The following is a 72,089-nucleotide window of genomic DNA, read 5'->3' as shown; positions in this document are numbered from 1 at the left end:
CTAGGTTCTTAATGAAAGTTTAACTTTCAATAACTGAAACCTTTAAGAGGAGCTAGAGATCTACAGGGTGTAAATCATACGTTTAATGTTGTACCACTTTTAGGGGTGGTGAGGTGGTTCAATGGTTAACAGCATGAAATTCTCTACTAGAAGATCTGAGTTAAGTTCTTAGCACATATGTGGGTAGTTCACACCACCTCTACCTCTGGTTTCAGGGCATCTGGTGCCCTCTTTTGGCTTCTGTTGGCATCGCACTTACACACACACACACACACAGAGACAGAGAGACAGAGACAGAGAGACAGAGACAGAGACAGAGAGGAGACAGAGAGAAGATAGAGAGGTATATGTATAATTTAAAAATAAAAATTAACAACAACAAAAAAAACCTAAAAGGTGCAAAGGTCTCTAAGAACTCCTCTCCATCCCCAAGTAGTTCGCCTTTCCTTGCCTTTCCTTTATTTTCAATTCCATCCTCCCCATCTGGACCAGGTCTTTCCCACCTGTAAATCTTTATAGTGCTTTGTTTATACTTTTATCATAGCTTCTACACTTTTCTGTGAGTCATAAGGGCTATTTGGGTCCTTTTGTTGTTTCCCCGAGTGGATAATAAATTCCTGGAATTTATTCCTTGAAAGGAGGGACACTAGCATCCATCACTGTGTCCATCAGAACTGCTTTTGGCCTTGCACAGTAGGGATGTTTAATTACTTCACAAAACAACGAGGCTGAAAATAGATGACAGTTTAACGGCTTCTTAAAAGGCCCAAGTTCAATTTTCTCTTTACCATACTTGGTGCATTAGATTTTTATTTTCTTGTTTGTTAATTCACAGTTGTAAGATGGCTGTCCTAGAAGCAGGCGTCTGGTTAGTGTTCAAGACGAGAAGAGGGCAGAGAGGCAGCACTGCTGAGTCATCTGCTCATGTCTCCCTTAAAAGACAGAAAGGGAATCTGGCACAGAGCTTCTGATCAGCTCCTCCTTACACAGCATCAACCCAAATCTTTTGTGCAGAGCGTGAATATCCCATGGCCTCAAGTTTCCACATTGGTTCAGTTTCTGCTAAAGAGATTTTGGTTTTGGTTTTAGTTTTGGTGGAGGTTTGTTTTGATTTGTTTTTGTTTTGTTTTGTTTTCCTGAGGCAGGGTCTTACTAACTACCCCAACTGGCTGCCTTAGAATTCACTATGTATTCTAGGCTTGGCCTCCAATGTGCAGTCTTTCTACTTCATGCTCACAAGGTCTGAGATTACAGGTATGGGCCATCTTGTAGCATAACACTCAGCTTGCCAGAACTGTAACGGAAGACCTGTAAGATCTGTGTAGAGCCTTCCCAACATGCACAATCTCCGGGATGCGAAACAAAGAACCCGAGAGCAGACTTCACACTTGGATGCTGGGGATCCTTATCCAGAGGAGTGTGACTTTTCCCTCCTCACCTTCATAGCACCAGGAATTTAAACTCATGCCTCAGCAAAGGTACACATTCATGATGCGGCTGACCTTCAGTAATGCTTCCAGTCTGTCACTCCCTCCACTGTTAAAAATATGGACACTAACAGCCTCCCTTAGCTTCTTTTGTGACAGAAAAAAAAAAAAAAGACCATTCATGTTCCCCATGGAATTATTACTTCAATGAGAGTCTCTGTCAATAGATGCCTTTCACATGCGAGCATATGTTTAGTTACAGTTCCCAGGGTGTCAACAATAGGTTGAATAAACCTTAAATATGTTTCAGGTGAACACCATTTCACCCCGTACGTCGGTACAAATTGTGAGTCAATTATTTATGAGTGGAGCCCAATTTGTTTAAACCTCATTGACCTTTGATACAGTTATGACACATGTCTTGACTTGATTCTCCCCTCTATTGATTTGGTCTGGAAAAGGAAGACAAAGAGGTGAAGTGGCCCCTCGGGGTAAGCTGAAATTGTAGGTTACAGCCATGTTAAATTGCTTTAGTATACTTGGTGTCCTTTGGAGTCAGAAAATGAAGCAATAAAGTAGGTTGATGTAAGTAATTCTTGTTTTTAAAAGGACCTTGAAGTGCTCTTAACAATATCATGGATTTGATAAGATCTGCCTCAGACTTCTTAATTTAGAAAGAGCATAAAGATGGCAAAGCCAAAGGAATGTGGAAATACTGGTGTTGTGCTAACGGCATCTAAGCTGGGTCCGTGGGAGATGACTGGTGGGAACTCATCACTATCGTCTGCCACGCATGGGGAAAATAACACAGCAGTCACCCACAGGAATTTTCTGGGGGGCATGTCCAGGTGTACAGAATAGTTAGAAGGGATTCAAATGCTTCTGCTCATTACTTACGTGCCATCAAGTTCAGGCAGTACTTAAACTTGAGCAATTTTTCAAAATTTAGAATGTTCATTTTTTGTGACAGCCGAACCTATTAAACCTGAGCGTTCACAACGTTCTCCCTCAGCCACTCCATCTCCCACTGTCAGTGATTATTGAGGAGCAGATGGGCTGAGGAAGGAGAGAACACAGACAGACGACAGGAACGCACACAGGAGGGAGGAGCACCAGAAACTGGAGAACAGGATAGACCTCTTCTGGAGATAAGAGTAGAGAAAAAAATGTCAATATAAACTGGGCATGGGGCACAGCCTTAGGATGTGTAGCTAGAAGGAGAAATGGGATGAGGATGTGCTTTTTCTAGTGAGATCCAAGAAAGCTTATTTCAAAAGATGGCTTCAGGTATGTGTGGTTTGTTCTGAGAGTGCTAGCTGTTTGTTTAATTATTTTTTACTAACTTTAGATATATATGTATGCTGTTAGCATTATTTTTTAAAAATTTGGGGTGTGTGTGTGTGTGTCTGTGTCTGTGTATGTGTGCATATATAGTAGCACACAAGTGCAGGTCAAAGAACAAATTGTGTTCACCTTTCTCTCACTGGGGTCCTGAGGCTCAAACTCCTGTTAGTAGCAGGTGCTGTTACTCACTGAGCTATCTTGTTGGTGCCGTTATTATTTTTAATGGACCTCAGTTTGGTATCAAGGGGAAAAAATGGGCTGGTTTGGTTTCGTTCCCACCCATGAAGTTACTAAGTTGTCTTGCCTTGCCTGCTTGCTGTTTGGTTTGGTTTTGTATTTTGTTTCCCCTGACAAGGTTTCTCTGTGTAACCCTGTCTGCCTTGGAACTCTCTTTGTGGACCACACTGACCTTGAATTCACAAAGATTCACCAGCCTCTGCCTCCTGAGGGCTGGGATCAAAGTTGGTCTCCACCAACCCAGCATCATTCTTAGCTTTTTTTTTTTCTTTTTTCTTTTTTTCGGAGCTGGGGACCGAACCCAGGGCCTTGCGCTTGCTAGGCAAGCGCTCTACTGCTGAGCAAACTCCCCAACCCCCATTCTTAGCTTTTTAAAGCCTGATTTTGTCCACATAGCAATGCTATGGATTAATGACAGGTGAAATAGCACATGACAGACAAAGAAAGACATTCAGAGCTACAGCTGAATGGAGTGGGACCCAAAAGGGAGTAGGAAGACTTGGGGATAGCTTTAGAACAAATGGAAGCTGCTCAGAGTCTATGTGTCTTATGTTTAATGGGCGGTCTGAGGAAACATTCTTATATTTAATGGGCGGTCTGAGGAAACATTCTTATATTTAATGGGCGGTCTGAGGGAACAGTCATGACTCTAGAACTTAAGCTCGAACATCTATTTGGTGCTAAAGCTTTGTAATTAGAAAGCAAGCCTAAGCTCTCCACAGCCTCGTATAAATGATGTGCTATTTCAGGAATTCCGTGGTCGGAGGATCACAGGCCAAACACATAGCTCAAGAGCGTCAGCGTGCGCATGTCTGAATTAAAGGCTGTAAAATTCACTCACGAAGCGACATTTGTGTAAAAGATCCACTGACCCTATACACAAATCTAATACAGGTGGAAAACCTGAACCAAGAAATCCCATAATTCCTCAAATCAAAAACTTCATTCTCCCACTGATGAGATGGCTTCTGGGGCTGGGGATTTAGCTCAGTGGTAGAGCGCTTACCTAGGAAGCACAAGGCCCTGGGTTCGGTCCCCAGCTCCGAAAAAAAAAAAAAAAAGAACCAAAAGAAAGAGATGGCTTCTCAGGTAAAGGTATTCACCACCAAGCCTGACAAACTGAGTGCTATCCAGGACCTACGTGCCTATGTGATGGAAGAAGGAACCGACTCCCACTATCTTATCTCTCTCTTTCTGTCTCTGTCTCTCTCTCTATCTCTGTCTCTCTCTGTCTCAATGTCTCTGTCTCTCTGTGTCTCTCTCTGTGTCCCTTTTTGTCTCTCTTACACAATGCACCCACATGTACACACACACACACACACACACACACACACACACACACACACACACACACACACCGCTCCTTCATTCTCTACTGTCATCAAGGATAATAAAGCAAGGGGGAAAGAGTTATACTGTTTGCTGCCCACCCTTTCCACACAGAATCACTTACTCTTTTCTCCCCTTTCATCTTGTTTGTTTTTGGCTGGGCTTGCTGAGTTTCAGGCTTGGTAAGGAAGTGCACTCTAGCCTGGTCCTCGACTTTGCTTACACTTATTGCTTGGAAAGGCCATTCTAGGAGGTATAGTTCCACATTGCTGCTCAGTGCATCTCTGTGCTAGCCACGTCCTCTGTGCAGACACAGAATGAAGTTCTTAAGTGTTAACTGGATGCTTTCTGCTGGTTACGGTGGTGTCTACGTTCAGACTTCACCTTCATGCCACCCCCCCCCCAAGACAAGGTTACTCTGTGTAGCCTTGCCTGTCCTGGAAATCAGTCTGTAGACCAGGCTAGACTCAAATTCAGAGATCTTTATGCCTCTGCCTCTCAAGTGCTGGCATTAAAGGTGAGTGCCACTACCGCCTGGCCCCAGAGCCACTAAAAGTGGTTCATGTTAGGAGGCTGGAGAGCTGGCTCAGCACTTAAGAGCATTGACTGCTCTTCCAGCAGACCAGGGTTCAATTCCCAGAACCCACAGAGGAGCTCACAAGTTCTGTAACTCCAGTTCCAAAGAATCCAAGAGACTCACACAGACATACATGTAGGGAAAACACTAATGGACATAAAATAGTAATCATAGTTCATATTAGGAACAAGGAAACTATTTTAGTCCAATGAGGTTTGGTATATCTCTGAATTGCTGATAATGTACTTAGAATGTATTTGTTGTGATTATTTCTACCTATAAATACAAGGCTACTTCAGATACATAGAGGTTAAGAACTTTATTCAAATTGCTTAGCTAAAGCTTTTTGCCTTTTACCATTTGGTTTCAAATCCCCATTCCTTTAAATTTTTAACTATATTGTTTTGACTTAAAGCCAAAATGCACAGTTATAATTTTGGAAACAGTAGGAGCACTCAGAATGGGATTATGTCCTCCTGAAATAAAAAATTAAGTGTGTGTGCACAAAAATATAGTGAACACAGGTTTTGAAGAAAATAACAAAAAATAATAGTTAAGTAAGTTAATGGTTATTGGATATACATTATTTGTGTTGTAACCATTATATATTACAGAAATAAGTTGTGTTTATTCAGTATTTAACATATATACACCAAATATATATGTTATCTTACTTCACATTCACAGCCTCCTTCTGAAATCAAACCCAATTTTAAAGTTGTGTAGTGGAATAGATACTCAAGTAGGTTTAAGACAAGGTTGTGTGGAGCACCACAGGGGTTTGAGTTGCTTGCTTTCTGTGATACACTATGCAGAGCTTTGGGGAGTGGAGTGGGATTGCAGTGTGAATGGGATGGGCTGGAGCTCCAGAGCTACAATGCAGAGGGCAGCCTTGGGTCACGAGGTTTCAAGGAGGCTTTGAGTATCATTTGATCAGTGTCCCTAAATTTATGTCGTAATTGTTATGTTCCCGGGTGTTTTTGTTCTTTCCATTTCAAATATAATACTGGAGAGAACATCTAAAAGTTAACTATGGCAACTATGATGAAAATGTCCTAGAATCATCCCTTTACAAAGAGAAGGACTGTAATGCATTCCCGTCATCAATGCTTTCTCAGTGGAGCATCTCGAGGCTTTCACAAAACTCCCATTCATTTCTCAGGGTTCCACTCTCAGAATTTTACATTCTACAGCATTTGTTCTCTTACCTATTTATTTTTTGAGACAAGTTCTAGTTATGTAGCCCAGGCTGGCCTGGAACTCAGAACAATCTTCCCACTCCATGAGCTACCAAGCCCATCTCCTTTTCTTTTTACATTTCTCTTTCAGTCCTCACATTTCTCCTGGCTGTGAGCTGATCTCATGTGGTCATTGTTAAGCCCAGGAAGACTAAAAATTGAGCTCATCTGCCACATTTTGCCCCTGCATCAAAAGATCATCCAAAACTCCTTTGCTTCTGTTCGGTTTTCTCTAACCCACTAGAGCTTTATGCAGCCCAAGCTCATCTCCCAGCTTCCCTTGCTCTCTTGAGTCCTGCACACAGCTAAGTTATTGCCCGTTCTCCACTCTCACATTTCCTGAGGTCACGGACATGTGAGTAGTATCTCCAGTAACTTCTTTCCTAGCTCTTAATCTTTCCCTTTGAAACTTCCCTGTTGGACAGACATAGGCCCAAATCATGTCCTTTCTCTTTTAATTCAGATCATGTTTCTTTTAGTCATCCAAAAAGAAGACAGGATTGTGGACCAATACTATTTTTCCTCTTTGTCTAGTCTCAAAAATTCTTAACTGAATTGTTTCTTGAAGGTTTCTAGCAATTTTATCTTGTTTCCACACCAGGTCTGCACTTTTTAAAAGAAGACAAAAATAAGACCCAAAACCCCAAGCAAAAGAATCCAAATGGAAAACAAGCAGCAGCAGCAGCAGCAGCAGCAGCAACAACAAACCCTCAATTATAGCCACTAGAAGGTTTGTCCTGATTTAGTAATGTTGCATGGTCCAAGTGTCTCTAAGAAACCTCTAACACACCCTTTCTAATTTTCTTTTCGTTGTATTTATTCATAAGAGTCTATTTTAAAGGATAGTTACCACCTTGATTAGATTGTAAATTTCCTCGAGGACAGGAGACTATGTCTAACCACTAATAAGCTCCCACACATTTATTAGAGAGCAGGGCAACCTCTGGGGGGGGTCAATAAATACTTGTTGACTCACTGGCTCTATAAATATAAATGGCAAAATAATCAGACATTCAGTGAGCACCTAATTTGCTCCCTGTAGGTAAGGCTGTCTCTTTGGTAACATTGATTCGTTCAGGCCACCAGGGTTCTATTTAGTGAATTACACCTGCCATGTGTTAACTGGTACCTTGGTGGCTAAAACGAGTTTAAGGGTCTCCTCAAATGAAGGCCATTGTCCCCGAGAGGGACTCTGAATCTTGCAGAATACCTAACTCGACCTTTGTTTTTATCCACAGCATTTTTCCTTTGAGAGGAAAGATCCCTTTGCCTTTAGGCGTTTAGTCTTTGCACAAGGCAGACAGTCTCCAGTCATGAACGAATAAAAATGCACTTGATTTACCATTTTCTTAGCATTTTACATTTTGAAAGGAATGTATCGCCGAATTAAAGCGAATGCCAAGCAGGAAATTCACAATTTTCCTTGCAGCATTTTTCATAAGTGAGCAGCTTTCCAGCCGATCCAGCTGTCAGCAGTGGCCTCCTACTGTTTGACTCAGATTCAGAATTCATTTCTCTGTGCATCGCAATAAGAAAGTTTTGCAGAGCATTAAAGGAGCACAGAATACTCCCTGGGTATTTCTTCTTGAGCTAGATCTACTAAAGGGGTTTCTCTTCCATCTCTGTACCACACACTACCTCAAATGCCACTTTATAAAACCTACAAAAGGCTGAAGTTCATCAATGAATTTGTGGAATCTCAGCACGGAATCTCTGTCTGTCCTGGATCTTGGGAAGTCTGGTGTCGTTTGTTGTGGTGTGCGGAACAAATGACAAGCAGTCTTAATAAGAGGGTTCAGCCTTCTGAATTGCAAAGACACCAAGTTCTCAATTCCTACTACAGGACTGAAATGCCTATGCAGTCGAAAGCTGGGGAAACGATTTAGTCTTTTGAGCCACCCTGGATGGGTTGCAGAAAGGTAACACCAAGTGCTGAACGTCTTCCTTCCATATGCCCTTTGTCTCACAAGTGCCTAATGTAGGACATTTGTATACTTCTCTCTCACTTGAGGAAGGCATTCATTCTGGCTGCAGAGACAATATGGTAGCTGCCCCGTTGGCATACATTTCCCCCACCAGCCTTCTTGTTATCCACTGATTATACCCACACTCTTCAATGCTTTGTGATTTCTTGATATATATAAATTCTGCAGCTTGGCCTGCTCTTGCCTTATGGCAAGTTCTAAACAGGATGCTCCCTGATTACTCCTGGTCCAAGAACATGTCTTGATTAAACCCCTGTGTGTGTGGAGGCTCTCCCAATAGTCAGAGTTAGTTAGTATCTATCAAACACTGCCTGCGGGCTAGGCCTTTAATGGGTGCTGTTCCTACGCTACACAAGCATGCGGTCCTGAATATGTAATAGCATTTATCACTGCTGTTATAGATAGCTAGAATATTCTCATCTTCTTCTCTCAGCTACCAGATTTTAAAACTTATTTGTTCATTTACTGATTACCTCATACTAAGTGTGGGCTGACCTGGAACTGACTGTATAGTTCAGGCTGCCTGCAAATCTACAGCAATCTTCCTGCCTCAGCCCCGTGAGTGCTAGGATTAGAAGGAGAAGTCATCATGCTTGGCTTAAGCTACTAATTGCAGACAGCAGAGATTAATTCCATTTTGATGGTCCTTCCTCTAAACCCAGAGCCTGGCACCAACTGAAGAGTGTAGTAAACGGTGATGATGATATTAGCTTGCCAGAGACATCGTTAAGAATTCGTTTTAATTTACAGAAGTTTATTCAAGTTTCCATTGCTCTTCTACTATTATGGCTTGCCATTTTGGCGCTCCTAGGGGGACTATTTCTAGACTGTTTAGGCAGTTTACAATTATTCTCCCTTTATGTGCAGCACTAGCTAATCAACTGCTTATTAGAGTAAAGGGCTTTTATGAATAGTGTCTTAAAATGTTTCCATGTTGCTGAATCAGTACAACATTCATGTGAGGACACACACAGTACGGCATGCATGCACACGCACATGTGTGTGTGCACACATGCATGCACACATGCACACACACAAACACACACAGACACAGACACACACAGATACACACACAGACACACAGACAGACAGACAGACAGACAGACACACACACACACACACACACACAGCACTTTTAACAACGGGTGCGGTAAAGAACCCAATTGAGTCCTGGCCTTACTACATAAGTCAGGATTACAAATGGAAGCCAAGAGTCTAGACCTGAGCTCAGTCTGAAGCAAAGTCGTCCTCCTGCTGTTGTGACTTACTTAAACATGTCCTAGGGTTTTGACAAGTATATAGATGGGTATTTTTTATGAATTGTTATTTAATCTGAAGATTTTTTGTCTGTCTGTTGCCGTGCTGCAGAATGGAAGCAGGGTCTTGTGTGTGCTAGGCATGCACTCTGCCACCGAACCACACTTCTCACGTATTAATAATCTGAAAAAAACCCTCCCAATTAGGCAAAGTGGTATATTGATTTAGTAACAGGAAGATTACATCTCTAATCCTAATCATTGCGTATGCCGTGCTTTGGTCACAAGGGTGCTTGATAAGAAAATGTCCAAAATAACCCATCACTTGTAGAAAATGCAATTCGATTATATATATATATATATATATATATATATATATATATATATATATATATAACTTTTATTTTTAGAAAAGTCTCAGATTCCTCAAGTGTGTGATGTGATGTGCTGGCCATTTTATCTGAATCGAAATATTCCTTTTGAATTTTTATTTTTCTCATTGTTCTAATTCCCACCTCTGGATTTTCTCTTCTTTGCATGCTAGCTGTAGGTATAAAAAAGAAGCCCAAATCCACAATAATAGATGGAGGGCAGGAAAACATAGGCTGATTACAGCAGGGCTGCTTCATATATTATAGAGGCAGAGTCTCGGCAATTTATTTAGCTGTGTCTGGATTCTTGCTTGGGGAGCTGGAGATCCATTCTTTCATTCTATCAAGAGCTCTTGCTGTCAATTAATTAGAATATATATTCCTATTAATTCAGGGGTGTGCATTGCCTTTTTTATGTACACTGGAAGCATTTCCATGAAGCTGCCTCTGTCTTTGGTTATAACATCCAGCACTCCCACTCTGGATTTTACTGTCTCCTTCCCAATCTTCATATTGCGCGCTTGCCAAACCAGACGGATGCTTTCTGGAATAAAAATGCATTGTTGCTGTTAATGATAATTTTTAATGCTGAGAGTACAAATTTGAACGTGATCTCTGTACAAGCACTGTGTAGCAAAACATGCTTAATAGATTAGGACGTTAGATTACCTATTATTGACTGTAATATACAAACAAAATGAATAACTTCCACTGAGGATTTCCTCTGCAATGGGTATATCAATCTGGCATGAACTGAAGCCCCATGTCCACTCATGAAGTAAATCTGACATTGTGAAAATAAAGGTCTTCAGCCTAAAAGCTGTGTTTCCTGGCATTGGGCATCTCGGCTAAGAGCATTTCAATATCTCTTGTTACCTCAGCTAGAACTTTCAGAGGAAAATCATCATTGACTTATGTTCCTCCTTTCCCATGTCCAGTTGCTCATCAGACCTGTCAGTTCTCCTTCAGATGCATCTTTTAGCTAAAGTCCCTTTTTGTCATCTTCATGGCCGCTGGCTTAGACCCTTATCATCTTGTTTTCTGAATTAACACGGCTTTTCACCTGGCCATCCTGACATCTGTCTTTATTCCCTCAGCCGTTCTTCACATAGGCACCAGAGTGATTTCTCTGAAAACAATTCTCACCAAGTTACTTCCTTCCTTCAAGAGCGCAGCAGGAGTCAGTGGCTCACGGGACACCCTGTCAAGCCTTTCTGGCCCACCAGGCCTCTGTGGTGAGGTAGAATCTACTTTGTCGGTTAACAATGCTTCTGGGTATTTCCTGTATGGACTCTCCATGCTGGCCCCATTTCTTAGCTCTCATATTAGTTGATCAATTACTGAGTCCTTTTCTATGCTCAAGATGCTTCTTTTCTCCTTTACCACTTGGCAAACATTGTTCAAGATCACACGAACATCATCTCTTCCTAAAACCTCACTCGAAACATGAAGTCAAAGTCATGTTTGCCTTGTTCTAAACCGGTGTTTCTCAACCATCCCAATGGGCAACCCTTTAACACAGTTCCTCGTGTCGTGGCGACCCCCATCCATGAAATTAGGTCATCACTGCTTCATAACCGTGGTTTTGCTACTGTTATAATAGTAATGTGAACATCTGATTTTCAGAATATCTGATAATTGACCCCTGTATAGAAGAGCAGTTTGACTCCCAAAGGAGTCGTGGTGACTCATCAGTTGAGAGCCAGTGCTCTAACTCTCCCATTACTGGAATGGCTTCCATCATGGCATGTATTCCTTTGTTTCCAACGATTCCTTTCCAGTTCTGCAGCAGACTCTTCAGGACAGAATATATCCCTCATATCTGACTTACATTTGAATTTGCCAAGTACAAAGGCATTTAGTAAAAGCTGCACAAAAACATCAGTTTTATGTCCCTTTTATATTGCGAGACCATGCGGAGTGACATTTGTACTTATGAGGTTCTCACGTCAGTGTGATACATGCTCTCCTGGAAAGGCCAACACTCTGTAAGACCAGAGCAAAGCAAACAAAGCAACATGAAGAGCTCACAGGAGACTACATAGAGCCCCATGCACTAGCCAGACAAACATTACGTGCTATGTGAGCAAAGCTGTATCTCCTGAGAAGTCTCATCTCTGCGCAGACACGGCCACAGTAGATAGCCATAACAGTAAGCGTACGATGGAGACCCCAGTTGAACTTTGTTTTGAAGAGAAGATGTTTTTGTGGTAATTCAGATGGTAACAAAGCTTTGGCCAATTATGAAAATGGGCACAAATAACAGCGCCAAACCAGCACCAGTCCATAGTATGCTGGGGCTGGGAAACGGCTTCTCTGGTGGTGGCCTCTTCCTTCTATGCTGTGGTTCTCTCATAGTCCTGGTGCCCATTTGTGATCGTTTTTTGGAGCTTTAATTCACACCAAACAGCTCTGGATTTTTAGCCCTAAGAATGCCTCATCCCTTGTTCCTTGGTTTGAAGAAAGCCTCTTGCTGTTTGCTTTCTTGTTCCTTGTCTGGCACTCATCACCAGGTCACCATTGTCTCCTCATGAATTACTTGTAGTGTATCTCCTTAACTAGACTGCAACTGTAATGATGTTAAGAAGCAAATGAAACAAGCTATATCATGAGGCTGGACACATGGCTCAATGATTAAGAGCACTTGCTATTCTTCAAGAAGACAAAAGTTCAATTCCCAGCACCCACACTGAGTGACTTAGAACCATCACCTGTAACTCTAGCTCCAGGGGACCTGGCACCTTCTTCTAGCCTCTGTGAACACCAGCACACATGTAATATAGACACATAAATTAAAAAAATACATTCTAAACAAAATAAAATTAAAAGATAGACATATCACAGGTTCTAAACTCAGCCAGTAGAGAACAAAAAGTTACCAAGTCTGGATCTACCTGTTAAACACACAAGACTAGCTTACTGCATAATGTATTCTTGGGAATGTTAAATATGGTCTTGTGGGCAATTTCTGAAATATTAAGAAAGCCCATAAACTATTTCCTAAGAAATATTCCCAACTCTGTGCTTACGTACTTGAACTCTGATGTACCTGCCAACTAGAGAGTTGGTATGTGAGGACTCAGCCCGAGGACTGCCCAATACTGTGAAGTTTAATCGCTCATTGTGTGGCTTTTGTTGTATTTAAGTAACAAGAGAAGTGACCAGAACATGATGAAAACCTCCAAATATCAGTGGCCTTTATTCTCTATTAATTCATAAAACACAACAGAACTTCCGTTAAGCCTGAAAACAAGCAGATTCCCATCCCTGTCATCATAAAGGACCACTGCCATGGAAAGTTGAGCCAGCCTGAGAGCAAGCAGACTCAGTGGGTAGAGACTCCAAATCTTTGTACTAGCTTCTCTTGCAAAATAGGATCTTGGTGTTTCAAGACCAGAAAGATGAAGTCCCCTCAATCCCACCTCACATCTGCTGTCGTGACTAACCCAGTTTTTATTGACCAATGGTTCTGAGACCATAATCACACAGGCTGACTAAGCAGTGAGTGCTGCAGCGCCTTTGAGTCAGGATTAAGTTGTGTTGGTTAATGGGCTTGGAAAAAACAATATTGTACTTGACTTCTAAATAAATACTGCAGAGACCTCATGTAAATCCTCCCATAATTTTCTGTAATCCTTCACAAGTAGTAAAAATCATTGCTGTGAGGCAGACAGGAGAGGAATCCACAAATAAGACATCTGTTATTGTTACATCAATGATGATGTATGCCCAACTCTGAAAGAACAACATTTAACAAGAAGTGGGACCTTATCCAAAATGAGATCTCACTCACTCCCATGGCTTCATTTGCTACATTAATAAGAGTAAACTGAAGTTTATAATTAGGTGATCTTATCAGTTAGCATTAGTAATATATCACAGGCATAGAGCTTTATATTTTAAAGTAATGGAATTTAAAATGTTGGAAAATCCCTCTGCCAATATGGGGCATGCATGGGCAGATGAGGACAATAACATATTAAATGAACAGGAAAATGCTACAGCTGGTTCACTTTTTCAGTACTGTATATTTAATAGACATTCTTAACCCCACCCTCAATTTTTAGCCTGTTACAAACTTAAGATATTTTAAGAATATATTAGAACAAAATGAAAGGTTGTTAAGGTTAATCATTGTTGTCATGGCACCTTTCTATGTTAATAGCTAATATTACATTCAGAAGGGAAACCCAATTTATTGCTTGTATCTAACATTTTCCCAATAACTGTTGAAAATCAAATTACATCCTAAATGATACAAGTTATGTTACATATATGGTTAGAAGAATATTTAGAAAGCTCTGGAAGGATGTTGGTGACAAAGTAAGAAATCAGTTCTCAACATAGATTTATGTTCAGATTAAAAGGATCTTTAACAGGCCCTCTCCTAGTTTTAACCCACTTCTCTATTCATCTATGTTTTGCTTTATTTTGCTTTTGAGACACTGTGTGTCCAAGGATGGTCTCAAACTTGTGATCCTCCTAGTTCAGCCTCCTGCCTGCTGGAGCTACAGACATGAGCCACTGGGTCTGGCTCCACTGACCTTTGACTTGTAGTTTCAATCCTACAAAGCAAACACGTGCTTAGCTCTCAGATTTGAATGGGGGCAATGGCATAGATGTCCCCAGTTGCCTCTTGGTCTCATGCCCCACAGTGCAGGCTTAAATTCTCTGAGTCTCTGGTTGGTTTTCTGCCTCAGTTGGATTTAATCTTTTGCCAGGCCTTGCTAAAAGCGAGCAACGGCAGGAGCCAAAGTTGGAATGCTGGATAAACATGTTTGAAAACCGATATTAGAGCAGAGTTTTTGAAACTCTCCTTCTTTGACCCATTTCCTCCCGCTTGGTCTGCTTTCTCGAGTCTCATCCCTCATGCACATGTTAGTGTGTGGGGACACTGAGACTCTATTCTTGGTCATACTGCATAGCTTCGCCACCTTATCTATTGCACCCATGGTAGGAACAGTGATGTGGTGGGTAGTCACAATGAGTCTTGACTGCTTCTTGCAGACTTCATGTCACTCACAGACAGGAGAAGAGAGAATTCTCTTCCTCATCCCCTCGGCACTGCCATGTTTACCTTCGTTCATACTTCAGATTAGAAAAACGGCTTTCTTTTCTTCTTCTCTCTTTCTTATTTAGAATCTAAAGTTTTAAACTAACCTAACATAAAATGTAAATGTGTATGTGTTTGTGGGGTACCATGTGATGCCGTATTTCTGTGTGGGCTTTACACAGCCATGATACAAGTGTGGAGATCAGAAGAAGTGTGTGGGTGTCGGGCCTCACCCTCAACCCTGTTTGAGACGGGGTCTCTCTTGTCTTTTTCCATGGTGTATTCCACTCTGAGGGGCCTGTGAGATTCAAACAGTTCTCTTTCTCATCTCCCATCTCCTGCAGGACTGTACTGGGATTGCAGGCCTGTACTCTGTGTCCTGCTTTAAATGGGTTATGAAGATCTGAACTTGGGCCATCAGGCTTGTGCAACAAGCCCTTTACTCACTGAGTCATGCCTCTAGTTTTTCCTTCCTTCCTTCCTTCCTTCCTTCCTTCCTTCCTTCCTCTTTCCCTCCCTCCCTCCCTTCCTTCCTTCCTTCCTTCCTCTTTCCCTCCCTCCCTCCCTTCCTTCCTTCCTTTTTATTGGTTGTGGATTTCTTGTTTAATTTTAAAACAACCATAACCTTAATTTTTTAAATAAATGACATTTAATTATGACTGAGATTGAGAATGAATTTGATATTAAAGCTATCTAACTAATGGCATTCATGATCTATTGATTTTTTCAATAAATAATAACCCTTTATTGCCCTCAGACATGTTAATGCTATAGCTGTATATAGGTGCTAAAGCCTCTATTCTATGGATACAGCACTCAACCCCTGGGCTCAGAACTTGAGTCTGGGAAGTATGTAAGACTTTTACCTCTGTGGGGGTGTGATCTAAAGTTAGTCTTGCTCTATTGTATCTCTAAGATGTCCTGTTCTAGTATTAGTTTTGGTACTCATATATCAACTAATATAAGGGGCTTTTCATCTTTCTGCATCAGGCCAAGGAAAGCAAGCATATCTTGTAGTTTCAAATAAGCATGCACACTCTAGCTTCCTGTCCTACATCCCAGTCCAGTAAGGGGATATTTTGCTAGCCCCTGTCAGTCACTTTTGCCATTGACTAGACTTTATCACAGGTACTTTTGACTTTTACATAATTTGATTGTCAATGTGACATAAAATGTCCAATTTCATTCACTACAATGAAGGCACAGATTAGTCTTCTCCTGCAGCAGTCCTAAATGACCAGTGAAACTCTAAGGATGTGGATTCTGGTGAGTTCTGGATGGTGCACAGCTCTGCTGTTGGACCAACCTTGTAACTTTAATATCAACCTGCTTCTACTTGCTCATTTTACCCATCTCTCATTAAAAATCTTAGTATTCCAGTATAGATCAGGATGTATAAATTTGACAACTGTTACCATTTTTCCAAATTTTAGACTAGCCCAATGAGACAAAATCATGAACTATTTAAAGAGTATCTAATGAGCTGTTATTCCATCAACAAAATGTCTATTAAAAATAAAATACATCATCTCATTCAGCACAAGGAGACTGAGAATTGTAAGTTGTCTAGCTTCTGTGTGTTTGCATTTTAACAGGATAGCCAATGAGTAGCAACCCATAGGGCACTATCCCAAACTATCAAAGAAGAGTTCAAATAAGGACATGTGACTCCAGAAAGCACAGATTGAGGAGGAAGGATTGAGATTATCAGCAGAAACTAAGAAAGAATAAGTTGCAGGGCCTCATGTCTGCCTTCTGTCCCACAGGGAAACAACTACTGTATCCCTGATGTGTAGATGTTATCCCAGCTTCCCTCTGTTTCTTCATTTATACAAAATAGAGAAGTTCTTACATTTTAGGTCAGTTTTAGACAGCAAAGGAGGAAACTAAGCTTAGAAACTTAAGTCACACAGACTGAAAATGTGTTAGTCCAGCTCAGACAAAGTATGTGCTTCTCCTGTTCTGCTGTGCCAGTCTGATGTTGTCAGACTCTGATAGTTGAGTCAGGTCTACATGAGACTTCTCTTAAGATCTAGAGTCACTGAACAAGCAGAATGGTAAGCAAGTTGTAAACGCAGGTGAAGAGTGAATAAATTTTGTCATAAGTACACACATATCACACAGTACATAGTGTATGCTTATATGATCACTTACTTACTTGAAATATTTATGCCTATTTATTCTAAATGTGGAAGTCATGCATATTGTCTATAAATTACACTATGCAGTCATTAAAATGTAAAGAATATGCTCTTCAATTAAAGAGAAGAAAATTTCATTATCCAGCCACAGCCTATTAAAACTGGACAGTCCATTTGAGGGTATCTAGCTCTTGTTTCACCAATGAATAAATTAAAATTTTGTATTGGAGAAATGCTTTGCCCAAAGTCAGAGTTCTGATAAAGAAAGGAGACAAGTGTGAAGTTAACCCTTACTGTCCTTGTTTAATGCTGAATCTGCCTCTGTTAAGATTGTGTCACACTTTGGAATTAACTGGAGGTTTGGTGTTGAAAGAGGCATCTTGTCCATAGTAGGGCTTCACAGTCTGGTACTTAGTTAGTACTATGCTTTTCATGAAATAAGTATAGTGTTAATAGTAGTTGATAAGGGTAAGTTTCACTCAGGTTTTAGAATATTCATAAACATACTTATGAGATCATCCTTGGCAGTGAAGAGTATATGTTGCGATCTTCCAAGTGTACTGTTAGCTATCTTTATCTCTGAGGTACTGAGAGCAACTCAAGTCGCCTTCCTCCCCACTTTTAAATATTTTTAGTCTATGGTACTGAATAGAGAAACTAGTGCAGTAGGGCCTCCCAATTAAAGGAACTAGGAAAGGTTAGGACTATGCTTTCAAAAAGGTTGCTAGACCTGTTGGGGTACACTTTAGCTACACATTACATCAAGTTTCAAAAACGTGGTATAAATGACTGGCTGAGAGGTGCCTCAGAGCTTGAGAGCAGACATTGCTCTTACACAGGACCTATATCCAGTCCCTATTATCCACATCAGGCGACTCACAACTGCCTGCCACCCCAATTCCTCGTGGATCCAATGTGTCTAAGACCTACAGGCTCCCATACTCACATGCATATATCACCACCTCCACCTAGAACTAAATAAAATAAGGTATTTTATAAAAGACAGTAAAAATAGTACAAAATTATCACAATAAATTTTATGCCAGTAGCATTTCTAAACATTTGATACGTTGGTTTACATAAGACGAATCATGAAAATAATTTTGCTTGTTCACTTCTCCTTTTTTTTAGTGCTACTATAAATAGTAAATTGAAGAAACATAGCGAGTTGTATGCCCTTTCGACAGATGTGTTCTAGAATTTCACATCGTTGTTTATACAGAAAGCAAGAGACAGTGTCAAAGAGAGAAGACAAGAGTGAAGACACACACTGTGTATATATACACAGATATATAGGAAGATTCGAACACACATCTTGCCATCTTTTTGTGCTAGTATTTATCTTTCTTTGAACATGTTTTTAGAAGGTTCAACCCATTACAGAACCATTACCTGTCATGATAATCATTGTTCTTAAGAAAGAAAAGAGTGGGCTATTGGGTTTTTCTTTCAGGACTCAGCAAACATTGGCTAATGTCAGAGTGCACAGTTCTTTGGGGCTAGTCATTTGCTCTGAGTCCAAGTCACATGCCTCGGTTTCCTCATCTATGCCTATAGTCCCTGAAAGACCAGGCCTGCTCCCAAGGGCCACAGAGCCCAGGCCTCATGGAACAGTGAATAATGTGGGCCCATTGTTGCTGACAGCTGGGAACCATTCACTTCTAAGTGTAGGTTTTCTAAACTGCTTTGAGTTCATGCCCCCACTGGGGCTGTTGCCACGGGCACATGCTTTATGGCATTAGCCCCTTGCCCTTACTTTACTTCTTCAGAAAAAGAAATGAGCTTTGCTGTAAGTTTCACAATTGTAAAAATATTTTACTAGTTAGTGCCTTTGTAATCTCTTCTTGTATTTCCTATTAAACCGGGGTAATTCATAGATCCAGATAGTAAAAGCTATCAGATAGAGAAGGAGGCTCAGTCTGATTCTGTTTCATTAGAAAGTGCTTTAAGAAGTCTGTGGCTTTCAGAGTAGCATTGGCCAGCCCTCCATTGTCTGGCTTGTCTGCTGGGAGGTTCTTTTGCATTTTTTGGTTAGTAGGGAAACCCAGCATGTTTCTTCATGGTGTCCACGCCTGCCTGGTGGGAGAAAAGATGTCTATTTTGGAGGTTTTTCTTTTCTGTTTCAACCTCATCTTTGTTAGTGCTCCTGTACTCCTCCTGACCTTTCCTAGTTCTGTTTTTAATTCTCCTCATAGACCAGCTTTTAGTGGAGACTCCGTTGCTTTAAGTAACCAAGGTCAAGTTTCTGAGACCTCATGTGCTCACCCAATGATTTCTAGCCCTCTTTAATCCTTCCCTACACCAACTGCTGCGGTAATGAGGGGCAAGGGGCGCTGGGGATTGAGGTCACGGGCTTTCAGTTTGTAGTTATATATTTCTCTGGTGCTTACGTAGAACAGCTACTTTTAGTTTCCCAGAGGTAAGTTTAAAAAGAAAAAAGAAAAAGGGAAAGAAATTGCTGACATTCATGCGTAGAGATAGGAATATTATTTGTGTGTCTTTTCTTGCCCCACTGTGGTCCTTGTGAGTAAAGAAGAAGCTTCAAGGACCACTAGAAGGAACACATTTGTGTGCATACAATGAAGGCACTCTCTGCTGTCCAGAAGGACCCCTGGTCTTTGCTATAAAGTGTCAAGATATAGGGCAATTCCCACCATCTGAAGAGCTGCCACTGCTTGTATTCTCCTGAAACAATCAGACTGAGCCTCCTTCTCTATCTGATAGCTTTTACTCTCTGGAGCTATGAATTACCCCAGTTTAATGGGAAATACAAGAAGAGATTACAAAGGCACTACTAGTAAAATATTTTTACAATTGTGAAACTTACAGCAAAGCTTATTTCATGTATGGTCATGGTATTCAAAACCCTGTTCTTTAAATCTCTTTGAGTGTGTACGAATCAAATTCTAAAGGTACTGAGTCAGTACTGTAAGACTTATTAACCATTACACATTTGAATTGTAAGACAGATCAAATTTAAAGCATCTCTGTGCATGAGTCAGGTCTGACACTTTCAAGGGACACTTTTAATGTTGAGTCTGCTGCCCCGGATAAAGCTGTTCTTATAATTTTAAATGGATGTTGCAGGATTGCTCTATTCAACACACCACTTGACACCAATATGGGAAAGTATAATTAAGACTTCATCTCTAGGGAAGAACATATATAAGACAGGAAGAACAAATTCCCTTTATTTATATTTTTTTCATTTATTCATTGATAGGTATTCAACAAGCACTTACAAACCAGTCAATGTGTTGGGCATGGACTTATTCTGCCTATCAATAGTTGCAAATTGATACAAAGAAACAAGATTAATTGTGACTTTTTCTTTACATTTGTTTGTTTGCTTGTTTATTCATTTATTATTGGTAGGTATATGGATGTTTTGCCTGCTTGTGTGTCTGTGAAGCATACAGAGCCTACAGAGGCTAGAAGATGGCATTGGATACATGGGACCTAGAGTTGTAGAAAGTTGTGAGCCTCTACATGGGTGCAGGAAGTCAAATCCAAGTGATGCAATGCTCTACATACCGAGGCTTTCTCCGTCTTCTAAGCACCAGAGATGAGAAGCCATCTTTTGGGAAGTGGTGAGGATATAAGTAGATGCTTCTTCTCCGAAAATATCCACTTGGGATTTCGCGTTCCTGTCTTGCACTTCATTTACTTCCTCTTTTCTTTTTCTACACCAAATTGCTTTTCCAGACTGCCATGCTACTGTCTGACTTAGCAGTGCCAAATGTCGTGAAGGCATTGATGGGGCCTGCGAACCTAGCCCAGCATCACTCCCGTAAGATGGCAGTGTGTCAGAGTCCGCACCGTGTTATGCTACACGAGTTGGACATGGTCGTGAGCTCCTAGGAGTTTCAGGCTGAGCATCACTAGAACAAGTGGCCCCCCCAATCGCTGCCATCAGAGACTGTGGACAGAGCACACGAAGAGGAAAGTGCATTCCCCGGAGTGAAGATGTGCTGAGCTGCTTAGATTCTACCCTTCACCTATTTTGGGTTTTGTTTTTAAAGATATATAACTTTTGAGATGCTCAACCATGTTTGAAGAGCTACTACTTACAAAATTTGGAAAATTTGTGTGTGTGCGTGCACGCACAGACACACATGTGAGTGCACGTGTGAGTACACGCAGAGATTAAATACTTAAGGCAATGGTATAAGAACATATGTCTAACCATACATCCTCATAAAAAATAATATACTTAATCTTCCCATCTGTAGAGTGATTAATAGTATCTATTTCTTCTCTGGGGAGTTCTCACACATGTAACTTTTAATTTGTTTTTTTAATTCATGTCATCAACTTCCTGCCTCAGCTTTCTTGGTGCTTACATTGAAGGGTGTGGCACCACGTGACCCATGTGTACTTTCACCTCTTTAGAGGTCACCATTCAGCATCAGGTTTTTTTTTTATTTTTTTTTATTCTTTTAGATGTCTACACACACACACACACACACACACACACACACACACACACACACACACACCCCTACCTATTTTTTTTATCTTGTTAAATCTTATAGTATATTGTATTCTACAACTTGGTTTGAGGAAGAGTTTATATTTATATGTGGACTAGCCCTGATCTTTTTCTTGTTGTGTAGACCTTCAGACTGTGTGTCCCTATCAGATGGACTCGGAAAAAGGCTCTACTCTTCTTCCTTCATAAAAAGCAGGCTGCAACAGGTAACTTCCTAACTTTCTTTGTATGCATATGAGAATAGTCTCTTTAGGTAGATACCTAGAAAAAGACCTGCTGTGTTAATGAGCACAACTATTGAAAAGACACCAACCGGCTATCTTAAGAGGATTTCCATTTTGGTTTAAAAATATTTATTTTTGACAAAGATGAATTCAGGTGAGATCCTAGTCCAGGTCCTTCTCACAGTCATACTCTAGAGGACTAATATTGTTTAGGTGTCATTTGATATCTAGAGGAGAATCAAAGGGTTTTTGATGAGAAATGCCTGCTGCATGAATTAGATTTAGAGGTATCAGTCTCATTGTCTAACAGTAGTTTTTTTAGTCACAGCACAGCCTTACTGCGTGCCAGTTGTTTCTGTGCTGCATAACAAGAACATGGTCTTTAAAGAGGCACAGCAGGGTTAGTTAAGCTGACATTTGTCCTTGGACCATGAGGGTTACTCAGAGCTTCAGTTTAAACTGGACAGCTTAGCTGAGGTAACAATCCTGTGTTTCTGCTTTAGTTTTCTGGCTTAGCTACCAACACTGATATTTTATATATTTTACTCCCAAACACATCAGACAATAAATATGCATATGGTTAGTCCAATCATGCATTGAAAAGGAAGTTTTAGTGCTAGAAAGATGGCTCAGCTGGCAAAGATCTCACTCTATAAGCATGAGGCTATCAGAGTCAACTCATGTTAAAACAAAACAAAACAAAACAAAAGCAAAGAGATATGTTAGCATATGCTCATAACTGCGACACAGGCAGGTCCCCAGAGCTTGCTGGCCAGCAAACTGGTGAGCTCTAAGGTGAGTGAGAGACTTGATCTCAAACAAAACAAACCAAAACAATAATAAGAAATAAAAAGTGGAGAGATAGAAGACACATGACATCTAACTTCCACATACATGCACACATGATTTTATGTGCAATCCACATACATGTGGGTGAGGCGTGCACACAAACATATACCATACATACATACATACACACAAAGGTCATTTTAAAAACCCTTACAAGAAAAACAATTCAGTGTGACTTAAATTGTGACTTTCATACACTAGGTTATACACTTTTCCCACAGCGTTAGAGGAGAATTAGCCAACAGTCCCAACTGAGTTTTGGGATTGAATGTGATAGAAATGTTCTCTAGGAGCAGCCTGAGTAAAGCACATTTCTGTTTTACTGGTCAGTGGCCTGTCGAATGTGGGCATGGGAAAAGCCAGAGTTGGGCATCCAGGCCCTGCAGGTGGGAACAATTAAGATTCAAAGGCTATTTTGAAATGGATTTGTTTTTCTCTATTCTGCACATAAAATAAAAGGAGTAGTGCTAGGCTCCTAAAACCTGTCAGCCACTCATTAAATAATTGCATTCATAGAGCAGTTGAAGCTTTATTGCTTAGGATTTAAAATCTCCCTTCTATACCGCACAGAGTATGTATGTATGTATGTATGTATGTATGTATGTATGTATGTATGTAAGTATATATGTAAATCTATAAATACACATATATACTCAAAGCCGTGTTTCACATCAAACATCTACTGTATGTTTCACTGGGGAGACAAGACCCATGTGTTTTGCAGAAGCTTTTAAAGCTGTTTCATTTATTTTATTAGCCTTTAATGAATGTAATTAGAACCCAAGTAATTAAATGCAATTGTGCTCAGTATGTTCCTGTTGTAAATTGCCCTAAACAATGTGCATCGTGTGAACAAATTTGTGGGATTAATCGAGGATAGATAATGTTTTTGGATAGTATTTCACACTAAACGGCCGCAGAGAGAAACAAAGAAGCTGGCGCAGTGTCATTAATCTTAGTCAACTGACAGCTCTGGTGTAATTTGCATGACTGAGGTAGTGACACAGGATGAGGCTTGCTTGGGATGGGTGTTGGAGCTCTGGGATGTGTATGTATTTATTCCCCTTTAGTCTCCTGATTTATAAGCAGAAAGAAGTTTGCATGTGGAAACGGATCGAAACAACAGTGTCCCTGGGAGGAGTTGCTGATTACAGAGTTCCTGCCAGCCATGTACACATCCCTTTGTTTTCACATTGGGTATTTCTGTTTTATGTGTGTCAAAAGACGTCCATGAATCCTTTTCAAGATGGAGTGGGGGGGTGGAAACAAATTTATTATGGCTGGTAGTAGGATATCAGTGGAAGAAGAGTGTCTGACTCCCCCCACCCATTCATATCTCATGTGCATTGTTTTGTTGCCTTGGGAGCCTATCCCCTTTGCAAGAGGCACTTTGGGTTTGCGTTCGACAAGCCCTTCAAACTCCACTTATGAAAATATCACTTGTGAATAAGCAGTTGGGAGCATGGAGAACACTGTGTTTTCCTTCTTCCTCTCATGATGGGGAGTGCAACTCCCAAGTTACAGAACAATGACCTAAGCCATTCTAAGACAAGCACACAAATTGAGCTTCAAATGTCATAACAGATGACAAACAAAAGGTAAGTGAATTTGGGAGTTTTAAGCTGAAATGACCATGCCCTTCTGACCTGACGGACATGCTAATCTCAGCCAGTGCAAGTGCATCTGACATTTATGAGCAGTTGGCCTAAACCATCATGTTCTTTTTTTCTCTGAATTGGCATTGTTTTAAAATCACCTATGATAAAGCTAAATCATTTCAAGGACAGCAAATGAAGCTATTTTATCTTTGTAAATGCAGTGGTTAAACACTAAGCCATGTTTAGATATCTGTACACAAAGAGGTGCATCAGCTGTGAGATGGGAAGAGAATATTCATGAATCAAAGAATTGTTTCATAGCGGATTTGTAGATAACAATCTTTTCCTGTGCAATGGCCTGTTTTTGTGACATTCATTTTTTAAAATTTCTTTAAAAATACATATGGCTTAGTCATTCAAAATTAAATTAAACACATACATTTTGATGAGTTTTACTCACACGAAAGATGGACTTACCTTGCTGACGATTTATTTGAGAATAAAACTTGTCCCAGAAACATAATTTCCCCCTTCCCTCCCTTTCTTTCACAGGATATGAGCATCATGATATGTGCATGTATGCAGAAAAGACATCTCATTGTGTGTAATTTCAAGAACATTTAACACACCAAAATAATTAACAATTCATGAGCATAACTGGGCCTTATTAACATGCCATTGACCTTCTCACTTGTGTCCATCATGCAAAGGCCTAGGACAAAAGTACACATTATGAGGTCAGATGTGTTAACATAGTGTTGCAACGAGTCACCCTTAACATGGTGCTCAGAAATGATTGCGTTAATGTAAAAATTATTGTGGTAGTGCAGCTTAAGTTAAAATGATACTCTGTGAAGTTTAGACATGCAGGCCTTACTTGGAATAAGAACAGCTTAACACTGAAGTCATACTTCTGATTCCAGCCTGGGTAAACATCAGGATGAGGAGATGTTTTGCCTATCAGTCATTGCTTCCATCAGTATCATTGTCACTGCATTGTAGTGCTAACTAACATAAGAGATCAAAAGACAGACTTTCCCATTCTAGCTAAAATATGATTTTTAAAGGATATAAACCGGTATAGTCTAAACTGGGCATTGAAACTGATCCCATGATTTGGTTGGCTCACTTCCTGGAAGATCACTACCATTTCCGTGTGATCTCTTGTCCAAATCAAAATGACATGTTTGGCAGAGAAATTTATCCAGAGGAGTCAGAAAGAAGAATTTCTACTCAGTTGCACAGAGTAAATGAAAGTAATTTACTGAAAGTCTTTGCCCAGTATTATTTTGCTATGAAGTCCAAGACATGATTAGAGGAGCCTATACATGTTGGATATGTCATTAATTGTTGTGTCAAGTTTTCAAGGGAGTCATGCTTGATGTGGCAAGGTTGCAGAACCTAGCTTCCCTTTTAGCATTAAGTGTCTTTTGGACAACCTGCGTCATTTAGCTTTAGAGTATATACAGCAATATCATAGATAATATACTGAATTAAATTTTGTATATTGTCTTTGCAACCTGACAGACTTCCCAGTTCAAAAGATATGGATGAAAGGAGTGTCTTCCACCCAGAATACAGCAAATACAGAGGCGAATGCCAGCAGCAATCCACTGAACTGAGAACGGGACCTCTGTTGAAGGAATCAGAGAAAGGCCTGGAAGAGCTTGAAGGGGCTCGAGACCCCATATGAACAGCAATGCCAAGCAACCAGAGCTTCCAGGGACTAAGCCACCACCCAAAGACTATACATGGACTGACCCTAGGCTACAACCTCATTGGTAGCAATGAATAGCCTAGTAAAGGCACCAGTGGAAGGGGAAGACCTTGGTCCTGCCAAGACTGAACCCCCAGTGAATGTGATTGTTGGGGGGATGGGGATAATAGGGGGAGGATGGGAAGGGGAAGCCCATATAGAAGGGGAGGAAGAGGGGTTAGGGAGATGTTGGCCCGGAAACCGGAAAGGGGAATAACATTCGAAATGGAAATAAGTAATACTCAAGTTAATAAAGAAAAAAAAAAAAAAGAAAGAAAGGTGTGTCTTCCTACCTCAAAGATCTGGATCTACTTCTGATCCAGATCTTGATTCCAGTGTCTACAGAAGATCAGCTAAGACATCTAACTGTGTGAACTGGCAACTACTGGATTCTTGGACTTGCCATTCACAGACAACCATTTGGATTAGCTAGACCTCAGTGCGTGCGCATGCACAAGTGCGCACGCACACACACACACACACACACACACACACACACACATGAATAGTGTATCTTTATACGTCCCACGATACTGAGAAAAAGAGTTTTAGCCACAAGAATCCACACACTATATACAAGTGTGCTTATTTGTATAAGAGGTGATTTTTGAAAGAAATCCAGAATTATTTTTATTAGTGTACAATTTGTATTCCCCTTAGCTCTTTAACCTGTCTATACTTTTCTACAGAATGGATGGAAATTGTTTCAGAAGAATTTGGAAGGAAGCATATACTTGGAATTTTCTCGCAAGATCAGTGTTCAACAGAAAAGTTGTTTGCTTAGGTAACATACTTGAGTGGAAGTGAATAATGTGTTTCTTCTACTGACATATGGTAGAAAGAGCCTTAAATTAAGTCCATGATTGGAGATTTAATATTAATTTTCCTGTGTGTGGTCCTAGGTAACTCCTACATTTTCTTATCCCTTATAAAGGAATAATAGCATCAATACCAAACCAGATTGCTGAACAGGGTCATTTTTATAGACCCCCATGCCTAAGGCTGTCGATAGAAGCCCAGTATAGCTGGCAGATGCAGCTGGATCTGGATATACAGCTGGATCTGGATGTGCAATCATCCTCTCTCCATTGGTTCATGTGTTTGAATAATCGGTGCCTAGCCTGGGGTGCTATTTTGATAAACTGTGGAACCGTTTGAAATGTGAGGCCCTAGGTGGAGGCAGTGGGTCTTTAGGGGTGGACCCTGAAATTCATGGCCAGAGATGTGAAGAGGTGAGGATGCCTCTCTGTAGAGTCCTGCTGTTATGGAGCAGTCATCCGCTACAATGCCGTTCCTGCCTCCAAGAACTGTCTCCTCTCAGACCACGAGCCAATGCCTTTCCTGCCTCCATAAACTGTGTTTTCAGACCAAGAGCCCAAACAAATCCTGTGTGCCTTAAGTTGCTTCTTGTAAAGAATTTAGTCATGACTGTGATAAAAACAGCTAAAACAATGGATAAGATATATCTAATAGAATCCACAAAGTTATGCAGGCAACATAGAGCAGCAGCAAGGAGACCAGAGAGATCAGGTAGACAAGCAAAATGAGTTAACTTCAGGGTCTTCACATCCTCATTTGTAACATGAGACAATTTATTATGGTTAGATTAATTCTAGAACAGTGCCTTGTGCTCTGAAAGGAACAGCTAACTTGTTTTCATTCTTTGTGCCAGGTATTGAGCCCAGGGCCTTGCATGTGATGAACATATGTAGCACCTTACTCCTATTATATAACATCTCGTCACATTTTTATGATCTGCATTTTTGACTCTTTAAAATATTTTTTAATCTGTTTTATTTGTACATGGGTAAATGAAATTAATATTTCTATCTAACTCATATAAAAACACAATTCAGAAATTCAGAAATTTTATTTATAAGCTGTAAGGCTAGATTGGAAATATTCTACCTTATTTGTCAGTCATAATTTCCCTGTTACTTGATGTTTTTCCTGGCCACGTGATCATGGTCCATCTCTTCTCATGGCAGCTTCCTCCATTCTGTATCCTTTCTCCTCCTCGTCCTCCTCGTCCTCCTCGTCCTCCTCCTCCCCTCCTCCCTCCTTTTCTGCTTCTGCTTCCTCTTATATTCCTCCTGCTCCTTCTCCTTCCTCCCTCTCTCCCTACAACCCCCTCATTCAACCCTCAGGCTCCACCTTCCTCCCTCTATTGCCAATCACAGGCTCTAGCCTTTGGTTGAAGAGCTAAATTGGGAAGCAAGGTTTATATAGCATCACTTGGTGTATGTGAGTATCTGCCAGGCAAAGGCAACCAGATCTTGAGAGTCAATATTTAGTATTTAAATACAAGCAGCCCCAGACCAACCCACTTCATATTTGCATCACATACATACTTGCTGCATGAAGAGGTAGGAAGAAAGTGTCTGGAGCCTTGCAACTAGAGTTACAGATAATTGTGAGCACTATGTGGGTTCTGGGAATTGAACCCAGGTCCTCTGCGAGAGCAACAAAGTGTGCTCAAACCCTGGACTATCTCTGTAGCTCCTCCTGCTCCTGCTCCTGCTCCTCCTGTTCCTGTTCCTGTTCCTGCTCCTCCTCCTCTTCCTTTCTCCTCCTCCTCTTCCTCTTTCTCCTCCTCCTCCTCTTTCTCCTCCTGTTCCTTATTCCTCCTCCTTTTTCAACTCTTAAGAATTCATACTCAGGTTTGACAGTTCAAAAATTGAAAATCCTAGGCAAAAACATCACCCAAGTCACATACCAGGACACTTCTCTGTTTTACATTGGACAAGGAAAAATGATATGAAGACAGAACTAAGGGAAGACATGGTGATTTTCCAGCACTGCTGCTTACAGGTAGTAAGAGAACTGTAGTCCTTTTTTGGGATGGGATTTGAATTTAGAAATAATAGCGAAAGTCCCATCAAGCTAACAGGCAGGGTGAGTCTATCCGCAGCATCAGGAAGAACTCCCAATTTGCAAGGCAGTGTCTTCTCTTCAGTCCCTGAGTACTGTGATCTCTGATTAGATCAACCATCAGAAGAAACCTTTTAGCTGTGAAAATGCCCTGATCTCCTGAAGAAACTCACTGAGTTGAAGACTGCCATTAATAAAAGAGTGTGTAGGACCTGCCTAAAATCAGGGTTACAACTCTTCAGTGCCTGACTCATTCTTTGCAGCCATTACTTTGGAAGGAACAATTTCAAGAAGGACTTGCTATTTCCAGACCCATTAAGCTTTCACTGATGTGGGTAGGTCCGCCTTAGGTACAAGACTAAAGTACTATTGTTATTTAAAGGTAAAATACTTTAATGGCATAAAGTAATGCTTTGTTGTATTTGTTAGGGCAGTAGGTGGGTGTGCTTTTTTTTTTTTTTTGCGTGTTCTTTGAATTTTCAGGAGCATGTCAGTAATGGAAGGTTACTTCATGGTTAGCACCTTATTCTTATGCATTCCCTCTTCTTGACTTCTACAGCCCACAACCTTGCTTTTCTTTTTACCCCGCAGAGAACTCCATTTTGAGTTTGATTTTAAGTGTATGTGGTCTTAGCATTGGTGTCCTCTAAAGCTCTTCAAAACACTCTTCTTGAGACTGGAATGGTGGCTTAACAGTTCTGAGAGGACCCAGGATTCTGTTTCTAGTGGCTCCCAACCTTCTACAATCCCATTTCCACGAGTTTCTATTCCCTCTGCCCTCTTCTGTCTTTTGTGGGCACTGTACACACACGATGCAGCTGACATACATGTAGGCAAACCATCCATACACATAAAACAAAAATGAATACAATATTTTTAAAGAAACCCTTAATTTTCTTTGCTCCCTTTGACCATGCTTGTATCAGAAAATGCTTGCTTTCCTTCAGTAACCAAGTGTCTCCTCCATTTGTGTCTCCATCCCAATCCTCTGCTCCTGGCTAGCATTCTGCTTTTATAAATGGCTATATCAAAAGCATCTTTGACTAAAGGCATCCAAAGTAATTCAAACTTCAGCCTTTCCCAGATCCTATGTGCTTGGCAGGATCCCCTAACTCAATCAACCTGTGGTTGTTCTGTACAAAAATCCAGAAGAGATTTCCTTTGATACCTTTATGTGTTTCACCATATTCATTCAATTCATCCATGACTTCTGCCCATTGGACCCAATAACTATCTTCCCTTTGTCTTTCCCTGTCTGCTGTCAGCTTCCAAGACATTTCATGTGCTCTGCCAGCCCACACATCTATCCCCAAACCTTACTACACAATAGTAACATGTGTATGCTATCACAATGACCTTGCTGAAGCACATCTCTTAAATTTCTGCTTACAACCATGCTTGGGTTTTCAGGGTTCCCGGGGTGAATTCTATTATCTTAACCAGAGTTTGCAAGACTGTGTAACCAACGTCTTTGTTAACTTCAGCCAGTAGTGCTTGGCTCCAGTCTCAATAGACACAATCTATACTGTCTTTTTTCATACTAGCCTAGGATGTTCTCACTGTAGGATTCCCTCATCATCCTCTAGCTCACTCCTGATTTTGTTATCTGTTACTTATTCTTTACATCCCTTCTAAAATAGCACAAAATTCTTGTGGATGTCTTTTTGACACCCGGTACCAAATACAACTTCCTTAGATTTGAAGCTTTTTGATGACACAGGCCATATCTAATTGGCACATTTGGTATATGAAGGGCTGGGGTTCTATGACTGACAAAAACTAGTTACTCAATAGACACCTCTGAAGAGGGTGAAAGGGCGTTGGCATGACCAGTTTAATTCAGTGGATCAAAACAATGATTTTCCTTCTATACAATTTATAAATTTTCTTCTCTGGTATCAGCTTTCTTATGTTGTCTTTTGTTTCTGCATCTTCAGGAATTTTGCTTCTCTCAGTCAGCACATGAATATGCATGTACTTTATGTCTGCGTTCGAGGCTGTCCTTAAAGTTTTTATTAACCTCACCAAGAATTTCCCCTGAGTTATTATTTCACAGCTTTCTGAAACATCTTCCAACATAAGCTCTGTCTAAGTCAGTCATTGCGAAACACAGTCACACTCATCTTTCACCCCATGGCGCATGTCTTAAGTTCATTTCACTGCTTCTAACACATTCCTTCCTACCACAAGCTGTGTGGGATTATCAGAGATAGTCACCCAAGCAAGTGCATTTCTGACTAGTCATTTTGTGCCTAACACCTTGGGTGACTGGATGCTGCTTTGTTGAAAGGCTGAAGGCATGTGGTGTTGGTGACAGGATTTTCAGTTTTTTACTAGACCATGCCAGGCAGCAGATGGCATGGGTCACTGCAAAATTTGTCTTTGGTACTCTTGCATTGTTGGCTAATATCACCATAATATTTGTGAAGTGCTTCACCGCTCTGTTCATTTATCTGCTTCTTTATTTTAAAACCTGCAAAGCCTCGTGATGCTCACGCACAATAGATATTTTTCTTGCATCTTCTTTGAGAAAATCCCTACTCCATATTGTTCGTGTTCTGTCAAAGACTTGGACAGCATAGGTGGAAAAAATCCATGGAATAGATTAATCTCTCTGTCATCTAGCTATCTATTTTGATCTATCTGTCTGTCTATCTATCTATCTATCATATATGCATAAATATATATCATCCATATATCTACTATCTATCACATCATCAATATCAATATATACTGTTTCCTTCTACTTATTTAGAATATATTCACTCTTTTTAAATTTTTTTTTCAGGAGTTGACCTTGTACTTTCAAGGGCGGGTGCTCACTCTAAAGGAAACAATCAATGGGTTCCATGTCCTTACTCACAAGATAAACTCAAAATAATTTCAACGCTCAATATAGAACAGTACTGATCAAGACCAGAAAATTTGGAATGGAGAGATGGTGTGTGTGTGTGTGTGTGTGTGTGTGTGTGTGTGTTGGGGGTGTATATGCACACTCACCTGCATCTATGTGTCTCAGACAGACACATAGATGTGTAAAGGTTATTCAGAGACAGGAACTAATTTGATCTCAGGAGCTACTGAAGGTATCCAGTCACCCTAAACACAGTGGATGGAACTTAAGGAGGAAATAGATGATTCCAAGAGATGCTATGTACTGGAGTTCCCAGTTTTATCATACAAGGATCAGGGGTACTGAGCCAGCTTTACCATGGAAATTTTCGGTATCAATCTCAATGATTTTGTCTTAATTAAGCCTGTTTGAATTTTCTTGTCGTTATAAAAAAAAGTGTCTTGGCAAATTTCTGCCTTCCTCTTTCCCTCTTCCTTCCTCCCTTCCTTCCTTCCTTCCTTCCTTCCTTCCTTCCTTCCTTCCTTCCTTCCCTTCCTTCCTTCCTTCCTTCCTTCCTTCCTTCCTTTTTTTTATCAAACTAAAGTGTTGGTCCCCTATGGATACTGAAGAAGAATGAACACCCTAGCTGTCAGGTTTGTCATGGGAGGTTTCCTAACTCAACCTTTGAGTTTTGACCCCTTTGGGGGTTGCATATCAGATATCCTGCATAGCAGACATTTATATTAAGATTCATAACAGTAGCAAAATTATAGCTATGAAGTAGAAATGAAATAATTTTATTGCTAGAGAGTCATCATAACAGGAACAGGATTTAAGAGTCACAGTATTAGGAAGGTTGAGAACCACTGGTTAGACCCAGGCATTTGTTGATGGTGACCCTAACCTGAAGACTGTAAGCATCCCATTACATGCCGTAGCAGACCTCCCCTTTCAGCTTCCTTCAGCATCTAAGAAGCTATGGTGGTGAGGTTGAACTTCTACATTCTGATACTTTACCATGAAGGATCTAGATGGCTGACTTTCAAATATTACCACAAAGTAGAAAAGTCATACTTGTGGTATGAAAAAGGTCGGAGAGTTTTGGATGTTTCCCTGGCTTAATTTTTTGAAAAGTATGTTCTTCTCTTTATCTACTTCTTCCTCTTCTGGGGCAATCGCCATGGTCAGGACTTCATGAAGATGTCAAGTCTTAAGACTTCCGAGGTGAAGTGTCTGCCTGGAAGCCCTTGAATTGCCAAGCAGCTCATCCCGCTCTTTTAAAATAGCCATATTGTTAGTCTTAGAGAGTTGTAAAAGTTGTAAATAGCATCATTATGCCGTGGTACCCATACAATGTGCAAGGATGAAGACCTAAGTCCATGTTTCTAGTACCTGTGTGAAACGTTGATGTGAATATATGCACCTGTAACCACAGTGCTGGGGGTGGGGGGGGCGGGTATGGCGACACACACACTCCTGACATCGCTGCTCAGTCCGCTTAGCCAAATCAGTGAGCTCCAAGTTCAGTGAGAAGCCTTACTCCAAAAATAAAGTGGGAAGCAGTAGAGAAGGACACTCGGTGTTGATCTCTCATCTCCACATGCCGGAACACACATGGGCGTGGGCATCTTTGTACATATGTGCACACGTGTGAATGCATATAAAGTCATACGCATAGAAATTATAAAAGAAACTATCGCTAACCCTGTCCACTATTGAACTTTTCCCCACTTTAATCTCGTATCGTTTCCTATTAAAAATGAAAGATTTCCTATTTTACTATGTAAGCAGTTTCTCCAGCCTTTTACACTTAACATTTTGTTAGAATTATCTTCCCACATCATTACAGGCTATTGAGATTCTTAACAGCGGCCCAATTCCTCCCCTTCGTGTGCTCCACATATGCGTCGCCAGCACTGGAAATTGTTGCATGCCATCTAACCAACTTGGTTAATTCTCAGCTTAAAGAGACAGTTGTCTCACCTAAGCTCACAATACTCCGTTTTGTATAGTTCAGTTTTATGCTTTAAATTTTTAAAACTATGCATGCACACCTCATTAGCATTGCTTTCCTAAACGTTCATTTGTTATTAATTTATTCGCCCCCTATTTTTTCCAGTGCCTACCATGAGTACAGCATCATGTTCCTAGACACATTTTACAGACCAAGAAAATTATACTTTAGAACATTTGTATAATGATAGCTAAATTTCACACTTACGAAATTACAAAAAGCTGTGTAAAGATTCAAGGGTCTTTGAAGCCCTCTTTGGTTCCACTTACTTGTCATTATTTAATCAGAAAGGAGCCTTATTGGGACGCATATGGTGTAAATAGTTCAAACGAGATTTGGATGTCTTCACGACAGAGGGTTTTCTTACACTTCAGCCTCTACAAAGTTGCGTTTCATTTTCCCACAGCTTTGCACATTTTGGAGGGCGGGATGTCATTTTCCTTACACCAGAAATTAACTGATTTTTTTCCTCTTTTCATGGAAGACTTTTCTTTTGTATGGAATTCTGATTTGCAGGAATCTGTAACATTTGTGGAAGCAATATGCATGCTTTTAAAGCCCCATCACACACGAGAGAACTTGTCCCCTTCTCCTGATTTGAATGGAACTGAGCTTTAGAAGAACAGGTTCGTGCACAGCCTGGAAATCTCAAAACTGAATTAAAGGAGAGCCCTGGTTATTCCACCCAGGGTTGGCTGCAGAGGGCCTGCTGGGGAAAGGGACAGCAAGAGAGAGGATTTGAACTCACCCAAGGGCTTACTGTGTTGAGGTGCACTTTGTGGAGGTAAGTAGAAGTCAGTTTAAGTGTCTTGTAGGGAAGAGGGTTTGTGACCTCTTTATGAGCCTAGATAGTCTGAATTTTAATTTTGGTTAGAAGCTTGACACGCGTTCTCTGACTAAAATCAATATTTTCTCTCCCCCCCCTTTTTTTACTCTCCTGCTATTTGAAGACTTGTGAGAAAGAAATATAAAGCTGAAAACATCAAGTGAAAAAAATGTAACAGCTCTTTAATCTCACAAGAGAAGTTCTGCCTACTTCAAGCTTTTCCTTATAAATGATTTGTTTCTTTTTCATCTAATCTGACTGCAATGAAAATGTTCAGAAAACCCCACTGGGCTGCTGAGATTAATTTTTACTAATTGGGAAAACATATTTTCTTATCCAATCCCCTCTTTTTGTTTTCTCTCATATTTTAAAAAGTCTCCTCTGGGATCAGCAAAAGGCTGTGTCAAGAGGAACTTTGTGACGCCTTTATTCTGTTCTGTCCTTATACCTTCGATCTAGGTAGTACCTGCCAAGCCCCTGCTTGTAGACAATAAGACCCCTCTTTTGAAATGCCAGATTTTGCCTCACTGTTACATTTTATACTGATCATCAATTAACTCTAAGAGGCAGTTAAACTTAAGTGCTTTTTACACAGAGGGAACCAGCACACTGAGTATGCTTTGAATAGAAGCTTTGCTTAGGGCACTACTCTCAGTCTTTGAGAACTGGAGAATGCTTTTATAGCATTTTTGGTTGTGGACCAGTATCTTCAATATAAATTGCCCAATTCTATTTATTCTTCTATAAAATTTACAATCAATATTTCAAACACTTTTCTCAATTTCTTGATATTTAACATTGACTATTAGGACACTAACGGGGAATAAAAATTATTAGTTATTAGTTATTAGTTTTGGAGTTTACACACAGGGTAGACTTTTTACTTCCACTGGCTGGCTTTATGCCTTTGTGCAAAGCAATCAGTTACACTGTGTGTAGTGTGATTTGCATATAAGTCAACATTATGTAGAATTATTTATTTTTTTAAGATTCACTCATAGTGTGCTCCAATTTTGAACCTACTTGAGTCATGTTTTAGAAGTCTTAGCTAATGGAGTACTCTGAATCTATAGTCTAAAATAAATGTCAAGGCCATATAAAACAAGTTTTCTTAACTACGTGCATCAATTAGCACTAAAAGCAATAAAAATGCAACTTTTTGAGTTTTTATAATGTGGAGGTGCAGTATTGTTTCTAAATGTATTTAATTTACACCTCATAACCTCATTAAATAGAAGGTGATAGCTACTTTTCTAAGGCCATACTTATATTAATTCAGGAAGGTAGGAGTCAGATATCATCTATGGAATTCCAGAGTCCCTGTTTTGTATCAATAGCTAATAATTGCTAATGTGCTTGGTGCGTCTTGTTTACAATTATCAAAGTAAGAACATTTCCCCTTAAATATCAATGGATTAGACAGTTAAAGATAAGATACAGCAAAGAGTCACAGTAGGAAAATGGAAGCAAGGTTATTAAAACTGACAACCATAACATTGGCAATACGTTTATTACTAAAGAAGGTACACTTTGGAAGATTTCCAATGGATAAGGAAAGCAAGCAAACAAACAAGCAAACAAACAAGAAAGAAAATGATGGACTACGTGGCTCTTATTTTACCAGAAGGCTTCAAACACTCCCTTATACTAAATATCAACTTATAACATGTGTCCACCCTTCTAGCCTTAGTTGATTTGGTAATTATTTATTTAGTGCTTCTTTTTAATTTTAGTTTTAAAGTCATGTGTATGTTTGTGGGCATGTGTGGAAAGTATGTGCATGTTAAGTGCAGACATAACCATGGGTACCAGAAGCATCAGATTCCCCCAGGACCTGGAGTTGCAACTAGTTGTGAACCACCCAATATGGGTGCTGGGAATTGAACTCAGGTCTTCTGCAAGAGCATTATGTAACCACTGAGTCACCTTTCCAGAGACTTATCAAATCTGTCTTATAATCCTAGTATCTTGCAAGTCAATGAGGACTCAGTGATAAGCAGAATTGTTCTTTGTTACTTTGGAATGTATAATAAGAGATGAAATAGTCACTGAACCTTTAGTAGTCTGTAGGTAGTAGTATTATTAGTTCTGGATTATTATGATGAATATGGAAAGAAAAGCAGATTTATGAGAGCACATGTCAAAAGAAAGTGGCCTAGACTTGGAATTCTGAAGAGCATCCCCAAACAAGTGGAGCTAGAGGTGAAGCCAGAAGGCCAAACAGAACTCCCCTGGAACTAGCTGAGAGCTTCCTGGAGGTACACAATCTTCAGCTCTAGTCTGGACCAGCTAAGCCAGAGCCTGCATTTTAGCAAGACTCTAAAGTGGTACCACTGACACAATCCTTTGAGGGCACAGACCTAAGGGAAGGGTGAGATAACAGCAAAGGATCGATGTTGTCAAAGACTTTAGTGAGGCAGGGAAATGGCCTAGGAAAACAATCTATACACACGACACCACATAGGCAGGCTGGGTAATCCTGAGAAATGCATCAATCCGTGATGATTTCTGAGCAGAGGAAAAACATCATCTGATTTGTACTTGGAAACATCACTGTGCGGTATGGAGCCCCACAGGGGGACAGCTAGAGAACAGGGCAGTTAAGTGTGTCTAGGTACAACTGGTAGCGCGGAGACTGGAAATACGAATTGGGGAGTGAGATTGAATAAAATGTTGGACAAACATTTCGGGAAGATGCAAATTGTTTTTCATAGTGCCTTCTCAGATACTGAATTTCCAACGCTCTTGCAAATTCAGTTCAGCTTTTTTTATAGAAAGATTAATGTCGTCTGACTCCAGTATGTCATTGTTTAACACAGTTTCTAAAATATAGGTGGGAGGATCAGGAGAAACTGATTGTCAACAGGCTTTTGTTTTTTCTGTTGAGAGGTTACTGGGTGCATATAAGGTTGGGTAGTAACGAGTACTGCTTGCGGTTTAACATGGTTTTAGATGTTCTCAAATACTGATAGATTGTCCTGACTTTATTTTGCTAGCATTAAAGGGGATGTATAAAATTGAATTCCAAATACATATAACATGGATGTTATTCTTAAAAAATTTAAAACATTTTTAGTATAAAAATGACCTTCATTAGACACATTCATATATATGTACATATATAATATTATATATTATTTGTATTTTGCTCATGTTAATTTCTCTTTCAATACCTCTTCTGGTTAATGTCCCTTTCATGCTTTCACAAAATCACACCTCATATATGTATATGTATATGTGAGTATATATATATATATGAGTATATATATTACATTATATGAAAGAAAACATAATTTGTCTCCTCACTACCGTTTTTTGTCTTCTAATTCATGCTCTCTCTCTTTATATATATAATGTTTGAAACGCTATTATACATGAGAGAAAAAAGCAATATTTATTTCTGAGACTGTCATATTTTGTTGAAACAAGCTCTACTGTCATTCACTTTCCTGCATATGTCATAATTTTATTTTTCTTTGCAACCAAATAAAACCCCATTGTGACTGTGTACCACATTTCCCTTACTCACTCATCCGTTCCTTCATGGCCCTCTGGGCAGGCCCATCTCTTAGCTCTTACACTGGGAACAATATAGTAATAAATGTAGATGTACAGATATATCTGTGATAAAGCATGGAATTATATATTACTGATAGCGTATCCCAAAGCAGTGTTTAAATTAATATTTACTGAAGGAGAGCTACGTATTTTAGCTTTTAACAATTTTAAATTATTTTTAGATTAAACTATGAAGCAATAGATTTCATTATGGGATTTTTCATATGTACTTTGTTTTAGTGGATCCTCTTTCCCCTTCCAGCTGGTTCTCCTTCTACTCTCCCACAAGCCTCCTGCCTTCGTGTCATACACACGGCCTGTTACTCTTTTGTTTTCTCTTCCCTAACCCCTTCTTAAGATCCCCCTTTCCCTTTCATCACCCTTTTCTGGCTTTATAACCTGTACTGTCCTCCAAACACTCCGCAGATGCACAAGTTGAGGAATAATATTCTATCACGGATTGGAACTGTTGGCATAGCCAAGCTTATTCAAGTAGCAAATCCTACCTCCACGAGGGAAGGGTGCAAAGGCAGACCCAGATGATTCCATACCTTTCATTTTGCTCAACTAAAGGTCGAATGCATGTTTGTAATTCATTATTTGGAAATTATGACTTGACTAGAAAAGTTAAGTGTAGATTTTATCTATAATTACGTACTTATGAGGACATATATAGATCTTAAAGAGGAAGCCAAAATGCTTCAAGAACTTAATATACTGGGTGAAGGAATGAGTAGGAATCTGGGGCTGATTATAAACACAGATTAAACAATGGTACATGGTCCTAAGCCTGTAAGAAAATGAATTTTTCTGAAGGTTTGCCAGGAAAATTGGTGCTGGAAAAGGTGTTACTTGAGCTAGTGTGTGTTGATGTACCTTTGGGATGGAGAATGAAAATGACTGAGACAGAAATAGTCCCTGCAAGAGCAGGAGCACTGACTAGCTGTTACCAGGTACTTGCTACGAATGACCCAGCCTAGACTTTACAACATACAGTATACAATAAATATTATTATTTATATAATACATAATATTATATAATTACATAATATACAATATGCAATAAAGCATATCCATCTTTTGACAGTGCTTAATCAATAAGGACACCTTCTTCTTTAAGAGAAAACATAACAAAACTTGAAAATCAACAACAGAAGTATCTCACCTCTCTCTCTCTCTCTCTCTCTCTCTCACACACACACACACACACACACACACACACACACACACCCCACAAAGTAATGCTCTGTCCCCTAGTGCAATTATTCTTTCTCAAGTAAGGAAGCCAGCAAGGGATAAGATACAGATCCACCAGCCATTCTTGTTGAAACACTATAATATCCTTTTGTTATTTTTGTTTTCTCCCCCCCCCCCTGAGCTGAGGACTGAATCCATGGCCTTGTGCTTGCTCTACCACTGAGCTAAATCCCCAACCCGTCTAATATCCTTTAGCTGTAGGTAAGGGCTTTTGTATCACATGCTTTGAAAGAGCAGAGTGATAGCATTCACTGAGATGACAGGGCTGGGGAGGCAGGGCAGCACAAGTTGCTCAGGGCTGCCACAGATGGCTGATGCTCCTGACCTCCTCTGTTCTGACCTAAAGGAACATGAGTTGTGTGATAGAGAAGGCAACATTGCTTCACTCTGCGTCTGACTGGCAAATGCTGTGCCCTCACACACTGCTCCTACTAGTGCCCTCTCCTTCCTCTGTCTGACTGTATCCTATGTCCTTGCTCTTGTTTCTTCATGGAGTTCACTCCAGTTTCAAATCTCTAATTTATCATCCATTATCATCAAACAGCCTCTGTGTACCTTTGTCACAATCTAGTGTTGGACCCATGGCATTAAACCTTGCTTGTACCTGAGTCAATCTGGCTAGATTTCTATTTTAGTACTTTCTTACCTTTTGGAGGTAGATCATGAATGATTCTGTGACACTTTGTGATATCACAGAGAGAAGGTCAGACAGCAGAGGTAAATATTTGATATTTCAGGCATCCATTTAAAACCCACCTTTAATCATGCTTGTGCAGCATCGTGGTTTGTTTTTTTTTTTTTTTTTTCTAAAATTGCCAGGGTTCTTATTTCTGAAAATTTGATTTGATCATCTGATTCATCCATTAAAATACAAAAATAAACTGATTTCCCCGATATATATCTGGTAAATGATATAACACATGATTAACACATTAATTGAGATCTCATGTTTTTATTCGTCTGATGAGCGAAATGGATTCTACAAAAGAAGATAATCTCAAAAGAGGGGGTTAGGAAGGAAAATGGAACTTTATCTCATGTGCTGACAAGGATTTATTAGAAGAGTTGGAATGTGTTTCCTCCCTGTATCTTATTTCTGGGAAGAGATGACAGTGAGCCTACTTCTTGGGCTCTTCTTTACATGCGTGTTTTTTCCCCCCATCTTTATTAAATTGGGTATTTCTTTTTTTTTATTAACTTGACTATTTCTTATTTACATTTCGAATGTTATTCCCTTTCCCCGTTTCCAGGCCAACATCCCCCTAATCCCTCCCCTCCCCTTCTTTATGGGTGTTCCCCTCCCCACCCTCCCCCCATTGCCGCCCTCCCCCCAACAATCAAGTTCACTGGGGGTTCAGTCTTAGCAGGACCATTTCTTATTTACATTTCAAATGTTATTACCTTTCCCGGTTTTCAGGCCAACATCCCCTTAAATCCCCTTAACCCCTCTCCCTCCCCTTCTATATGGGTGTTCCCCTCCCCATCCTCCCCCCATTACCGCCCTCCCCTCAAGAATCCTGTTCACTGGGGGTTCAGTCTTGGCAGGACCAAGGGTTTCCCCTTCCATTGGTGCTCTTATTAGGATATTCATTGCTACCTATGCAGGTGGAGCCCAGGGTCAGTCCATGTATAGTCTTTGGGTAGTGGCTTAGTCCCTGGAAGCTCTTGTTGCTTGGCATTGTTGTTCATATGGGGTCTCAAGCCCCTTCAGCTCTTTCAGTCCTTTCTCTGATTCCTTCAAAGGGAGTCCCATCATCAGTTCAGTGGTTTGCTGCTGTCATTCGCCTATGTATTTGTCGTATTCTGGCTGTGTCTTTCAGGACTTCCCTGTTTCTAAAATAAGACCCTGGCTTCGGAAACTAGGATCCCCGTGGTTGTGGGGCTAGGTGCACTTTTCTAATGATTCTAAATTAACCAATATTTCAATGTTAAAGTCAATATTGAAATAATCTCATGCTTTTAATTTCTAGCATCAAAGTTTTAGGCTCTAATTGTGACAGAGACTGTTTGTAATCTCTTAAAATAGAAAAAAAATCCTATGGAAATTAAAATGCTTTGTGAATGACTGCACATGTAAGTACATGTAACAGCCTGAGAAGCCTCATTCTATCTGCACAGCACACACTGTGGCCTGTTGGTAAACTTAGACTTGACTTCAATTTCATTCTCATCTCCAAAGAGTTGTTGAAGAAAAAAAATATCCTATTGCCCACGGTATCACAGTGTCAGAAGTGTGTGATTGCATTCGGCGGGACAGTAGTGCATGCTGGTTCTCTTACTCTTAGGAGAACTGGAGATTATAGGTTAATACAGAGCAACCTCAAGTCTTGTCAGCTGAGCAGATCCTGTTCTTTCACTTTCCAGAGAATTTTTCCTTTAAAACTTTCTTTCCTTTGTCTTCTAATAAATATGTTCTTTCTAAATCCCTTTTTTTCCTTTTAAAATGAAAAGAGTAAAAGGACTACTTTTGTAATTAAAAGTCATTTTTAAATAACCCCAGAAGATTGTTTCTAGATATCAAAACATCTTTATGGTCCCATTTCTGTGGCAAGAAAGACAAGCGACTGGGATCCCGCGTATTCTCCTGTAGTCTACATTAATTACCTTCTATTAAAAAAAATGACAAAGACCTTTTTGAAAGAGAATCTGGCACTCTTTCCACAGAAATGATGGCAGACACCCTACTTTGCTGATTTCTTGACACTTCTAATTACCTGTATTCATTTGAAATCGTTTCCTTTGTAGAGAGTTATTGGCATGATTTTCTGAGAACAAGAGGGAAATGGAAAAACATTTTAGCAAGTTAAGGGGGAAGAAATCAACAGTATCATTGTTCGCCTCTTTTGTTGAAACTCCCCACACAAGTCATTTGAGGGACATGAAGGTAAATGAAAGGTTATACTTTGCCCCGTGCGTGGTTGCTGGTATTTGTAATGTCAATAACTGTGGAAGCTTGTCAGGAAACTTCAGAGACAAAGGTCAACGGCAATGACAAACACATCATTGTATGTGCTTGAATATGCACTATCAGCCTGATCTGCCAGGGGAAGACTTTCACACCCCAGAAGTAGCAAGCAGGCTCTGTAGGGAACCCACCTATTTATTGTTCTCCGGCCTCCAAGGCTGTCATGGGGAGAATCGGAGATGGAAAACCTGTAAAAGAATTGCTCTTGGAGGGTGGAAGGCGGGAGGAGGGCGACAGTCCGCATGTAAATGGCCGTTCTGTATTTAAAGGTGGGAATCACAGAGCATATTAAAACTTAGTTTCTAAAAGTGTTTCGTTCACGTGAAATTTAAGCAGTTTGTTTCTTTTTACCAAAAAGAGGAACGCAGATGGAATTGAGCCTAGTGTATCATTGCAATGAAGTAGATGACAGAGCCTTTCTGGGTTATAAGCTCAATTAAATATTAACCATGCCTTTCATATACTCTTGACAAAAATTTAGTTGAGCTAATGGTGAGCCCTTGCGCTGAGCCCTGCCTCCTGTTGATTTAGACACGTTAGAAAGCGTGGCCGCTTGGACTCAGTAATAAATTATTTACAAATGAAATGCACAATAGGTTACTTAAATTGTGTCTCCAGTAAGAACAGGATTGATAAGCCGCTCTCTGTTGTTGTTAGAGCTTACAGAAGTATTCTGACTGGGGGTGGTGATGGGGAGTTAGAGCTTATTGATGTATTCTGATTGGGGATAGGGAGGAATCTTTCTTTCTCTTAGTAAATTATACCAGAGGAATCATTTGTAAACCTTTGGGAAATAAAAAAGTTTTGTTTTGTTTTGTTTTGTTTTTAAGAAAATGAAATTGCTAGTGATCTTTTAAATGGCCCGGCTTCACTCAGGTCCTGAGGGGTGTCTGCAAGATATAAAGATAGAGCATACAAAATGCAAACAATGGTATTTTATGGATAAGACCTTTAAGGTTTTGCATTGGTTTGTACTCTGAATTAAGAAAAAATATTTTGAAAGAAGAAAATCTACTGTCCCTGAGACTTTCTCCCCCCAACCCCCTTGGGTAGCCTGACTCTCTTCTGCTACCACTGACCCTACACATGAGCTACCGTGTAGCCCAGAATGAAGTTCGTGTAGGGTGACAGAGGAGGGGGTCTCTGAACTCAACCACAACATGATGTGGCAGAGCAATGGGGTGTAGGTGGAGGGCGCAGAGGGAGCCAGACAGAGAGGAAGAATGGGAAGGGAAAAATGATGGAGGGAGAAGGAACATCCATAGGCGGGGGAAATAAGCATAATTTAACAAAGTAAATACCCTTGCTCCATAGGAAAAGGGAGGTTATGGACCCCAGAGAAACAGGGAAAAGGTAGACTACAGACTCTGAGAGGGAAAAGATGGTATTGTGAGGTGATTAGTAGAGAACCTTCTAGACTCCAGACAAAGGGAAACAGAGGTAATTAAAATGTCCCTCATATTTTCCAGACAAGAGGACTGTCTATTTGGGGTACACCTGATTTGATTTCACATGCCTCGTGCCAGCAAGCCTGTTTGGAAGGACCTGGACTGTGTTCCTTGGTGGGGAGCCTGCAGTGCACCTCCATGTGGCTTTTCGCACTAGGAATGCCACAGAGCTCATTATGGAGGCCTGTATTAGCACTTAGGTTTTTTCTTACGCTTGAATTGTTTCCAGCGACATCCTAATTTTGAATGTCCTCAAACAAGGTCTTTAGTGGGTAAGAATGGCACCGAGAGTGATGTTATTTCATTTTCACTGGTCTCTTTTGTACTTCTTAAGCCCCCGATTCCATCTCTGACCCCTGTGTAAGTAAACAGTCTGGCTCCATTCACCATGGGCCGGATGACAGCTAGAATAGTTTCCCAATGCGTTATTTATTTTATTTTTTTGATACTTGAAATTATTTTTTAAAAAAATGGACCTTTAATTTTTCTTCATTCTACTTCCTGGAAGGTAGTGCTTCCTTCATAAAGGTAATGGGCTTTAAGAGCACTCCCATACAGGCGAAGGGGAGGAGGGAGGGCGGATGTGGGATGGGGGTTATGAGATATCATTTGAGATGTAAACAAATGGAATAATTAATAAAAATTTTTTAAAAAGTCAATAGAGAGAATGGTTCTTGTGTGCAAGACTTGTGCACATGGAGTCGACAAATATTTTATGTTGTCCTTTGAGCCTCTTGGATGCAGTTGTTAGAAACAGTGGCCCCCTGGAGTATCCGTGCATGAGTCCATCTTTTGTAGGCTAGCATCTGAATGAGATGATAACATTTTGAAGGTTTAATTCCTGCACGGTCCCTCTTCACCCTCCTCTCCATTCTGTTGAAGGGTATCTTGGAGACGAATGGGTAATAAACCATACAAACAGTTTTATAGAATTTCTTGAATTTTTTTTTTAAAGCCCAGGTTTGTGGTGCACAGATGGGGGATGTGGCTTAGGAATAGAACATGCATTTATCATGCCCAAGGTTCTGGATTCAATCCCCAACACCACAAAAGGAAATCATGGCATGGAATGAATAGCAGATAGTGTGTTTTGCTCAAAATATCCATCTCCTTTTATGTAGATGACTGGTGTGAACACTTAGAGCATCGAGACAGAATTTTACGTTAAAGCTGCATCAATTAGCAGTTCCCCCTTTCTGTCACAGTACAGGTTTGGGGCAGCACCAGGACATAGTAACCTTTGCCTTTTCTCCACTTTATTCTTATTACTGGCCATTTTGTTACTCAGTGGCTTATCATGGGAACGGCTCAGAATTTGCTGTACTCTTATCTCCTGACTTAATACTGAATATAATTTCTAAGTGGAACAACCTGCCCTACAAGGCGAGCATGCTGAAAGCAGGCTGCAATTTGCGGGTGGCAGGGCCGAGGAATGAGAGGTAACCCTATCCACCTCTATCTTCCCTGGCTCTCTGCGTGGGCTGATAAAGCAGGAGGCACGACACTGGGCACAGTTGTGAAGAAAAGTGTAACTCACAGAGCTTTCCTGAGATTCAGTGCAGGGTGAAGGCCAAAGGCTTCTTAGTTTTCCAGAAGTTAACATCACTTATTGATGCCCTCCTCTCTCTTTTTTCTCACTCCAGGCCAATTGAGTGTTTTTTGTTTGAAAGAAAAATTTACTTTGTTCTTAACGTAGCACTAATATTTTTCAGACTTTCCATTTCTTTAAGCCACACTAAACACCATGCCAAAGTTATTTAAATATACATTTCAATTCATTTTGCATTCTAAAAACTTATCGATTTTTGTCTTTTTGTTGGTTATTGGGAATTAAATTTGAGAAAAAAAATGGAGAAAAAGAAATATAGAAGGAAAGAGAAAAAGTAAATGTTCTTGGGGGAAAAGTAAAAATGGTTAACTACTAGAAATGAAAAACATTAATTATTAATCGGAAAGGATTTGTTTAATTTTAGGTAAGGAAAAAGAGGTGTTTATGGGTTAAAACATAGCCCTGTTGCACACACACAAATACTGACAGTCACAGAAGAATTCATGAGTATAGATGACTGGCCGTCCATATTAAATGCAATATTAATCAATTGCTTATTATCCTATCATGTCCTATTTCTTCCCAAGACTTCTGCCAAATGTGCAGAGTTTAGAATAGGTCCAGAGACAGCAGCAAGAAGGCTGAGGAATTGAGAAATAGCCCCAGTGAAACAGGGGTGAAGCAGCGGCCTTGTTTAGTCTGGAAAGGCAGAGCGGGAGGGCTTAACAGCAGCCCTCGAATCCATGACAGAACACAGCCCTTTGCAGGTAGAGGTGAACAGCTGGTCTCCGTTTCCTCCGAGGACAGTACAAGCCCTGGAGTCTTAAGTGCAGTCAATGGGGATTCAAGCAAGATGTTACAGAGCCTTCCCGACCCCAGGAGATGTGCAAGGGAAAAAGACTCAGGTTTTCTGGATTTAGACTGTACTGACTTATGGTTATTAATTATATTTTAAGTCAGAAAGTTGAAGTTGAAAAATAAAAAGGAAAGGACAATTCCCCATGCAAGACCCTGGAGAGGAAAAGAGTGGATAAATTGTGATCTGGGGCCAGAGACCATATGGGTTGAATGAAATGTATCACTTAGGATATTTGGCCGGAAGAAAATGAAATACAGTATAGAAAGGGGGAGGGGAGTTGCATACATAAATAAAAGAAAAAGAGAAAAGTATTGGAGGTATTTATAATACGCAGACTATTTTAACCAAAGTTTTGTTTTTGGTCATGGGAAAGTAATTCTAATAGTCCAAGTGTGTGAGGAACAGTACTCACTGATGGTTGACACTATTTTGTGGAACCGGTGTAGTTAAATATGAGAATCAGGGCCAAGAAGCAGATTGGCCATATTTAATTTCTGCCTTTACAAACAATACAAACAAACCAGAAAAGGGATGGGATGACTTTTCAAAGCTTTCCCAACCTTTTGATTTTATAACATAAAGGGAAATGGTAATTATGAGGCGAGTAAACAGTAGATACATACGACACAAATCAAGGACTAGAAATGTCCACATCAAAGAAACAATAGCTGAATAGTAGGAATTACTAAAAAAAATTACAAACATCATTGACATTGTTAGCAGGGGAGATACGAACTGAGTGGCCAGTGATGCTGGCTTTGTGAAGCTCAAACTAAGGAAGGAGACCCATGGACTTAAGAACCTTAAAGTCTAAGTCTTGCTGAGTGATAACGTTGTTCCCCATCTGTTGTTGGAAACCTATGGCGCTCGGAATGATGGCAGTTGTAGAAACACGGACTCATCGATGGGCGTTTCACACAGTAAATAGCTCAAGGATGCACATAAGCTCTTAAGATTACCACCAATGTTAACTTATTTCAGCCATTTCAACTCCTACAGTGCTCAGAATTATGTGTAAGTGTTCCAGTTTCCTCTGCCGGCACTCCACTCCCAGTTTCCGGGCTAGCTGTGATCAATTTTCTAGTTACCTGCGTTTCTGTGCCTTTTGAATACGGGGATGGCCCTCTTTACACTGGGCTTTCTGAGCAAATGCAGGGTTTTGTCATTAGTGTGTTCTATCTAATGGGTTTTATAGTGCATGGCTTTGTTTTGTTTTTGCTTTTTTTCTGACAAAAACTTTTCTTCGCTCTAAATAGCAGAAAATAGAATCATGCTTGAGTTTGTCAAATATATATATATATATATACATACATACATACATATATATATAGATAGCATTCTGGTACACAGAACTTAATCTAAAAATAGGTTGCTGGCCATATTTTTTTTTTTTTACGGCTTTTAAAATATGTACTTTGAATTCACTTGTAAAATGATTCAGATTTGGAAATATCTCTCTCTCTCTCTCTCTCTCTCTCTCTCTCTCTCTCTCTCTCTCCCCTCACTCTTCTTTCTGTCTCTCCGTCTGTCTCTGTCTCTCCTTTATCCCCCTCTCTCTTTCGACAAAGAAAAGCCTTTTGTTCTGGTCCCTGCCAGTGCTTTATTCTGTGACTTTCTGCTGTCCCCTAGTGGCATGTTAATCTTTTTGACGATGGTGTGATTGTCCCTGGAACCAATTCTGTCTTCTGTGCTTTTTTTTTTTTTTTTTTTTTCTTTTTTCTGACTCTCATTAGCAGGCATTTAAAATATTTCTAAACAACCCAAGAATTACCTTTTAGAAGCAGCAACTACATTCTTCAGCACAAACAGCACTTGATCTTTGAGCTCAAGTGTACATGCCCAGGGAGGAGAAGCCATGTAGGTACATTATCCTGTTCCCTGGCCCATGTTCTCCCCAATTCAGATTCTCAAAATTCTAACGCAAAATTGATGAAAGCAAAATGCTGTCGGCTTTGACTGTTCCTAAGTAACAGACGGCGGTGAGGCATAATTTGTGACAGGTTAGACTCTTTATGTCAATGGGTTTACAAACAAAAATTATGGTATCACTTTCCTCTCTCTTTCGAAAGTTCTGCTTGGTTACTCTCATGTTTGTAGTTGCTTTTTGTTTTTGTTTTTTGTTTTTTGTTTTTTTTTATGGTGGCATTTGTCAAGAAATAGTTGTAAAAAAATACAACAGCATTCTCAATGTTTGAAACGCTATATGTGACTTACTTATGTGAGAGGCAGACTCTCCTTCATAGTTTCCAGGATGGCTTAGAGATAGGGTCAGAGTTTTCTGTTACCTCTCTACATAAAATCAGAAACTTGCAAAAAAAAACGAGAGCTGGATTGGCTGTTTACCCCTTAGGCCGTTAAGCCACACATGTTCAGCTCTAATGTGGTGCTGGTGCATTGCTCAGCAAATTCTTTCAGCTGATTGAACTCGTCATTTCAAACTGTACGTCATGAAAATGGGATAGCTAAGGTCGTCAGAAACCATAGCTCAGCTTTAAAAAATTTTAATATTAACCGATTAAAGACTGTAAGCCTAGCTTCCACAACCCCTTTAAGAGATGGCTTACAGCATTCCCAAGACTTTACAAGAAAAGAAAAGAAAAAAAAAAACCCAACTTGGATGAAATCTAGCCCATTAATTGAACATTAGAGAAATCTGAGCTGAATGCTGAACTAATGATCGTTTGGCTCTGTCTTGTTTGGCACTTGCCGTGGTTTTGACAACGATCACTTGACTAGTAACACTATTTTCTTTCTGAACTCGAGGGGAAGAGGGTTGGGAGTGGGGGCAGGGAGGAGAAGGCTCAAAGCCTAGGTACTCCTGTTTCTCGGTAATTCAAGTGTACAGTCTGGCCGTGGGCAAGCAAACGAGCTAAGCTGTAAGGCTCCCTTCCGTGACGTGAGTGAAGCTTGTGTCTTCAAAGAAAAGTTGATGCAGTTTTTTTTTAAACTGCCTCTCTTCTGGAAGGTCAGATTGCTGCCCAATTTAGTCATTTTGCCTGTTTATACATGCCTCCATTGGGATAAGGCATTACAAAACAAAGCTCTGGATGCAATCAATCTTGGCCTAAGTGCAAAGTCACCCGACCAATCCCCGGAATCCTGTGCCTATCGTGAAGCAGGGGGAAGGAAGGGTTTATGCCTCCTGTACTTCTTCTCAAGAGAAAGGACAAGTCCCCTTCCTAAGCCTTTGTAGGGTTCATGTATCTCCTCTTCAGCCTGACCCATCTCTCAAATTCAAATTACATGGTTTTCTAAAAATACATCCTTCGTCAAACATCGTAATTTACAGTAGCTATTTTTTTTCCAAAGAGAAATGCCTGACTTTTGTTTATTTTTTGTTGTCTAATTCAGATTGTAAATGTCCTAAAAAAATGTTCTCCTGGAGTTATTTTTAAAACCTCATGGTAAGCTAGGTGTAAATACTGTGACTGTTACTGGGAATGTTGGAAGCAACATATTTTTGACTGATTGCAGAGGGTGGGGGTGGGTGAGAATTCCATTTGGAATTCTAATTAATTTAATTTCCATTTTAGATAAAATTACTCTGAAAAACTCAATTCTAATGAATAAAAGTTTTTTTTTCCATTGAAGATTCTATTGGATTTAGGGAAAATAGAGGATAAAGTTTCCTTTAAAAAAAAAATTAAGGCTACGGATAGTCTTAATAAATCTTCTGAAAAGTAACCCGGCATCGTCAGTGGTCTATTCTCTACAGAATTAGTTTTTCCAAAACAATAATAAAGCTGAGCGGGCCTACTTTTTACAACTCTGGAGACTATCTAAACAAAACGAGCAGATTTATAGGGCTATTTTTAGTGCGCGTCACCGCGTTACAGTTACCATTCGCTTTTGAACCTCATTTGACATCCCTAGTAGAAAAATACAGGCAGAAGACTCATTAAGACCCTTAATAAAGACAGTCTCCACACGGCTGTTACCCCTCGAAAAAAACAAAGTTGAGGTGTGCATCCGAATGTTCTTTTGGACTCTTACATTTGTTTCCATTTGTCTAAGACAACTCTCTGAATCTCTGTAACCACCTCTCTTGCCCCGTGCGTAGGTGGTGTGTCCTCATAACCGAAATAAAATCACACTTTCACGGGTGGGAATCTTCAGAGAGCCACAGGTAACTCGGCTATGCACAAGTCACCATTATTTTCCCACAAGTTGTAGATTTACTCCCAAGTAATAGTAACTTGCTGAAAAAGTGAAACATTGCGACTCTCAGCAAACCACTCTTGCATGGAGAAAAAAAAAGCCACGGAGGAGTTTATGCAATGTTATGAAATAGTTCACCACACAGATTTATGGAAAAAGCACAGTTGCATTTTAAACTAAAGTCAGGAGAATTAAGTGTCTCCGTTTTGGTCACCAAGTTTCTTTAGCTTTTTCATTCAGAGAGAGAGAGAGAGAAGAGAGAAGAGAGAAGAGAGAGAGAGAGAGAGAGAGAGAGAGAGAGAGAGAGAGAGAGAGAGAGAGAGAGAGGTGCGTTTCCTTCATGGGCGGTCCCACCTTCACCAGAGGACACAAACGAAGACTTCATCTCCTTCGTGTATTGTGGAAAACAAAGTTCAGTGAGAGGAAAATACCAGAAAGACAAATTTAGATGCAGCTTTAACCGTGCTGTCATGTCTTTTCCTCCTCCAATGGGAAGGGAATGCACCCATAAGGTTAGACTGTCCAGGGAACTAAACCGGCATCCTGCTAAAACTGTTAGGTGCTTTTTATTTATTTATTAATTGTGCTCACGTAAGACTGTACAGTAAGGAAATGCCTTAGCTGTAGACATCATTTATGGAACCTTATAAATAGAGCTCACATTCAAAGGTAAGAAAACAGACAGGAATTTTACACCAAGTACCCTCTGATAAGATTATGTTTTCAAAGCAAAAACCATGTCTACATAATGTTGTGGTGTGGAAATATCCGATTAAACTCTTAGGAAAACAGACTTTTCCACAAGTGGCTCTTTATTTGCTGCACCTCGGGGATCTTATTAAAAGTTAGTGTACTGCATTTAAACCTGAAGGGGGATTCGTGTAAAGTCCTGGCTTCACAGATTACTCTCTGAGAACTGAAGATGAAATGAGAAAATGATACATTTGGACCAAGAGCCATTGTAATTGCTGGAAAAATCTCAATGAAGGCATTTGGGGGAGGTTTCAGCTTGCTATGGAGGAATCAAACGACCTAGGAAAGTAGTTTTATAGTTGGATGAGTGTTTTTAACAAGTTAAACATGTTACTGGGATGACCTTAAAGCCACGCTGTAAACAATGACTCTGATTAAAAGATTGTCAGGATCATTTGTTTAATTTTTCTTTTTTCTTTTTCTTTTGTATTTGAAGTTTTCAATCATCCTAGTTGGCTTTGCAGCATGAGGAAATGATATATTTCTAGTGAATTTTTCAATTACTAATTAATTTGGTGCTGAGTGCCTAATTTGGGGTTCTATTTAATATAGGGCCTCGTTTAATTTCTTCTAACGCTTGGTTATCCTTGGCCTATTTAACATATGAATTAAACCCAAATATCTTTGAAAACTCAACCCACACCTTTTCCTTCCCAGATCATAAAAATAATTTATTGTCGTAATCTCAATTTATAGTTTAGTTAGGCAGAGTGAAAATACGACCTCTGAAGGAATCCCCCTCCTCCTCGGCTCCAGGCTGCTTTTCCGTGGGTTGTGTGTGTGGCTACAAGTTGGCATAGCAAACACTTAATATGTTGATGTAAGAGAATGAGCTGCTCTCCATTTAAAAATAATATTTAGATGAGCAAACATGCAAAATCCTCTGAAAATAGATGATTTTTGCTTCATAACTTTAACTGAAAAATATGAAAGAAAAAAAAAAAGAAAAAAAATGAGAGAAAGCTAGCCATAAGGCCAATCTATTGCAAGCAGGGACAGATGAGAGATTTTTCAAAATTAAACTGCTAGGAAAAGCAGTTGTGAAACTGTCTGTTTCCTTACTGGGGACGGTAGGAATCAGGGGTATTGTAATTGACAATGCATGCCATAGCAACTAAAATGTTCTCTTTGATTATTCTTGTTTTGTTTTATAAATATCTTCTGAAAAAATTCAAAATGATTAACAATGGCTTGTAATTTGGTGATCTTTCCAGTTCTAGTGGATTCAGTTCAGATTTTAAAACATTCCTTTATGCGTTATATATATTTTTTGCCCATAAAACATTTTCCAAATGGTAGTTATTTATGTGAATAAAAGAACAAAGCACGGAAATATGGCTTTTTCTTCCTACTCCATTATTGAAACGGAATATGATCATTAGCCAGGGCTGGGGTTTAGTCACAACACTTTGAAAAATAGCCTAAATGAATAGGTGTCAAATTAATCAAGAATGGAACGATCGCATTATTTTCAAAAACTATATATACCATTAGGGGGTTTCGGCTATAAATAATTGTTATGAAGAAAAGAGGAGGTTTCATCTTAAAAAAATTAGCATACGCCACCTCTTTAGGGTGTTAAAAAGATTGAGCGCTCAACTAGGATTTGTGAAAATCACGACCAGGGAAGCAGGATTATAATAACATCTCCGGACTAAACCTGACCTTCGAGATTGATGCTGCTGTACCAGGGTCATTCTTCCACTGCCTTAGAGTGGGTAAGCCCCGCCTTTGTAACCTGGGAAAGGATCTTTGAATTCGAATCACAGAATTCCTTCCCATCTGCAAAGATACCTCGCGTCCAAAGCAAACTTTATGTCATCTGGACTCCTTCTTCTGTTTTCTCTTTACTACTCAAGTCAGAGACAAAGGATATTTCCTCGGTCATTGATTTTTCCCCCCACCCTCTTGTGGTTAATAAGAATTAATCCTGGAGAGATCCTGCAGGTTGGAATGCATATACAACTGAGTTTTCATTTAAAAAAAACTGCCTCATTTATAGAGGAATAGAAGTGGTTTCAATCACTTTGTCATGTGTTTCATGTATCTAGGTATATTTTTAATTAAACACCGGTCCACAAATAAGCAAATAATAGAAGTTAGTGGAGAAGCAGTTGATCTCAGGGTGACAGTGCCTCATTTATCTTTGTCCTAACTAGACAATGGGAAATGACACTCTGCTGTTGTTTTCTATGTGTTGAGATTTCCTTCTTAAACAAATGCAGTTGAGGCGGTTTGCTTCTCGACAGCCTGGCACACACGGCCAGTGGCCAGAGTTTTGTCTCATCTTCATCCAGAGGGAGGATTAATCTTGGTGATGGTGCAAACGAAATGTATGTCTGGGGTCAAAGTGCATACTGCCTTTTGGGATCTGCATTACATTAATGTCATTTTTGGGTTCCTGACGTTAATCAAAACCAACACCATAAAGCGTCACTTAGCTAATTTGTGTATTATTGTCAATGTTACCATTAATTATGCGTTTGTGAGGAAAAAGAGGATTAATGAGATGTCACAGGTAATTTACAATGATCAGGCTCCCCAGGACATTAAGAAAACACTAGTTGGGTAAGATTACCATGCAATCATATGCAAGAAGCAGAGGTCCTTCCTGAGGCACCACACTGATATTGTCCATCACTATCAAAATGCCTCCTCAATCAGCAATTCTTAACTTGTACTTATCTTTCTCGTATTAAGTGGTTGCTTTAGCCTAAAGTACCCAGAATTCACACACCAGTGGTGAGACTCTAGTTCAGGTGTCTCCCATTCTCAAAGTACAGAGGATAAACTTTTGTTTCCCTCAAAAAGTGGGCAGCCACAGACGGTTAATTCTCCACCATGCCCCATGAACTTGGGTTCACATTTAATATCCCTGTGACACCATTTTTGGTGTTCTGGGTGGTTGTATTTAAATTAGACACACAAACTCTCTGATAATGACAGCTTTTTCTCCCCCAACTTAGTCCTCAGAGTCATGTAAATAAATGGATTTTTGTGTTCTCTCTTTCCTTTTTCTGGAAGGGAACTGTAAATCTATAGTGTAAGCATTATTTTGGCATGATCCATGTGACACAGAAGCATGGCAGCACAGCCCTATTCTATGGGCTGAAGAAACACAAGTACTGGGCTTCACTGGTCGAGGTGGTGAATTGAATCAAGCTCAGGATGGGAGATCAGAAAAGGGTTGGCTCAGCCTGGGATCCAAGAACCAAGTTTAGTAGGAAGCTAGGACCCTGGTAGCAGAAAGGTTCTGCTGGAAAGATATAGAGGAGTTAGAGCCAGGAGGCAGGACAATCTTCCAAGGAGCCAGCAGACAGAACAATGGGAGCAGCAGAGAGAGGAGAAGACGAACTCTGTGATATTTATGTAACAGAGCCTTCTTTATTTGTGGACCACACCCTGGGAGACATCATGGTGACTGTGTTCTACAGAGCATACAGCAACTCCAGACATGACCCATGGAGTTCAGAGCTCAGGGTCTTGGTATCTAAATCAGTTTTCTGTTGCGAATGATTGCTGTGCCATTGGATGCAAGAGGGTCATGGAAGCCAGCAGAGGTGGCCATTGGAAACACCATTTGCTGATTTGAATTCTCCATGAACCCAATTCATTTGAGCCTTAGTTTTTATTTGTTCATGGACACGCCTGTATATGGTGAAACACAGGACTACGGGTATCTGTGCTTCCACATATATGTGAAATCTAACTTTAAAGTCCAGCTCTAGGAGACTGAGCAAGTTACTTAACTCCTCACCTGTGAAATTATAAAACTTGGCCAACAGGGTAATGAGGATTTAAGGCGATAATGAGTGTAAATCACTTAGCACGGGGCTCAGCACATAGTAAGGGTTTAATAAGGTGATGGTTTTCAACCTTAAAATTTTATCAGAAACACCTGTGGAACTTCAAAACTGACAGATTTTTGGCTCTCACTCCAAACCTATCAAATCTTCATGCTTACGGGCAGTCTCACCATGCAGCCTATGTGAAAACCACCGTAGTCAAGACCGGATGTATTTGTTGTTATTATCAGTTGCTTTTGTTGAAAGAGCTTAAAAGTCTTTATCGGATGTCCTAGTCAGACCTGTATTGGGGTTATTATGATGCCTCAGAAGCTGGACTTGAACTGTGCTATAAAATCCTATGAACTAAAGCCACGCTGCAATCGGTGTTTGTTTGCACACGTGTGTGAAAGCACAACCAGCATGCATGCAGAAGCTGCAAATGGCTGGCCGTACGTGAAAGCTCTATTTAAGAAACATTGTCCGTGTAGTAGAATAAGGTCAAACTGTAAGTGAGCTGAACCCAACCACCTATTAGCAAATGAAAATAAAACATTTATTACATTGTCTACTCTCACTTTTTGTTTTTATATTTATGAGACACCCCAAGGAGATCTCCCCATTGGGATAAAATTTCACAAGCAGAAAGAGAGAAGGAGGGGGAAGTTTAAGTAAAAATGCTTTATTATTGATTTGGCGTTGTTGGACTGACCATACAGACTGTGGAAATAATATAGTTTATTTCTTCTTCTTTTTTTTTATTGGCTCTAGAAAGTGATAGCTTAGCATGGCTATTAGTTTATCTTGTAAGTAACCTTTGCACTACTCTTGGAGTTGGTTGCTTTCCAGAAAGCAGTATGCTCAGTGAAATAAACCCTGAGAGATTTTTTAATAGCATGCTGAAGAAGACACTAAAGTGACCAGCTTTCGCTTCAGCATTTTATGAGTCTGAAATTTCTTTCTTTATTATCATGGCTCTGACTAAAATTAGAGATCTATCTATGAATGAACCTTATTCATATTCTTAAATGGCAGCGTTTTTTTTCCTTTTTCATCATAGAATATTGTGAAGTAGCATTATCAAAATATTTCAGGCTGAAGAAGCTCTTTGCATGCTTAGCTGCTATACATAGGAGATAGTTGTTTGTGATATTGTTTTAAAATGGCAATCTGTGGAATGGAGCATAAGATCCACTGGGAAGATTTAAGACTTTGAAAATATCTTTATGCTCATGGGTTTTGTTGGTTTGATTGTAACTACATCAGTCAGTGATCAGCGGCTGGATTGCTAAGCTGGTTAAAAATTGCATTCAGGTACCTACAAAAAATTTCTCTTCAAGACAGTTATGAAAATACTTCTCTCTAGACACTGGTGGCTCAAGCCTTTATTCCCAACACTTGAGAGGCAGATGCAGGAAGGTCTCTGTGGTCCACAGAGCGAGTTCCAGAACAACTAAAGCTGCACAGAGAAACTTTATCTTCAAAACAAACAAACAAACAAAACTACTACTGCCACCACCAACAAAAACAACCCCTCCAAAACCTCAAGATTGGTGTGTTTTTCATGTCAGATTAAAAAATAAATATCATAGCATTACATCTTCTGAATTTCTGGTACTGGCATTCAGGTAATCTAGATCACCGTAGTTATTTGTCAATGAAATATGATCAAACCCACCATTTACTTGTGGAGAATAAAGTACCTTTGACATTTTCAAAAGAAGAGTAGATCACCAGTTCCTCCAGAAAGTCTTTGTTAGATACTTTTGAACAGTAATGCATTCACCATGCATACGAGCTTATGAAATGTTTCTATTCACAAGTTATTTTGAATCTCTTCTTACCTGAGTCAAACACTAACACCTCTTAACATTTTAGCTTAATAAAGTAACTGTGGTTAATATGGCCAGAGACATTGTTTGGTTTCAGCAGCTTCTGCCACAATACCAGCTCTGTGGGATATGGAAATGATTGGAAGCATAGCCAGCTTGGTGGAGAATAAACAAACCAAACTCAGAGAGCAACGGGCACGTTGGTGTTGACTGTCTCGTCTCTAGGGACCAAAATGAGAAACGCTGTTATTGGGGGGAAAACTGGACGCATTAAGAGAACATAGGATTAAATATAAGAAACATGAGTGTCTTCAGAATTGAAGAGTGAGGCAGCAGCAGTTCTTCTTTGATGTATGCTTACTGCAGAGTTTGGGGTGAGGTGGGAGGAAACCTTAAGGACTTAGCTGATAGACCTTCACTGCACCCTGAAGAAAACAGGAAAGATTGTGCAGTCTTCATAGCAACTCTAACCATTTACATGTTGAGTTGCTGGCTGTGACTGCAGAAGCTTCTGAAGAAGTCAGATGATTTTTCAGAAGTTCTCTTGACACATTTGATGGTGTTATTGATGTCGTAGTTACCTTTATCATTGCTGTGACAAAAGGAAATGTCAGAAATGGTTCATTTGGGCTCCTGTTTTGGGAGGGCAAAGTCTATTACGGGGGAGGCATGGAAATGTCATGAGGTAGCTGGTCCTGTCATATCCAGAGTCAGGTAGCAGAGAACAGTGAAATTTCGGACTCAGTTACATTCTCTGTGGTTCCCACATGTAGTCTCAACCACTAACCCATGGGATGGTGATGCCCACGTGCAGGATAGATCTTTTTTCTCCCTATTTAAACCTCTGCAAACGCTGTCACAGACATGCCCTAAGATGTGTCCCCTGGGTGATTCCAAATCCTCGAAAGTTGACAGTGATTAGGCATCATACTTGGGAATCTAATATTAGGGATGCTTCCTGATTTTAATCAACTGGTCCAGACACTCACACAGAGAGGCTTGTAAGGGACTTAGAGAATGTACCAACAAGAAAAAGGTACATTAATATATCAAAGCATAGGAATGATGATATTCTAAACCATTATCCACAAATTTTCATACAGTGTAGCAAGTGAATGTTCTCAAAGCATATGTCCTAGGGTTTTTGGAAATATCAACCACTTTGGCCCAGGGCGAAAACTACATTGAGACTGATAGTGAAGAATGACTCTCAAACAAAAAAAATTTTTTTCCTTATGTGAAAAATGGCCTGAGTTTATAGACATGGCTGCTGCCCAATTTATCTTTGAAGTTTCAGGACCTGACATTTCTAGCACATAATAGACCAGAACTCAATAAATACTTATTGAATGAATAAATATTCAACTTGTAAGGTGGTCTGAAGTAATGTGATTGCAAGAAGAAAGGAAAATATAAACGTATTAGGAATATCCGGAGACCATGTCTTAAGCCATGTAACAAAATTGTGATGACAGAATACATGGGAAACCAGACAGGTCAGCACAGCAAGCATGTGCACTTGCCCTAAAATAATGAATGCATGGTTTTTCTAAAAAAATGAAACAAACAAACAAAAAAAAACCAAAACAGAACAAATGACAGGTTTGGGGAGTGCAGGGGCCACTTAGCGGTCAAGAGCACATCCCATTCTGTTCTTGCAAAGGGCCTGACTCTAGCTCCTTGCACTCACACTGTGCAGCTCACAACCACTTATAGCTCCAGTTTTTGGGGGCTCCAATGTCCTCTTCTAGTCTCCTCAGGCTCCTGAATAAATGTGGTACACACTGACACACAGATAAACATATAAAATAAAAAAAATTCTTAACAAAATCAAGTTTGATGTTGAGTGCCCATGGGTGTCCAAAGACTGCATGAGATCCCCTAAACTGCAGTAATGGCTTGCTGTGAGCTGCCATTGGATGCTGGGACCTGACCCAGATGCCCTGCAAGAGCAGAGAGTGTTCTTAGCCACAGAGCCATCATTCCAACCGCTGTATTTCATATATTTTAATATACGATCCTATAGACAGTGACTATCTCAATAGTTTTAGGATTTTAAGTTTATCAAAATAAATAACAATTTTAAGATTAGGATCAGTAGTTGATAGGTTACAGCACAAAAGATGAATAAAATGAACAAAATGTTGAATCCAAGAAACCATCTAGGCAGCCAAGCCTAACTAGTTCATAACATGACCATAACCATTTTTTAAAAAAAAATCTTTTGGTCTTTTCCATCCATGTACAACTAGATTAGGATCACCCTTAAAAATGAAATATGGGAGCTGGGACGATTTCTCAGTGGTTAAGAACACTCACTGTCCCCATGCCGGGGACTGGGTCAGGTCCCAGTACCGACTTGGTAGCGCACAGCCATTCATAACTGCAGTTCAGGGGATCTGATACAGTCTTTAGACATCCATGGGCACCAGTCATGCATGTGGTACACATTCATACATGCAGTTGAAACACTCACAGATGCAAGAATAAATAAATCTAAGCAACAAAAGCAACACCTACAGTTTCATCCTCCTAGATGTCCTCCAAGCAGTAAGGGATGCAAATCCTCTCCAGTGTCTAACTTCCTTACCTGAACGTGCTGATCTTCCTTGTACATCTAAACACAAAAGGAACGCATGTAAGGCCCTCACCCAGTCTTCCGTCTTCAGGGTGGTGGAAGTGTTGACTTTCCAAGCCCTACATAATTCTCCTTTGCCTTTGCCCGGGACCTGTTACCCTCCTGTACACTGGCCAGTTCTAATATTTATCTTGCTCTGTTTTTAGATCTCGGGGGCACCTCTGCTGATTATCAACAATTGCCTCATTCAGATGTTTGGTTTTTATACAATTGTGAATTGAAGTCTGAGTTCCTTCAACTTCCCTGTAGTTTTTTACCATGACAGACGCGAGAGAGCTTCCCTGTGGTAAGAGCGCCTCACTTCCCCGTGCCATCTGTCACAGCAGAGATAAAGGTGTACTCAAGCAGTCTCTCCTTACTGTGTTTTCTCTCTCCCACACCCCCTCATCACCTTCCTCCACCCCTCTCCTCTCTAATCACTCTCCTTAACATAATTTCTCAAAAGCACAGGGACTCTGAGGTTCTTAAGTTTGCAGAAATGAAGAAATCTGTTCTGGATGATTAGAAGTTAATAGCTCATAGCACAAAAGGTAACAGACAGGAAGAAAGTGTGGCAATCAAGAAACAGGTGAGATTTCAGTATGATTCTTTTTCTCATTTTCTAAATTTGCATCTTCTTGCACTGAGACTTCTACTCATATATGAACAGCTATACTGTTTTTTAGCACAATTGTTTAAAAATCATTTGTTCAGAGGATTTTTCCATACTTTCTAGTTATCGTTAGATTTCTCATTTATACTTCTTATCTTTTGGTAGATGAAATGGCTGTATAATTAGCAGTCTAGCCATAGATAAACTTGAAACAGAGTATTGTGCTGGGAATTGTATGCAACTCCATGGCAGCACCTTGCACATGGCTCCTGAGGATTCTAAGCCACATACCTCAGTTTACTTCACCCCTCACTCACGTTGCCTGGGGATGAAACTCAAGGCTCAATTCTAATGACTTGAATACAGCAAAAGTGAAGAGTTTCACTTCCAAAATCAAGCTACAAAGGCTCCATGATTTCTGTCTCTCTCTCTCTCTCCTTTCTTCTCATTCTCAGACTTACCCTGAAGGCAGAACTAAGGAACTGTGAGGCAAGTGGACAGCTTGACTGGACAATGAATGATACTTCCTGAAATGGCCAGGAGTAGACTTGGAAACAAGTTTTCCCATAGTCTAGCTTTGAGATCCAGTCTCCAATGTGACATACTCATAACAATTTCATGGAACAATTTGAGCTTAGAGATACTAGTAAAGCATGCCTGGTGCAGAGCTGTAGTCTTGACAACCAGCTTTAGTCTGAACTCTTTTGTTATGCAGCTACACATAGCTGATACAGCTCTTGTCACCCAGACATAGTTTGCTGCTGGGTTGAAAACATGAGCCAAGGCAGTCAGATCTTGAACAGCGTGTGAGAAAAAGCATTGATCTTGAACATCTGATAAGATTTCACCTGGGTCTTATAATTTATATCTAACGAAAGCATATCAACAACAACAACAACAACAACAACAACAACAACAACAACAACAAAAACATTGGGTTACCTTTCATACTATTCTCAGCAAAAAATGCCAAGGTTAAGGTGTTTTCAATGTTGCACCCGCTAAGGCTGGAGCACCGTGACTTCCCATGGTGGTATCCTTTTATCCTTTTATGTCCATCTCCTCGGACTTGTAGTAATGTGCACCAAATACAGCGGATGTACACACCACATATGATGGAATCAGACAGGATTCCCTTCCACCGCTTTAAATGAAGTTCCGAAGAAGGTACCTTACTCCACTCTGTGTCCATGACTATATGATCTCACTTCCCTTTTCTCCTTAATAAAAGCGAACATGACATCTTGTACTTCAAACTTCGGTTCCACTGGCTTAGGATTTCTTATTACACCTATATCCTTATGTTGTGCAAAACTTTCCCAAGAATATGGCTGTCTGATATTAAAGGAAAGGAAATACCCCTTGTGCAAAGCCTTGAGCTAAATCTGTTTTAGTATTTTTGCTTGTATTGTTGAAGAAAAAAAATCATTACTTACCCCGAAGGAATTCTTGTTCATGTGCCATGGAGAAAAAGATGCTTATAATTTTATATGTCTAAATATATTTGAATCAAGACAGCTAAAGTTTATAAAGTTATGTTGTTTAATAGATAGTATTCCTTTGGAAGTGAATATGATTAAATATTTTCACATGTTGTTAGATAGTGCATGCATGCAGAATTATCCCTAATTTAACAGTTCCCAGATTTTATTTCATTGCACTGAAGATGAAACTTAATTGACATATGTCTGGCAATGATGTTTAGATAAACAAAACTTAAATAAAAAATGTAAGCAGTTAGATAAGGGTTGTGAACTAAAGCATAAACCCTTACTTTAAGGCTACGTGAAATGGGGATATATATAGGATATATATATGTATATGTATATATGTATACATGCGCCTACCCCATGAGCCACATAATTTAAAAATAAATCTTAAAAATATTATAAACTGTATAAATAAAAGTCACCACTGGAACTGTCCTGTGTAGAAGTAGGATGACGTGCTTACTAGGTGGCAGACTTTGAAGAAAGACTCCGATCTGAAGTGTCTCTCGCTTTATGGCTCGCCACAGAGTTCTAAGTTCCAAGCCGCCTTGTAATCTTAAGGGTTTTTCAAGAAGCTACACATTTCAACCAGGTTAAGCCTGATCCAAAGAGGACTTAACGGGTAGCTCATTAGCAGGGATTAATTAGTCTATTTGAATAATTGTTACTCATTGTTATGCAGCAGAAGAAAGGCCTTGGGCAATATGACACAGTCTAGGTCAGGTTTGACAGCAGTGGTTAAACTGAACAAAGTGTACTTAGAGTTACTAAGGAGGCTACCCGTCTATGTCTGCTCCTCACATGCAAATATTCTGAAAATTGAGGAGTGGAGGGACCAAGTCATACCCAAATAATGACACAATTTCCTATGACTGACATTTGTTATTTTTTCTTTGTTAAATACAAACAACTCATCAAGGAAGACTATATAGGGGGACTTTCTGTTATACGAACACCTTAATTTTAATGACAACTTATTTTTTTTCTGAGATTGGCTGTGATGAATGGCTTTTCAAGAGAATATTCTTTGATTCCATCGTTATAGTCTCTATAATTTATTAATGGATTTCAAATTTGTAAAATTCTTGGCCATTATTATTATTCCACTCATGCACCTCTAAATGAATTAATTAACCCATCATTAATTTGATGAGCTAGGCCGCCATGGACCCTCCACTCACTGTGGAGATGAGGCTCCTTTCATCGGGCACTGTGGTTGTCCTCATACAAGTCTCTTCCTAGTTAACAAAGTCATCGTCCTAAGCCTTCTCTTCACTGTTTTATTGCTTTGCTTTTTTTTTAAACTCAGCTTTTTTTTTTACTCGCACATATTCCTTTTGGATAATAACAGTGTATGTCATTTCATACATGTAAATAGGACATTTTGATTGTCTTCTCCCCTCACCCCATTGCCCTCTCTTGTTTTCTCTCCACTTGTGCCAATCTTCTTGCCAAGTAGTCCCCTTCTACTTTCTGTGTCATACTTTCTGTGACCCAGTGCCCTCATTAGGGTTGTTTACAGGAATATGACACCACACCAGTGACTACGCCACTGAAGCAAATCTCTCTCCTCCCACCAACCATTACTATGCCCCATTGGCTGGGCGTTGATGGGGCCAGTCTTGTGTAGATCCTATGCAGGCCAATCACAGCTGCTTTGAGTTCAAGTGTGCAACAGCCACGGCATGCCTGAAGGCTGCATTCTGCATCACTCTCTCTGCTTTCTCTGGCGTTTACAGTCTTTCTAACTCTTCTTCTTTGAGAATCCATTAACCTTGCGAGATTATAGACGTCTTACTTATGGCTGGGCATTTGATCATCATTTATTCTCTGTTATTTGATCAGTTTTGAGTCTCTGTGGGTTACTGTTAACCACTGCAAAAAGAAATTTCTGGAGTTCTCTGCACCCAAATCCCGTGGGAGGGAGAGCTAAACCTTCAGAGAGGCAGACACATCTGGGAAACCAGAAAAGACTGCACTCTGCACACATTACTGATTCCAGAGGAAAACACCAAATGCCATCTGGAACCCTGGTGCACTGAAGCTCCCGGAAACGGCGGCGCAGATCTTTCTGGTTGCTGCCGCCACAGAGAGCTTGTGGGCAGCACTCCGCGAGCAAACTTGAGCCTCGGGACCACAGGTAAGACCAACTTTTCTGCTGCAAGTGACCTGCCTGGTGAACTCAAGACACAGGCCCACAGGAAGAGCTGAAGACCTGTAGAGAGGAAAAACTACACGCCCGAAAGCACTCTGTCCCCATAACAGGCTGCAAGAAAACAGGAAAACAGGTCTACAGCACTCCTGACACACAGGCTTATAGGACAGTCTAGCCACTGTCAGAAATAGCAGAACAAAGTAACACTAGAGATAATCTGATGGCGAGAGGCAAGCGCAGGAACCCAAGCAACAGAAACCAAGACTACATGGCACCATCGGAGCCCATTTCTCCCATCAAAACAAACATGGAATATCCAAACACAACAGAAAAGCAATATCTAGTTTCAAAATCATATTTGATCATGATGCTGGAGGACTTCAAGAAAGACGTGAAGAATTCCCTTAGAGAACAAGTAGAAGCCTACAGAGAGGAATTGCAAAAATCCCTGAAAGAATTCCAGGAAATCATAAATAAACAAGTAGAAGCCCATAGAGAGGAGTCACAAAAATCCCTGAAAGAATTCCAGGAAAACACAATCAAACAGTTGAATGGAAATAGAAGCAATCAAGAAAGAACACATGGAAACAACCCTGGATATAGAAAACCAAAAGGAGAGACAAGGAGCTGTAGATATGAGCTTCACCAACAGAATACAAGAGATGGAAGAGAGAATCTCAGGAGCAGAAGATTCCATAGAAATCATTGACTCAACTGTCAAAGATAATGTAAAGCAGAAAAAGCTACTGGTCCAAAACATACAGGAAATCCAGGACTCAATGAGAAGATCAAACCTAAGGATAATAGGTATAGAAGAGAGTGAAGACTCCCAGCTCAAAGGACCAGTAAATATCTTCAACAAAATCATAGAAGAAAACTTCCCTAACCTAAAAAAAGAGATACCCATAGGCATACAAGAAGCCTACAGAACTCCAAATAGATTGGACCAGAAAAGAAACACCTCCCGTCACATAATAGTCAAAACACCAAACGCACAAAATAAAGAAAGAATATTAAAAGCAGTAAGGGAAAAAGGTCAAGTAACATATAAAGGCAGACCTATCAGAATCACACCAGACTTTTCTCCAGAAACTATGAAGGCCAGAAGATCCTGGACTGATGTCATACAGACCCTAAGAGAACACAAATGCTAGCCCAGGTTACTGTATCCTGCAAAACTCTCAATTAACATTGATGGAGAAACCAAGATATTCCATGACAAAACCAAATTTACACAATATCTTTCTACAAATCCAGCACTACAAAGGATAATAAATGGTAAAGCCCAACATAAGGAGGCAAGCTATACCCTAGAAGAAGCAAGAAACTAATCGTCTTGACAACAAAACAATGAGAAGAAAAGCACACAAACATAACCTCACATACAAATATGAATATAACAGGAAGCAATAATCACTATTCCTTAATATCTCTCAACATCAATGGCCTCAACTCCCCAATAAAAAGACATAGATTAACAAGCTGGATACTCAACGGGGACCCTGCATTCTGCTGCCTACAGGAAACACACCTCAGAGACAAAGACAGACACTACCTCAGAGTGAAAGGCTGGAAAACAACTTTCCAAGCAAATGGTCGGAAGAAGCAAGCTGGAGTAGCCATTCTAATATCACATAAAATCAATTTTCAACTAAAAGTCATCAAAAAAGATAAGAAAGGACACTTCATATTCATCAAAGGAAAAATCCACCAAGATGAACTCTCAATCCTAAATATCTATGCCCCAAATACAAGGGCACCTACATATGTAAAAGAAACCTTATTAAAGCTCAAAACACGCATTGCACCTCACACAATAATAGTGGGAGATTTCAACACCCCACTCTCCTCAATGGACAGATCATGGAAACAGAAATTAAACAGAGATGTTGACAGACTAAGAGAAGTCATGATGAGCCAAATGGACTTAACGGATATTTATAGAACATTCTATCCTAAAGCAAAAGGATATACCTTCTTCTCAGCTCCTCATGGTACTTTCTCCAAAATTGACCATATAATTGGTCAAAAAACGGGCCTCAACAGGTACAGAAAGATAGAAATAATCCCATGCGTGCTATCGGACCACTAAGGCCTAAAACTGGTCTTCAATAACAATAAGGGAAGGATGCCCACATATACGTGGAAATTGAACAATGCTCTACTCAATGATTACCTGGTCAAGGAAGAAATAAAGAAAGAAATTAAAGACTTTTTAGAATTTAATGAAAATGAAGGTACAACATACCCAAACTTATGGGACACAATGAAAGCTGTGCTAAGAGGAAAACTCATAGCGCTGAGTGCCTGCAGAAAGAAACAGGAAAGAACATATGTCAGCAGCTTGACAGCACACCTAAAAGCTCTAGAACAAAAAGAAGCAAATACACCCAGGAGGAGTAGAAGGCAGGAAATAATCAAACTCAGAGCTGAAATCAACCAAGTAGAAACAAAAAGGACCATAGAAAGAATCAACAGAACCAAAAGTTGGTTCTTTGAGAAAATCAACAAGATAGATAAACCCTTAGCCAGACTAACGAGAGGACACAGAGAGTGTGTCCAAATTAACAAAATCAGAAATGAAAAGGGAGACATAACTACAGATTCAGAGGAAATTCAAAAAATCATCAGATCTTACTATAAAAGCCTATATTCAACAAAACTTGAAAATCTGCAGGAAATGGACAATTTCCTAGACAAATACCAGGTACCGAAGTTAAATCAGGAACAGATAAACCAGTTAAACAACCCCATAACTCCTAAGGAAATAGAAGCAGTCATTAAAGGTCTCCCAACCAAAAAGAGCCCAGGTCCAGACGGGTTTAGTGCAGAATTCTATCAAACCTTCATAGAAGACCTCATACCAATATTATCCAAACTATTCCACAAAATTGAAACAGATGGAGCCCTACCGAATTCCTTCTATGAAGCCACAATTACTCTTATACCTAAACCTCACAAAGACCCAACAAAGAAAGAGAACTTCAGACCAATTTCCCTTATGAATATCGACGCAAAAATACTCAATAAAATTCTGGCAAACCGAATCCAAGAGCACATCAAAACAATCATCCACCATGATCAAGTAGGCTTCATCCCAGGCATGCAGGGATGGTTAATATACGGAAAACCATCAACGTGATCCATTATATAAACAAACTGAAAGAACAAAACCACATGATCATTTCATTAGATGCTTAGAAAGCATTTGACAAAATTCAACACCCCTTCATGATAAAAGTCCTGGAAAGAATAGGAATTCAAGGCTCACACCTATACATAGTAAAAGCCATATACAGTAAACCAGTTGCTAACATTAAACTAAATGGAGAGAAACTTGAAGCAATCCCACTAAAATCAGGGACTAGACAAGGCTGCCCACTCTCTCCCTACTTATTCAATATAGTTCTTGAAGTTCTAGCCAGAGCAATCAGACAACAAAAGGAGGTCAAGGGGATACAGATCAGAAAAGAAGAAGTCAAAATATCACTATTTGCAGATGATATGATAGTATATTTAAGTGATCCCAAAAGTTCCACCAGAGAACTACTAAAGCTGATAAACAACTTCAGCAAAGTGGCTGGGTATAAAATTAACTCAAATAAATCAGTAGCCTTCCTCTACACAAAAGAGAAACTAGCCGAGAAAGAAATTAGGGAAACGACACTCTTCATAATAGACCCAAATAATATAAAGTACCTCGGTGTGACTTTAACCAAGCAAGTAAAAGATTTGTACAATAAGAACTTCAAGACACTGAAGAAAGAAATTGAAGAAGACCTCAGAAGATGGAAAGATCTCCCATGCTCATGGATTGGCAGGATTAATATAGTAAAAATGGCCATTTTACCAAAAGCGATCTACAGATTCAATGCAATCCCCATCAAAATACCAATCCAATTCTTCAAAGAGTTAGACAGAACAATTTGCAAATTCATCTGGAATAACAAAAAACCCAGGATATCTAAAACTATCCTCAACAATAAAAGGACTTCAGGGAGAATCACTATCCCTGAACTCAAGCAGTATTACAGAGCAATAGTGATAAAAACTGCATGGTATTGGTACAGAGACAGACAGATAGACCAATGCAATAGAAGTGAAGACCCAGAAATGAACCCACACACCTATGGTCACTTGATTTTTGACAAAGGAGCCAAAACCATCCAATGGAAAAAAGATAGCATTTTCAGCAAATGGTGCTGAAACATGTAGAAGAATGCAGATCGATCCATGCTTATCACCCTGTACGAAGCTTAAGTCCAAGTGACCTCCACATCAAACCAGACACACTCAAACTAATAGAAGAAAAACTAGGGAAGCATCTGGAACACATGGGCGCTGGAAAAAATTTCCTGAACAAAACACCAATGGCTTATGCTCTAAGATGAAGAATCGACAAATGAGATCTCATAAAACTGCAAAGCTTCTGTAAGGCAAAGGACACCGTGGTTAAGACAAAATGGCAACCAACAGATTGGGAAAAGATCTTTACCAATCCTACAACAGATAGAGGCCTTATATCCAAAATATACAAAGAACTCAAGAAGTTAGACCGCAGGGAGACAAATAACCCTATTAAAAATGGGGTTCAGAGTTAAACAAACAATTCACAGCTGAGGAATGCCAAATGGCTGAGAAACACCTAAAGAAATGTTCAACATCTTTAGTCATAAGGGAAATGCAAATCAAAACAACCCTGAGATTTCACCTCACACCAGTGAGAATGGCTAAGGTCAAAAACTCAGGTGACAGCAAATGCTGGCGATTATGCGGAGAAAGAGGAACACTCCTCTATTGTTGGTGGGATGGCAGACTGGTACAACCATTCTGGAAATCAGTCTGGAGGTTCCTCAGAAAATTCAACATTGAACTGCCTGCTATACCTCTGTTGGGCATATACCCAAAAGATGCCCCAACATATAAAAAAGACACATGCTCCACTATGTTCATCGCAGCCTTATTTATAATAGCTAGAAGCTGGAAAGAACCCAGATGCCCTTCAACAGAGGAATGGATACAGAAAATGTGGTACATTTACACAATGGAATATCACTCAGCTATCAAAAACAATGACTTTATGAAATTCGTAGGTAAATGGTTGGAACTGGAAAATATCATCCTGAGTGAGCTAACCCAATCACAGAAAGACATACATGGTATGCACTCATTGATAAGTGGCTATTAGCCAAAATGCTTGAATTACCCTAGATGCCTAGAACAAATGAAACTCAAGACGGATGATCAAAATGTGAATGCTTCACTCCTTCTTTAAAAGGGGAACAAGAATACCCTTGGCAGGGAATAGAGAGGCAAAGATTAAAACAGACACAGAAGGAACACCCATTCAGAGCCTGCCCCACATGTGGCCCATACATATACAGCCACCCAATTAGGCAAGATGGATGAAGCAAAGAAGTGCAGACCGACAGGAGCCGGATGTAGATCGCTCCTGAGAGACACAGCCAGAATACAGCAAACAGAGGCGAATGCCAGCAGCAAACCACTGAACTGAGAATAGGACCCCCGTTGAAGGAATCAGAGAAAGAACTGGAAGAGCTTGAAGGGGCTCGAGACCCCATATGTACAACAATGCCAAGCAACCAGAGCTTCCAGGGACTAAGCCACTACCTAAAGACTATACATGGACTGACCCTGGACTCTGACCTCATAGGTAGCAATGAATATCCTAGTAAGAGCACCAGTGGAAGGGGAAGCCCTGTGTCCTGCTAAGACTGAACCCCCAGTGAACTAGACTGTTGGGGGGAGGGCGGCAATGGGGATGGGTGGGGAGGGGAACACCCATAAGGAAGGGGAGGGGGGAGGGGGATGTTTGCCCGGAAACCGGGAAAGGGAATAACACTCAAAATGTATATAAGAAATACTCAATTTAATAAAAAAAAAAAAGGAAAAAAAAAAAAGAAATTTCTGGGCCAAAGCTTACATTTTTCTGCCCTTTAAAAATATCACTTCATATCATCTAAATGTATTTCCAAAACATGTGAACCTATATTTCATTTTAGTTATTAAAATGTTTATTTATTTCATTTTATGTGTATATATATATGTGCCTGGGTATATGTATTATGAGCATTTTTGCATGCATGGTGGTGGTCAGAACTATAGGATTCTCTATAACTGGAGTCACAAATGGTTGTGAACCAACATATAGATTCTGGGAACCTACCCTGGGTCTCTGTAATAATAGCAAATGCTCTTAATCACAGAGTCATCTCTCCAGCCCCTATTTTAGTTGTTCTCTTTTTTTACTTTAAAAAAGATTCATGCTTTATGCAGATATTTGTGACTTATTTTTAACATAAACCTTTATAGGCATGTCATATTGTACATAGTGGTAATATACATTTTCTCCGTTGATCCTATTAATGGAAGCCACTTAAGGACAAGAGGTTTATCATGGCTCACGGTTCAGTCTCCTGTAGCGAGAACAATGTGGTATTTGGAATGGCTCAGTTCTGGTAGTGGGGGGTTGTAACATGGTTTTTTCACCTCTGTGCATCATGAAGCAGAGATCTGGACCAGAGGTAAGGCCAGAGTATAGCTCCCGAAGACCCACCTGTAATAACATAGTCAGGTGTGCCCTGCCCAAAAGACTCGTTAACTCTCTAAGATGCACCAGGTAGCTGGAGCCCGAGTTTTCAAACACATGCACCCATGGAGGCCATGTCCAATAGAAATTAATAAGCACACAGCATAATAAAACTATTTCGCAATTTTAAAACCAGAGAGAATGCCCTCTTTTTCTTTCTTCCCGGTCCATTCGCCTAACCAGTGTCCTCCTTACTTTCTCTCCCATCCCTATTGTTTGTCTTGCTCTCTCTTCTGCTTTCAGGATTTGCAAGGGAAGCTCATAAGATGCATTTACACCTGCAAGTACAGCAAGTGTCTCTGTTTCTCTGACAGATTTTAAGCGTGTGCTCCTGTCTCTACAGCTATCTGCCAGGGGACACTGGGAAAAGTGTCAACACTGTGAAAAGTACAGATGGAAAGTAAGCATCTTCTGCAGTAAATAGATGTGTGCATTTATGAGGAATTGCCATATTACTTTAATATAAAGTCTGTCATTAGCTGAAGGGCTTGTCAAACAACCACTTTCTGGAGTCCATCCCCAGAGTCTACACTTCATTACATCTTGGTGGAGCATAGTGATTTGCATTCAAATCAGTTTCTAGGTTATGCGGATACTGCCACACTTTACCTAAGAGATGTGATTTTGATCTATTTTGTATAGGCCCCAGCTCTCTATACGCAACACTGTTTAAGTGTACCAAGATAAGTACCTAGTAAAATTATTCAATAGATCTTTTATATCATATATAATTTTTCTCAGATTTCCAGCTTCTGGGAACTTAGTAAATCCTATAGACTGCTTTCTGGTGCAATATAATGTATGTACCAGGAAGGAGTGATCTAAGAAAGATAGCGACTTCACTCAGACATACTTATAGGCAGTTTACTAGGGAGCAGTGCATCTTCGCAGCATGGCCTACACAGCTGCATGCTCTGTTCTCTTCAGTTCATAAACACTACTGATTTGCATATGCTAGGCTGCTACACTCTCCCCACAAACCTCTTTTCTTAGAAGAAACACGGCTTCTGTCAAAACAAGACTTTAAAAATATTTACCAAGTTGTAATAAACAACATTCCTCAAATATGCTGTATACATTTTTTTTATTAAAAATCCTCATGAGGGGCAACATGAGCCTTTTATTTTTACACGTTAGGATCTGTACTTTTGCGAACAGAAGCAAACAATGTGGTCAGTGTAGCTCATGAAAAGAGATACATACATGTATATGTATATATATGTATATATATTCCTTTTGGTTATTCAGATTTAGACAGATAAAAATACCATCTTTTCAGAAAAAACTGTTCCTAGTAGACAAGGTTTATATTTATTCAGCACCGTGAATAAGGTGTTATGAAGCTAATGGAAATATAGCAGATCAAACCATATTGCCTGAAACAAATCATAGCCATGCTAGTCTCCTAGACTTGACCGTGACGTTTAATTTGTTTATTAACTTGTAGAGTTTAAAGTAAGAACTCAAATGGTAAAGAAACATTTCGGCAGTGAATTCCTTCTGTCCTAGGACTGAGACAGCTTGTCAGAGTTACAGGTGGCCCTGAGCCTCCTGACTGTGCAGCCTGTGACTGTCCTAACAGCAATGGCACACTGACGGTATTTTCAGGGTTTATGAGTTGATGGACTACCTACCCCAGAGTGCAAAAGAAACAGAGACCAGGATAAATGGCGGAAGAAAATATAATAGGAATTAAGTATCACTGGAAGGTAAGAGGTAAGAATTTCTGGTGATTTGCTACACATGAAAGACACCATTTCAGTAACTATAAGATTACTATATAGAAAAAATGTTTTACTTGTATCTGTGTATCCCCCCATCTGTTTTTTTAAAACTATATCAATCTCTGTCATTTTTCTTTCTTCTTTTCTCCTATTATCTGTACTGCCTCCATTTTCTTCCTTTTTGTTCTGCAGATCCCTTTTTGGACTTTGCCTCCCGATTGTCTCTTTTTAGCCAAGCACTGTCTATGTACTGGTGCAGGAGATGATAAATATCAAGCCAGGCTCTCCCCTGGGC

The sequence above is a fragment of the Rattus norvegicus genome, chromosome 3 (assembly GCF_021556685.1).
Source record: "Rattus norvegicus strain SHRSP/BbbUtx chromosome 3, alternate assembly SHRSP_T2T, whole genome shotgun sequence".
NCBI classification, from domain to species: Eukaryota; Metazoa; Chordata; class Mammalia; order Rodentia; family Muridae; genus Rattus; species Rattus norvegicus.
This window is presented reverse-complemented; position numbering follows the sequence as displayed.